This window comes from Delphinus delphis, chromosome 14 (genome assembly GCF_949987515.2).
Source record: "Delphinus delphis chromosome 14, mDelDel1.2, whole genome shotgun sequence".
NCBI classification, from domain to species: Eukaryota; Metazoa; Chordata; class Mammalia; order Artiodactyla; family Delphinidae; genus Delphinus; species Delphinus delphis.
The window spans coordinates 43,033,854-43,105,942 of record NC_082696.1 but is presented as its reverse complement, the minus strand read 5'-3'; the positions used below and the strand labels follow the sequence as shown (position 1 = coordinate 43,105,942).

At 36.4% G+C, this 72,089-nt stretch overlaps 1 protein-coding gene across 1 annotated transcript; it reads left to right on the top strand.

The window, feature by feature from the left end:
- The first annotated feature begins 15,644 nt into the window (after nucleotides 1–15,644).
- On the top strand, nucleotides 15,645–71,059 carry RFX6 (regulatory factor X6). Its single transcript, XM_060030562.1, has 19 exons — nucleotides 15,645–15,867; nucleotides 16,134–16,290; nucleotides 19,142–19,265; nucleotides 20,944–21,005; nucleotides 32,845–32,922; nucleotides 34,260–34,287; nucleotides 51,439–51,546; nucleotides 55,046–55,123; nucleotides 55,246–55,359; nucleotides 57,543–57,592; nucleotides 59,943–60,102; nucleotides 61,045–61,189; nucleotides 62,169–62,278; nucleotides 63,233–63,350; nucleotides 64,812–64,934; nucleotides 65,600–65,806; nucleotides 66,916–67,428; nucleotides 68,293–68,505; nucleotides 70,884–71,059. The coding sequence occupies exons 1-19, from the start codon at nucleotides 15,645–15,647 to the stop codon at nucleotides 71,057–71,059; spliced, it is 2,787 nt and encodes a 928-aa protein (XP_059886545.1).
- Nucleotides 71,060–72,089: the final 1,030 nt, after the last annotated feature.

Sequence of the window (72,089 nt, the reverse complement as noted above, 5' to 3'; positions counted from 1 at the left end):
TGCATACACATGTCCCCATATCCCCTCCCTCTTGAGCCTCCCTCCCATCCTCCCTATCCCAGCCCTCTAGGCCATTGCAAAGCACCGAACTGATCTCCCTGTGCTATGCTGCTGCTTCCCACTAGCTAACTATTTTATATTTGGTAGTGTACATGTGTCAATGCTACTCTCACTTCGCCCCAGCTTCCCTCTCCCACCCTGTGTCCTCAAGTCCATTTTCTATGTCTACATATTTATTCCTACCCTGCAACTAGGTTCATCAGTACCATTTTTTTTTTTAGATTTCATATATATGTGTTAGAATACAGTATTTGTTTCTCTCTTTCTGATTTACTTCACTCTGTATGACAGACTCTAGATCCATCCACCTCACTACAAATAACTCAGTTTTGTTTCTTTTTATGGCTGAGTAATATTCCATTGTATATATGTGCCACATCTTCTTTATCCATTCATCTGTCGATGGACACTTAGGTTACTTCCATGTCCTGGCTATTATAAATAGTGCTGCAGTGAACATTGTGGTACATGACTCTTTTTGAATTATTGTTTTCTCAGGGTATATGCCCAATAGTGGGATTGCTGGGTCATATGGTAGTTCTATTTTTAGTTTTTTAAGGAACCTCCATAGTGTTTTCCATAGTGGTTGTATCAATTTACATTACCACCAACAGTGCAGGAGGGTCCCCTTTTCACCACACACTTTCCAGCATTTATTATTTCTAGATTTTTTTTTTTTATTTTGCAGTATGCAGGCCTCTCACCGTTGTGGCCTCTCCCGTTGCAGAGCACAGGCTCCGGACGTGCAGGCTCAGCGGCCATGGCTCATGGGCCCAGTCACTCCGCGGCATGTGGGATCTTCCCGGACCGGGGCACGAACCCGTGTCCCCTGCATTGGCAGGCGGACTCTCAACCACTGCGCCACCAGGGAAGCCCTAGATTTTTTTATAATAGCCATTCTGTCCGGCATGAGGTGATACCTCATTGTAATTTTGATTTGCATTTCTCTAATAATTAGAGATTGAGCATCTTTTCATGTGCCTCTTGGCCATCTGTATGTCTTCCTTGGTGAAATGTCTATTTAGATTTTCTGCCCATTTCTTAATTGGACTTTTCTTTTTTTTTTTTTGATATTGAGCTCCATGAGCTGTTTGTATATTTTGGAGATTAATCCTTTGTCTGTTGTTTCATTTGCAAATATCTTCTCCCATTCTGAGGGTTGTCTTTTTGTCTTGTTTATGGTTTCCTTTGCTGTGCAAAAGCTTTTAAGTTTAATTAAGTCCCATTTGTTTATTTTTGTTTTTATTTCTGTTACTCTAGGAGGTGGGTCAAAAAAGATCTTGCTGTGGTTTATGTCAAAGGGTGTTTTTCCTATGTTTTCCCTCTAAGAGTTTTATAGTGTCTGGTTTTACATTTAAGTCTTTAATCCATTTGGAGTTTATTTTTGTGTATGTGTTAGGTGGTGTTCTAATTTCATTCTTTTACATGTAGCTGTCCAGTTTTCCCAGCACCACTTATTGAAGAGGCTGTCCTTTCTCCTTTGTATGTTCTTGCCTCCCTTGTTGTAAATTAGGGGACCATATGTGCATGGGTTTATCTCTGGGCATTCTATCCTGTACCATTGATCTATATTTCTGTTTTTGTGCCATACTGTCTTGATTACTGTAGCTTTGTGGTATAGTTTGAAGTCGGGGAGCCTGATTCCTCCAACTCCGTTTTTCTTTCTCAAGATTGCTTTGGCTATTCGGGGTCTTTTATGTTTCCATACAAACTGTAAAATTTTTTGTTCTAATTCTGTGAAGAATGCCATTGATAGTTTGATAGGGATTGCATTGAATCTGTAGATTGCTTTGGGTAGTATAGTGATTTTCACAATATTGATTCTTCCAATCCAAGAACATGGTATGTTTCTCCATCTGTTTATATCATCTTTGATTTCTTTCATCATTGTTTTATAGGTTTCTGAGTACAAGTCTTTTGCCTCCTTAGGCAGGTTTATTCCTAGGTATTTTATTCTTTTTGTTGCAGTAACTGAGATTGTTTCTTTACTTTCTCTTTCTGATTTTTCATTGTTGATTTATAGGAATGCCAGAAATTTCTGTGCAGTAATTTGGTATCCTGCAACCTTACCAAATTCATTGATTAGTTCTAGTAGTTTTCTGGTGGCATATTTAAGATTTTCTATGTATAGTATCATGTCATCCACAGTGATAGTTTTACTTCTTCTCCAATTTGTATTCCTTTATTTCTTTTACTTCTCTGATTTCTGTGACTAGGACTTCAAAACTATGTTGAATAAGAGTGGTGAGAGTGGACATCCTTGTCTTGTTCCTGATCTTAGTGGAAATGCTTTCAGTTTTTCACCATTGAGTATAATGCTTGCTGTGGGTTTGTCATATAGGACCTTTATTGTGTTGAGGTAGCTTCCCTCTATGCCCATTTTCTGGAGAGTTTTTTTCATAAATTGGTGTTGAATTTTGTTAAAAGCTTTTTCTGTATCTATTGAGAAGATCATATGGTTTTTATTCCTTAATTTGTTAATGTGGTGTATCACATTGATTGATTTGTGTATATTGAAGAATCCTTGCATCCCTGGGATAAGTCCCACTTGATCATGGTGTAGGATCCTTTTAATGTGTTTCTGGTTTCTGTTTGCTGGTATTTTGTTCAGGATTTTTGCATCTATGTTCATCAGTGATATTGGTCTATAATTTTCTTTTTTTGTGATTTTTTTTTCTGGTTTTGGTATCAGGGTGATGGTGGCTTCATAGAATGAATTTGGGAGTGTTTCTCCCTCTGTAGTTTTTTGGAAGAGTGAGAAGGATGGGTGTTAGCTCTTCTCTAAATGTTTGATAGAATTCACCTGTGAAGTCATCTGGTCCTGGACTTTTGTTTGTTGGAAGATTTTTAATTACAGTCTCAATTTCATTACTTGTGATAGGTCTGTTTATATTTTTTCATTCTTCCTGGTTTAGTTTTGGAAAATCATACCTTTCCAAGAATTTGTCCATTTCTTCATGGTTGTCCATACAGTTATTTGTAGTAGTCTCTTATAATCCTTTGTATTTCTGCAGTGTCAGTTGTGATTCTCCTTTTTCTTTTCTAATTTTATTGATTTGTGTCCTCTCCCTTTTTTTCTTGATAAGTCTGGCTAATGGTTTATCAATTTTGTTTATCTTCTCAAAAAACCAACTGTTAGTTTTATTGATCTTTGCTATTGTTTTCTTCGTTTCTATTTCATTTATTTCTGCTCTAATTTTTATGATTTCTTTCCTTCTACTGACTTTGGGTTTTCTTTGTTCTTCTTTTCTAGTTTTTTTTTTTTTTCGGTACGCGGGTCTCTCACTGTTGTGGCCTCTCCCGTTGCGGAGCGGATGTGCAGGCTCAGCGGCCATGGCTCACGGGCCCAGCCGCTCCGCGGCATGTGGGATCTTCCCAGACTGGGGCACGAACCCGTGTCCCCTGTATCGGCAGGTGGACTCTCAACCACTGCGCCACCAGGGAAGCCCTACTTGTCTTTTTTACAGTTTTTTCCCTGTAATTGATTTCCAATCTCATAGCATTACTGTCAGGAAAGATACTTGATATGATTTCAATTTTCTTAAATTTACCAAAGCTTGATTTTTGACCCAAGATGTGATCTATCCTGGAGCATGATCCATGTGCACTTGAGAAGAAAGTGTATTCTGCCGATTTTGGGTGGAATGTTCTATAAATATCAATTAAATCTATCTGGTCTGTTGTGTCATTTAAAGCTTGTGTTTCCTTATTTATTTTCTGTTTGGATGATCTGTCCATTGGTGTAAGTGGGTTGTTAAAGTCCACTACTATTATTTTGTTACTGTTGATTTCTCCTTTCATGGTTGTTAGCATTTGCCTTATGTATTGAGGTGTTCCTGTGTTGGGTGCATAAACATTTATAATTGTTATATCTTCTTGGATTGATCCTTTGATCATTATGTAGTGTCCTTCTTTGTCTCTTGTAATAGTCTTTATTTTAAAGTCTATTTTATCTGATACCAGTATTGCTACTCCAGCTTTCTTCTGATTTCCATTTGCATGGAATATCATTTTCCATCCCTCCACCTACAGTCTGTATGCGTCCCTAGGTCTGAAGTGGGTCTCTTGTAGACAGCATATATATGGGTCTTGTTCTTGTATCCATTCAGCCAGTCTGTGTCTTTTGGTTGGGGCATTTTATCCATTTACATTCAAGATTATTATCGATATGTATGTTCCTATTACCATTTTATTAATTGTTTTGGGGTTTTATTTGTGGGTCTTTTTCTTCTCTTGTGTTTCCCACCTAGAGAAGTTTCTTTAGCATTTGTTTTAAAGCTGGTTTGGTGGTGCTGAATTTTCTTAGCTTTTGCTTGTCTGAAAAGCTTTTGATTTCTCCATTGAATCTGAATGAGATCCTTGCTGGACAGAGTCATCTTGGTTGTAGGTTTTCCTCTTTCATCACTTTAACTATATCCTGCCTCTCCCTTCTGGCCTGCAGAGAAAATCAGCTGATAACCTTATGGGGATTCCTTTACATGTTATTTTTTGTTTTTCCCTTGTTGCTTTTAATATTTTTTCTTTGAATTTAATTTTTGTTTGATTAATATGTGTCTTGGTGTGTTTTTCCTAGATTTATCCTGTATGGGACTCTCTGTGCTTCCTGGACTTGGGTGACTATTTCCTTTCCCATGTTAGGGAAATGTTTGACTATAATCTCTTCAAATATTTTCTCAGACCCTTTCTTTTTCTCTTCTTCTTCTGGGACCCCTATAATGCAAATGTTAGTAGGTTTAGTGCTGTCCCAGAGGTCTCTGAGATTGTCTTCAATTCTTTTCATTCTTTTATCTTTATTCTGCTCCTTGGCACTTATTTCCACCATTTTGTCTTCCAGCTCACTTATTCGTTCTTCTGCCTCAGTTATTCTATTATTGATTCCTTCTAGTGTATTTTTCATTTCAGTTATTGTGTAGTTCATCTCTGTTTGTTTGTTTGTTAGTTCTTCTAGATCGTTGTTAAACATTTCTTGTATTTTCTCAACCTGTGCCTCCATTCTATTTCTGAGATTCTGGGTCATCTTTACTGTAATTACTCTGAATTCTTTTTCAGGTAGATTGCCTATTTCCCCTTCATTTATTTGGTTTTGTAGGTTTTTATGTTGCTCCTTCATTGGTGACATATTTTTTTGCCATCTCATTTTTTTTTTTTTTTTGGAGTGGGATTGTGTTCCTGTCTTACTGATTGTTTGTCCTGAGGCTTCCAACACTGGAGTTTGTAGGCTGTTTGGTAGAGCTGGGTCTTGGTGCTGCAATGAGGACCTCCGTGAGACCTCACTCCAATGAATATTCCCTGGGGTCTGAGGTTCTCTGTTAGTCCAGTAGTTCCAACATGGAGCTCCCACCACAGGAGCTTTGGCCCGACTGCCAGCTCATGAACCAAGATCCTGCAAGCCATGTGTGGTGGCAAAAAAAAAAAAAGAGAGAGAGAACAATAACAAAGTAAAAAATAAAATTAGACTAGGAAACTAACAGATATGTTGTAAAGAATATAAAAATATAGATGAATCAATAACTGGAAGGTACAATAGTACCACAGTAGTAAAAAAAAAAAGGAGGAGGGAAAAGAGAAAAAAAAGAAAAACAGGGAAAAAGCCTTGGCTGTGGAGTGCAGGGCCTCAGCAAGGGAAAGGTTTGGGCAGTGGGCGGGGCCAATGCTCAGGACCCACAGGACTGGAAAAGGCCTTGGGGGCTGTGGGGGGTGGCGCTTAGGCTCAAGGAACAGAAGGGGCCCAGACATGCCCCCCACCCCAGGTCTCAGAGGGCAGGGGACCTCACCTGGGAGTCCAGCAGGCTTCCTGAGCTTGAGTGGGCGGGGCAAATGCCCTCCTCTCCTGCTCCTCCTGCTTCTCCTGTCCCAGAGGGCCCCTCCCACCTGCCTCTCCTGTTCTCCCCTTGTCCTTCTTCCTATGCCCCCAGGACCAATGCACCCAGGGGGAGGAGGGGAACTTGGAGGGCAGGGGGCTGGCCTGGGAGCTCTGCAGGCTCCCTGAGGTGAGTGGGCCAGGAGATTTCCCTCTGCTCCTTTCCCACTCCTTCTGGAGGGCCCCTCCCACCTACCTCTCCTGATCTCCCTGGCCTCAGGGATGCTGATCCTGTCTGGCCTCCACTTCTCCTCCCCCACTCTGTCCCCGCACATCCTACTGGTTCTCTTGGGGGTTCCTCCCATCTCCTTGGGTGTCAGGGTCCCCCACCAATGGCCATCAGGCACCTTAGTTGCAGGGAGACACTAACTCAGTATCTTCCCACACCGGCATCTTGACTCCACCCTCATTATTTGTAGACGTTTTGATAATGGCTATTCTAACTGGCATGAGGTGATACCTCCTTGTAGTTTTGATTTGCATTTCTCCAATAATTAGCAATGTTGAGCATCTTTTCATGTGCCTGTTGGCCATCTGTGTATCTTCTTTGAAGAAATTAAATGTCTGTTTAGGTTTTCTGCCCATGTTTTTTGATTGGGTTGTTTGTATTTTGTTATTGAGCTGTATGAGATGTTGGTAAATTTTGGAAATTAAGCCCTTGATGGTCACGTCATTTGTAAATATTTTCTCCCATTCTGTAGGTTGTCTTTTCATTTTGTTTATGGTTTCCTTGGCTGTGCAAAAGCTTTTAAGTTTGATTAGGTCCCATTTGTTTATTTTTGCTTTTATTTCTTTTGCCTTGGGACACTATACTGTCTTCATCTTATACACTACACATTATGTTTTGAAATTAAATGTTGATTAAATAGCATATCTTTTTTACATAAATTATTTATCTGAAATAATAGTTACTTCAGCACCAAGGCCACTGTGTGGTAAATATAATACTGTAACTAAAAAGTTTGAAAATGAATAGAGTTTGCTTAGCCCTCAAACATGCTTAATTTATTCAGAGGGTTTAGTGTTCACACTTGGAAGATCTTGTTCTGTTTATACCCACAGAGTGTGACTCTGTGTGGACTCTTTATTTTGAAGAAGCAAGTGCATAATTTGCTGGGTTTGGGGATAGAAAAAGAGATGTGCCTACAAAAATTACATTCTACCTGTAGCCAGAAACTTTAGAGAGAGCTGTTTTAGAGTGTACTGGGCACTCCATGTTGTTTCTCCCAAAAATGGGATGCAGATGTAGATCTGTGTGTGTGTATACCCACTAGTGTGAATTTCTTAAAAAGTCAAGTAAAAAATAAACTACATGTAGTCTGCATATATACAGATGTATAAGGTAACAGTTATTTTTCATTTGGTGTTTTTGTGTATATTGTTGCATTTGATCTTTATTTGAACCCTTTGAAGTAGGTTTTATTATTCAAAAATCTCCCTCACCTTTGAGTTCTATTCTTCCTCATCTAAAAAAAAAAAAAAAACACAAAACAAAAACCCCATGAAAAACAAAAAATAAAAAATTGCTCTACACATACTTGCCAAATTGCTTTTCCCACGAACTACTGCTACTTCAGTGTCTCAAAGTTCAACCAACTTTTTGTGATATGCAAGGCTATAACCAATCCATCACTCAATCAGTGAGTTTTTGATGTGTAACAAACCACCCCAAACTTTACTGGCTTAAAGCCACAATCATTTATTTGTGCATAATTTTATGGGTCAGCAATTTGGGTTGAGCTCAGCTGGACTGGGCTTCACTGAGACTCACTCATGAAGCTGCACTCACTGGCAAGTCAGCTGGAGGCTGGTTACTTTACAATGGCTTCATTTAAATCACTCCTGTGTCTGGCAGTTGGTTCTTGCTATTAATTAATTCTGGGTGGCAGCTGGAGTGATGGGTCTGACATGTCTCCAGCAAGCTAGCCTGGCCTTGGCCGCATGGTGGTATATCAGGGTTTCCAGCATCAGCAACAGAAGTGGAGCCCAGTGCATAAGTCTTTTCAAGCCTCTGCTTGCATGTTTGCTAATAGACAAGTTCAGAGTCAACATAGTAAGGAATTACCCAAAAGTATGAATGGAGAATGCATGAATCATTAGGAGCCAATACTGTAAAAATCTATCACCATCACCATGTATGCGTCCTCAATATGTTCTTGAATCACTCCTTTCTTTTCCATTTTCACTGCCGTTGCTCTAGTCTAAGCCTTTGTTTTATCACTTGGTCTTCCTAACCTTCCTCATCCACAATTCACTCACGCTTTATACTTTTCTCCTTAAAATCTCTCAGCGTGACTTGTTGTTTTTAGTTATACATTTCTTAGCTTGAACAAGACCCTTCAAGATCTGACCTCAATTCATGATCCTCCGTGTCCCATGATGCTCCTTATTCTCCAGCTACACCCAACTACTGACTCCACCAACTAGCCCTTTCTTGCCTTTGTGCCTCTATACATTCTATTCTGTCTTCCACCTGTGAATGCATACCAATCCTTCAAAATTAGTTCAGATGTTCTCTGTGAAGCTTTCTGACTGTCCTCCTTGGACTGAGGCTGCCCTTGCCTGAGATGGTCACTCTTGCCTTTGTGCTCTTAGAGCACTTTGTGCATGTAACCATTATAGTATTTATCTTGTTATATTCTAATTTGTCTGCCTCCTCCAATTCACTGAGAATATTGAAAGAGAGAAATCATGTCTTATTTATTTGTGAATGAAGAGAAGTTGGAGAACTGCTACCACTTTCCATTCGTTTCTGTAATAAATATTTGTAGGTATCTACTATGTACCAGCTATGGTTTAACATATACATCTAATATTTGATTTGCATGTTATATTTTTCCTTTTTACTATATGTATTTATTACAACACTATGTAAGAAGTAATTCTCAAATACACATAAAATAGTACATAATTTACTATTATATATGGACTAATCTAATCTATTTTCTTCACTGTTGCAAACATACAATTGGTCTTATATTAAAAAAAGACTGTTAGACTATCTTGTATTTGAAATGGAGAGAGAAGTAAGTGGTTATTTACATGTGAAGGATAAAGGTTACCGGAGACACTGGATATTAAGGTTGAACAAAGTAACTTTCAATAAGAGTAGAGTGATTTTATTTTAACTAAATAAGTGAATATTCAAATATTTGAAATATACTCTCTCTCCATTTTTAACAGTAACTTTGTAATAAATATATATATATTTCTCAAGCTTTAATATATTTTACATGTATATATGCACCCCTAGAATTATATAAATATCTTTTATTTATAAACAACCAGAGGTCAAAATTTTACTAAAGATAAGATTTACCCTGCTTTTTAAATTTTGTTTTGAAGCAGTTTTGATCTAGAGAAAAATAAAGTGAGTAACATAACATGCACATATGTACTCTCTATCCTGGCATTTTTACTTTTCTAAACAACGTATCAAATAAGAAATAAACATATTAGCATCAGTCACTCAGCAGGGTCTATAGTATGGAGAGCTACAAGGCAAGAAGAGTATCTTATTACAGCCCTTAGGAAAATCTGATGAAATATCTAGACACCTGAATGGGGTTGAGCAGCACTCTCTCAGCAGAGTCACTTCTGCTTCAGGACTGAGTTATTAGCTCTTGACTTCAGTTCAGGCTAAAGTCTCTGTCTATCTTTGGAATGATGGTGGTAAAAGAGGTAACTGTTATTCATGAAATTGCCTGGTAACTGTGTTTGGCAATGGCTACAGTGAGTTCTGGCTCAGTGTCAAGCAAGGAGCTGAGTGATTATTTTACATAGCAATTATTTTATTTTATTTTGTTTTATTTCATAGTTCCTAAAAACCGCAACCCGGGAAATATCTTTTCTTTTTCATGCAAGACTTGTCCATTTGTCACCAGGCAATGTTGATCCTCCCTTTAAATAACATTAATACCTGCCATTTATCCCATTTCCAAGGGCACGTTCCCTTTCCTGGTCCTGATCACTGCCCGGATGGAATCCAGCTATAGCTTCCTTGAAGCCCGTTTTCCTGGCTTTTCCCCAAATTAACTGACGTTTTACATTGATTTGCAGTTATGGGAAAAAAATGGTTCTGCCTCCATCTAAACTGGAGCCATCAACTCAATTCTAACCAACTGGACATATTTCATCTTTATTTTTATTGACTCCCTCAATCCTCTCAACATTTCTTGATCCTTTTTCTTCATCTCCTCTTTGTTCTTTGTTTTCTAGTACTTCTTTCTCATCCTACATGCAGTAAGAGCAAGGAAGAAAGGGGTGGAAGAGGGGGAGGGAGAAAGGAGGGAAGGAAGGAAAAAATAACATGGCACTCAAGATTGAAGGAGGAAGAAATTAGACTTGAAGAAGGAATGTAGACATAATTAGCTGAAATTTATAGGAAAATTGCAAAACTAATAGCTCAAATTTTAAGAATAAGCCTGGGAAGTTTGTCCAAACTTTGTAAATTTTCTTCATAGCAAAGTCTTGGACTAAGTAGTCATTCTTATCTGGTAAGATATCCTTATAACCTGAACTTGCCTATTTAAATATTTTTTCTTTATTGAGATAAAATCCACCATTTTAACCATTTTGAAGTGTACGATTCAGTGGCTTTTAGCATATTCACAATGTTGTGCAACCATCACCACTAATTCCAGAACGTTTTCATTACCCAAAAAAGAAACTCCATATTCATTAAGCAGTCACTTCCTGTTACTCCCACCTCCAGCCTCTCACAATCACTAATTTACTTTCTGTCTTTATGGATTTGCTTATTCTGCACATTTCATATGGATGGACTCATACAATATGTGGCCTTTATATTTGACTTCATTCACTTACCATTATATTTTCAAGTTTCACCCATATTGTAGCATATATCAGTTCTTCTTTATTTTTTATAGCTGAATAATATTCCTTTTTATGAATATACCACAGTTTATTAATCTACTCAACAGTGATGGACATTGGGTTGTATCTGCTTTGACTATTATGCATAATTATGCTATAAACAGTTGTATTCAAGCTTTGATGGGAACATATGTTTTCAATTCTCCTAGGTAAATATCTTGGAATGGAATTACTGGGTCATATAGTAGCTCCACGTTTAATTATTTGAGGAACTGCCAAACTGTTTTCCACAGTGACTGCATTCTACATGCTCATCAGCAATGTATGAGACTTCCAATGTCTCCACATTTTATTTTCATTTTCCTTTTAAAAAATTATAACCATCCTAGTGGGAGTAAAGTGCTATTTCATTGTGGTTTTGATTTGCATTTCCCTAAGAAAAATGATATTGAGCATCTTTTCATGGGCTTATGGAACATTTGTTTATCTTCTTTGGAGAATGTCTATTCAAATCTTTGGTCCATTTATAGATTGGGCTGCTATCTTTTGATGAATTATAACAACTCTTTATATATTTTGGATTCTAGACCCTTATCAGGCAAATGATTTTTAAGTGTTCTGCCATTCTGGGTGTTTCCTTTTCACTTTCTTGTTAGTGTTCTTTGATGCACACATTTTAGTGGAGTTCAATTTATCTTTTTTGCTTGTTGCTGTGCTTTTGGTGTCATATTTAAGAAATATTTGCTTAGTCTCAGGTCATGAAGGTTTACACTTAGGTTTCCTTTTAAGAGTTGTACAGTTTTAGGGACTTCCCTGGTGGTCGAGTGAGTACGACTCTGCACTCCCAATGCAGGGGGCCTGGGTTCGATCCCTGGTCGGGGAAGTAGATCCCACATGCATACTGCAACTAAGAGTTGGCATGCCACAACAAAAAGATCCCACAACTAAGATCCAGCATAGTCAAAATAAATAAATAAATAAATATTTTAAAAATAAAATAAATAAAATAAAAGAGTTGTACAGTTTTAGCTCTTATATTTAGGTCTCATCCATTTTGAGTTAATTTTTGTACATAGTGTGAAGAAAAGTTTCAGATTCATGTGGAAAGGTTTTCTTTTGCATGTGGATATCCAGTTGTTTCAGCAACATTTGTTGAAAAGGCAATTTTTTTTTCATTGAATGGTCTTAGCATCTTTGCAAAATCAGTATTTGCTTCATGTATTTGGGGGATCTGTTGTTAGGTTCACAACTGATCTTACTTTTATTTGAATGTAGCAACATGATATTTTTTACCTAAAGGAAAAATGTAAAATAAGTAGTTTCTATATTTAAAAAGTAATCTTGGTGAACATAAAAAAAATTAGGTGAGGTATGAACTTTCACAGAAGAAAGTTTCATAATATATGGTCACTGCAGATCATACTACACTCAGAAAGAGTCTAGACAAGGAGGAAGATGTTTCTCAGAATCATTCTGCAATGAAAGAAAAATTTTCTTTTTTTTGACTATGAGCACCGAAAGCAATCTAAAATTTCAGAATAAAAATATTAGGTACCTTTTATTGAATGCTTACTGTTCCAGGCACTGTATTAGGGATTTTTATAATGCTTTTTTTTTTGGGGGGGGGTACATGGGCCTCTCGCTGTTGTGGCCTCTCCTGTTGCGGAGCGCAGGCTCTGGACGCACAGGCTCAGCGGCCGTGGCTCATGGGCCCAGCCGCTCCGCGGCATGTGGGATCTTCCCGGACCGGGGCACGAACCCGTGTCCCCTGCATCGGCAGGCAGACTCTCAACCACTGCAGCACCAGGGAAGCCCTATAATGTTTTATTTAATTCTTACATCAGCGCTATAATGTGGTGTCTTATGTCAGCAGAACATGAGTCAAGCAGTCATCACAAATGTGATTTTTAAGAAAGTGTTTCTAGGAGAAACAGGTAAAGGAGTAGGGATAGCAGGACAGAGAAGGGGAAGTAGCCAGACAAGGGTGGGATTCCAGGAATTATCCAGGAGAGAATGCTTCAGCCTGATCCTACAGAGGAGCTCTGGATTGTAAACTGCAACTCAGGTTTATCTACCATGAGGTTAATGAGCTGGACTTTTATTCTCCTTAATCATCAGTCATTGGCTAAGGGCTACCCAGGGGATGTATAAACACTGAGGTGCTTGCTCGCTCTACCTATGGGCAACGGTGGTCCAGGAGCCAAGGGCAGCTCCTCCAAAGAAGAGTCTCAGTTGCTTTCAGGTGGTGTTCGTGGTGGAGCTGGTTACTGGAAACAAAAGGAAGTTGAAGCTGGAGAAAGGGTGGTTTGAAAATGTGAGGGGGATCCAAGAGGATCTGGGCAAGCACCCATGAGTCTGCTACAGATGACGTACTATTTTTTTTTCCAATTTAGAGAGAAAGAAACAGAAAGGTTAAGTGCGCAGAGTCACAAAGAGAATGAATGCTAATGTATCGGACTCCAAATTCCTTTCCCCTTTAATGTGGTGCCTCCAGTCAGGAAGGTAATGTCATCTGGGAACTTCCAAGCATCTCCTGTTTTGTATATCGTTGTGTTATTTCTTCAAACAGAATAAACTGTTTTAGATATTCTTTTTTTGGGATCTGTCAAATTGCATGCAGAATTTTGTATGTGAGTGTATGTGTGTGTTTTTCTTCTTCTGGGGAGAGAATCTATGGCTTACACAAATTTCTTAATGGGAATATAAAAACCAAAATGTTTAGAATCACTATTTTAAAAGATCATTCTCTATATTTACCTATTTTCCTGCCTAGGTTTTTATGACTTGCTTATCACTATTATGTCTCTAAAACATTGTTCTCATGAGATCAAATTATAATTATCACAGATGGCAATTTAGGATGATAGAAGTTGTTTTTCCCCTGCTCACAACACCACTTTTACTGCATCACATAAGTTTGAGAGGGATTGGCATTAACTCTTTTTTAAACATTTGGTATAACTCAGCATTGCCACCATCTTGTCCTAGGCTTTTATATGTTGGAAGTGTTTTTATTACTAGTTAAATTTCTTTACTTATTGTAAGTCTTTCAGATTTCTATCTCTGACCAGTAGTACAAAGAACTTACATGTTATTTTGTTAGGCAGAGAGTTTACTTAAAATTAAGGCAAAAAGTTCATTTAGAGCCTTAAATGGTTTGTGTTTTCACTGATCAATTCTGGATAAGTGCCAGATATTCACTCAGTGTCTGTATGACTTACACACACAATCAACCTGGATATCGAGTGCTATTAAAAAAATTTTTTTTAAATCCCAGTAATTTTCCTGAATGTTTTTCTTCTGATTATGTGATATAAGTGGGCAGTCTCTTGTGTACAGTTAACCACTACGACTTCCTTTACAAAATGAGTCTGAGGGTGTCTCTGTAAAGAAGGAAGATTCTAAAGTTTAGTATTGTAGAGCTAAGCCCCATGGACTGAGAAAACTCTCAGGCTTTGGGGGTGGGGGGGACTGGGTAGAGGAGATTGATTTGCAAGGTTGTGGGAAGAGGTGGTGGTATAGCCTCAGAACTTTGGGTGCCTGGATGGGTGGATGGCCCTAGCCTGGACCCAGCTTCTGGAGGTACAGCTAAGGAGAAAACCTTTGACAGAAAGGTGGTGCCTTTCCCGTAAGTGGTGCTAAAAAAAATGGGTAAGGGTCAAATACACTCATAATCTTGGCCACCTAGGCAAGTTAATGCTCTTAGATTGTATTACTCCTCCCCAAAATCCACCCTCCAGCCATCTATCACCTTGGGTCCCATTTTGTTTTTTCTATGCTATATTTTGATGTAATATAGTTTAATATTAAATTAAACTTCAAGGGTGATTTATCTTTCTAACGCTCCAAATGAGGGTGACAGGTTGCAGGTTGTGGTGAGGCGATGTGAACCAAAGCAGGATTCTTGCTCTTTCTGGAGAGCACTAAGCATATAGATAGCAAGCACAGGGCATTATCTGTCAAAAGAACAGAAGGTGAAAGGAATGAAGGATTATGTGGCAGTCAGGCAACAGAGACCCCAAGTCTATTGACTTCTCCTTCTTAGAGAACAAGATATTTTCAACCACATGACTTTCTTGCCAGTTTGGATTGGAAATGAAATACGGCGATTTCTTTCATTTTTCATTTCAACAAACGTCCATTGCACTACTACTAGGTATAAGAGGTGAAGATCGTCAGGGATGCGTTTAAATTACAAAACGTGTAGGGAGTGAATGCATCTTTTCCTCCAAGCTCAGGGCCAGATCCTGGAGGACAGAGAGGCCCGGCATTCTGCACCCCGGGAGCAGGGCCCTCTGGACACTTGCGGGATGCGATGGCGTCTGTCCCAAGTCACTGAGAAGGGCCCTCACCACCCCCTAGGATTACTCCAGGAATAAATCAACCGAGGACATGTTGTGCAAAGACTGAGCGGTGCTCTGGGGTCCTCCTCTCCTGGCCTGGGCCTGCAGAGTCAAGGCTGTCCGCGGAAGCAGCCTTGGTTCTTTCTGGGAGCTTTGGGTGTGGAAAGAGTGCTCGGTCCCAGGGCCAGATGAGAGAAAAGGAGGAAAGAGGGGAAAGGAGGTGTGGGAAATGGGACTCCATTGCTCAGGCTCGACGAGCGCAGGTGAGGAAGTGAGTTCCAAGCTGAGCATCTGCCAGGATGGCAGACAGGTGGAGAGAGTCAGTCCCGCCTCGGCCCACCCAGTTCCCAGGGCTGTCCGAGCCGTACCTGTGCGCGGCCTTCCTTCTCCGTGACGCCCGGGGGATCCCGAGCCGCAGCCTCCGTCCCCGCCCCAGCGGCCCCGGGTCCCCAGCCCCGCCCCGCCCCGCCCCGCCCCGCCTCGGCCTCGGGGCTCCGCTGGGAGCCGGTCGAGCGGCGGGTGCCCGAGTCTCCGTGGCCAGGAGGATGGCCAAGGTCCCGGAGCTGGAAGACGCCTTCCTGCAGGTGCAGGCTTCTCCCCAGGTTTCCCCCGAAGTCCAGGAGGAGTGTTGTGTGCAGCTCCTGAGCAAGGGTTTGCTCGTTTTCCCCGAAGAAAGGGTGTACCTGGCGGCTGAAGCGCAGCCCGGGGGTGCGCTGGGCAGCGGGGAGAAAGGGGACGACCCGGAGCTGCCGGTGGGAGTTAAAGCCGGTGAGTGCTCTGCCCCCTCCCGGGACGTGATTGGGACGCAGATGTATTTTTTACAGGGCATCCGATAATAAAAAGAAACATACCGCAAACGCGCGTATATTTCCCCTAGGAAAATGATTGTTAAATAGAAATTAAGTCGAAAGGATTTTGCATAGCTCTCCTCTGAACCCCATAGGCCACCCTGTTTGACGCCAAGATACATTTAGAGGCTAATTAATTGATTGTATATTCTGATTTTCTTTATCATCTTTTCAACTTGCAATCAGAAATGCATTTAAGCAATGGTAACTTTTCCTCTGAAGAAGAGGTTGCGGACAATCAAGACAGCAAAACCAAAGCAACCGATCCACACCTCTCTCAGAAGAAAACCATCACGCAGATTATGAAGGATAAAAAGAAGCAGACTCAGCTCACCCTGCAGTGGTAAGACTCGCCCAAGGATACCCTTAAGCACCTGTTGAATTTTTAAAGTCAGTATATTCAGATTCTTTGCTTTTCTCAATTTGCTTCTCCCTCAGACTTTCTTGGAGAAGTTTAAAAGACCGATTAGAAATTCATCCAAAAATTGTTTTCACTGAATATTTGGTATAGAGACATACTCTGGTACTGGTGAAAAATGATCTGCAATACAAATAAAAACCATCATTCTGTTCATTATTGACTAAAACTATAATTTCTTCTAATGTAAGCAATAATGAATTTTTTATTACTTATTTGCTTAACATGCAATCAATTCAGTCCTTATATATTTGTTATTTTTATGTTTATAAAACATGATTCTTAAAAACAACTTAAAAGGAGGAAGGATCTTAACGGTGCCTTTATCCGTAGAGGGCAAATTCAAAATTGTGTATTGGCCATAAGATGAAATGTGTTTGAACTAGAAGACATAGAAAAATCAGTTAAGATGACGCTATTAACTTAAATAAGTGTTCAACTACCTTTCACATATGATTTATTACAGTGAAATATCACTAATTGGATTTTGTGGAAAATCTTTAAAAACCAAGAGTTTATCAGTAGGCTCTCTACATATACAGTACATTTTATAATATTCTAAAAGGAAGAGGAAATTTAAAGTAAAAACATAATATTATACTTCTCTATGTAGTGTGAAGAAATAGAACTATAAATTTCCTTCCAAATTCCAAATAAGACACAAATAAGTAAAAATGTCTACTTGCTGATGTTACATGATCTGTTTATATGTAAAGTGTGATCTAAATCTTAGAAAAATACAGTAGAAAAAACAGTATCTTAAAAAAAGTAGCACATCTTATTTAAACACTGAATTACAATTTGCATGTAGTAAATTTTTGTAATTATATCCTTAACTCTTTCAAATATTTGAAATATAAACTAAATATCTTTCTAAAATTATGGTTTAACTATTGAAGTTGATATCACGTTTACTGGTTAAGAATCTACTAGAGCAGTAAATAGTTGAGCTAATTATCTGAAATATTTAGGACACACTATTTTTTTTAGGATAATTGGAGCTAAAAGGTTTTGACTTCAGATATATTATGAAGGTCTTTTGAATGATCACTTGCATTATTCAGTTCAACTTGAATGAATGGAAACAAACTTAGGTTTTTATTTTATAAATGTAAATGCATTACAATTAAAGAAAAAAGTTATACCCAAAGTTAACATTATACTTATGTATAGGATTTTTCAGTATTTTGAAGACAAAAATAATGCCTACACCATCAAAATAGCCAGGTGAAAAAGTGGGCATTATATACGTGTCATTAAAATATAGTTTTAAATAGTTGAATATTTCTCAGTAATTTTCATATTTTTTGAAACTATAAAATGTTGTCATTTTGTTTGAATTCTCCATACTCTCTCTTAAAAAAGTGTTACATAATTTAAAAAAAAATAGCCTAGGTGAGTTATTTACCTTCTGATAATTTTTTCCTTAAGGTTATAGATTATAGCGGGGATATTAAACTGTAGAATTGAAAAATTAAAGTGAAAAATCTGCCTAACTTCAATTTTCACCATCAACTAGGTGTTTGGTTTTATGTATGCAAATTTTATTGGGTTTTGATTCATTTTTTTCCTTTGTCATAGAACAATGGATGTCTGATACTTTACCTGCTTAGGAAACACGTCCTGTAGCTTTTATCTCATGCATCTTGGGAACGTGTTAAATCAGAGATCTAAAGAGTTTAGAAGAGTTTCACTCAATTTTAGTCTGAATGCATATTCTATATTGCATTGCTCTTGTATAGTAGTAATTATGATTTTACTCTACATAAAAAGAGTATAAGTAAATTTTAGCCAATATCATCTACTGAAAGGTTAGAAAAATTGAGAGTAGAATCTACAAGTTCTGATGTTCTGATTGCTGTTCAGATATTTATAACACTTAAATATATTTTATTACATTTATATAAATTGTGTGCAATTGCAGGCATCCAAATTAAATGGAATTACTTCTAAATTTTCAAAGTTTATATAATTATGTTTATAATATGGAGCTGAATTGATATGTCATGTTTGGAGGCATCTATAGAGAATAACAGTATGTTTCAAGTGTACAGGATCTTTTAGATAATTGTAAGTACTGATTACAGTAAAAAGTGTAGAGATAGAAATAGATCGGTACCATTTCGAACTTAAGTGAAGTTAATTTACTCTTATGTATTTTGCAAATAAATGTATCACCATGCTTCCCTAACTATTCAGTGTTTGGAACTAGTTTGTGAAAGAAAGTAAGAGATTATAGACATTTGCCAACCTGAAGCCTGGCAGCTCTTTAGTGTTGAGAATGTTATTTTTAAAAACCATCACCTTCAATTTCACTATTCATATTTGATTAGCACAGAGCAAAGTGTGATGAACAGGGAAGACTTACACAGAAGTAAGAGAATGTTTAGTGTTGAGAATGTTATTTTTAAAAACCAGCACCTTCAATTTCACTATTCATATTTGATTAGCACAGAGCAAAGCGTGTTGAACAGGGAAGACTTACACAGAAGTAAGACCTATTCATTGGGATGTGGACCACACAGGAGTGGTTTTGTCTTAGCCATGGTATTTTAACTGCACTAGCAGGTGTTCATTGGGGTTCTTGCTCTTCTAACTTTAATCCTTGTGATCATATTTTTAATATTATCCAGAATAAAAGAAGTCTACTCATGTCTGCTCAAGAACTCATTTGTATAGAGTCTGTATTCAAAAGGAGCATTAAATCAACGTGAGAGGGGAAAGGAAAGAAGAAATAAAGAAAAGGTTTGACCTAATTCTTTGCCCTTTTTCTTAGGCTTGAAGAGAATTACATTGTATGTGAAGGAGTTTGCTTACCACGGTGCATCCTTTATGCACACTATTTAGATTTCTGCCGGAAAGAGAAACTGGAGCCAGCCTGTGCAGCCACCTTTGGAAAGGTAAATAACACATATTGGCTATACTACCTTACAACTGAAGTCATGTCGCAGACAGTATGGAAACAAACTTATCTGTTGAAATTTTCTTATAGAATATTAAGAATCTGTTTTGTAAATGAAATCTCTTGGCTGTATTTGGAACTATTATATGTTTAACCTAGATGTTACCTACTATTTGTTTTACCTTGAATTACTATATGCTTTGAATATTAGAACCCTGGCTATTAGAAGATTTAATGTGACCTTAAAGGAAGCTGTATTTGAGCAATAATATTTCCTTTCAAAGGTGGATACATTAAAGAGTATGGTATGGCCTGTATTGAGAAGCAGAATTAAGTGGAGGTGACAAGTATCTTGTTAATGTAATTGGTGACTGTGTTTATTCTATTTCATAAATAGTTCTCCTAATTCTCCATTTGTTCTAAGTATATTTACACTCCAAACTCCAAGATGTCGTGATGGGATTGGTTAAATTTCTCTCATTTAAAAACATTCCTTTTTACCCAACCTGTGTGGTTAGGATGGGAACCTATATAGCTGACATTACTCTACTTACATATGTTGATCTCATTTTAAGAATCAGGAAACAATATCAATCTCTTGGGAGAGCCTTGTTCTTTGAGATTCTTGTCTTGCTCTATTATCTAAGAACCAAGGATATCCCAGAAAAATTGTAAGAAGCTTAGATCTCAAATATTGCATCTCTTATAAACTGAAATCCAAATTCTAACCTGTAGAGGGACTCGTTGTCTAGAAAATAATGATTACTATGGTCTGGCTTCCCAGGTTTTTTTTTAACTAAAATAATTTATTAATTTATTTTGAAAACCTATCGTTTACAGGAGACAGTGTGATAAGGGCATGGTAATCCAGTGATTTAGGTGCTAGCCTAGACTCTAATTTGTTGCGAGACCTGAAAAGCACTAAACTTCCTCAAAACTCAGTTCACTCATTCTGTAAAATGAGGAGGCTGCATTTTAGCTTTAATATTTTATTAGTGCCCCTTATGGCAGTCATTCTTAACTGTTTGGGGAGCCATAAAACACCTTGAGAATCTGACAAAAACTACAGAACCAGTCCCCAAGAAATTAACACATATTAATACACAGAGTTTGCCATGGAGCCTTTAGAAGATCATGTATGGCTCTCCTAAGATTCAGGTTAAAAGCCCTGTTTTATGTAGAAGAGATTTTTGTTCTTTAATCAAATGGTAACTTTTAGGCAATTTAGAGAAAGGAACGTAGAAAAGAAAAAGTTTCAAACACGGCTTTGAAGATCTGGCAAGGCAAAGAAAATTTCCATGTCCTTTCAGGGTTGGAGGTAGATACTTAATTGTGGGTAAATCTCTGCAAAGAATTACTATAAAGAAACCCACATCTTCCCACAAAGCACATACATGAAGTAATAATTGCTTTGGCAGTAACATCAAGCAAGAGCAGATATTGGTATGATCTGCTTTGGACATTGAGAAAAGGGCAGTAGAACAATGTCATCAAAAAAGCACCTCCCTCCCTTTGCTGAGGTGTCATTATGTATCAATATGTGTATGATATTATTTTTTCCAGACTAAATATTTACTCAAAGTTCAACATTTGCTTTCTAGAATTAATTGAATGTGAGAGGCTTGCAACAGAAACACACACTTTCTAAAAACTAAAGCAATTGACTTTCTTTCTAGACAATTCGTCAAAAATTTCCCCTCTTGACGACTCGGCGGCTTGGAACAAGAGGCCATTCAAAGTAAGGCACATGGATGAGCACATTTCAGATCTGTACATATGATGCATTGTATATGAGGACTAATGCAATGTGAAACAAGTATTGTCTTTATCAGTGAATAGAGCTAGGTATTCTCTTCTTAATAAAGCAGACTTTTAGCAATTCTAAGACCTAAAAAGAAAAATAAGTGGATTTTAAAATAATGTTTAAAAAGCAAAACTTACACAGAAAAATCATAATATATTATTTTTTCTGATGAAATAATCTAAATGAATCATTTTTATAATCTTAAAGCCACGACTGAAGGTACCAGTGTCATGAAAGGGAAATACATATGGCTACATAAGTGACCAAATGGAATCCACAACACTTCCAAAGAGCAAGGCCAAAGCCAGGGGTTGAACATGGTCCAGGTTCTTCCTCTGGTTTTCTTTCCCAGATAATAATTTCTTTATATTCCCCTCTTTTCCCTTCAAGACAAATGCCATGCCCATATGACTTAATGGAAATATAAATATAAAATAAGCAGTCATGAATTCTCTCCCTTGATAACTTTAGCTTTACTTATCTCTTGTGGCGACCCCTGTAGAAGCCCCAGTTACAGGTTCATGTTCACCCATTATTTCTTCTGTCCACTGTGTTTTTAGTTGTTCCTTTCTTTCTGTCTACAAACATATCCAGATCTCTTCTGTGTTGATAAAATAAAATCGTCTCAAACCTGCTATACTCTTTGTTATTGCTCTGTTATTTTTCTTCTCTCTGCTATTTCTTGAGAGTAGCTATCTGCTCACTTGCCTTAGCACTGATCACATGCCTCTGTCCTGTCCATTTCTTTACCTGGGCAAAAACTCAATGGCTTATTTTTACTGTCACTGATCTTCCTAGGCACCTGTCTAGCATTTGAACCTGTTGATAATGTCTTCTTAAAACAAATAAATGCATAAAACTTCCCCTACAGCTTCTCTGTTGCAACACTACCAAGTCCTCTTCCCTCTTCTGCCACTTATTTTCCAGTTTGTCCAGTGTCTCCTTCGGCTCTAACATCCAGTTCAGCATTGTCCAAAGAAATATAACGTGACCACATATTTAAATCAAAAATTTCTAGTAGCCATATTAAAAAAGTAAAATGGAACAGATGAAACTGATTTTACTAAGTTTTATTTAATCCAACATATCCAAAACATGATCGTTTAACCATATAATAAAAATTAAAATTATTAATGAGATATTTTACATTCTTTCTTTCCTACCAAGTGTTTGAGATCCCGTGTGTATTTTATACCTACAGCACATCACAATTCAGACTAGTCACATTTCAGATGCTTAATACCCACATGTAACTTGTGGTTATCCTATTGGCTAGCTCAGTCTTTTGGCTCGGTCACTTGCCAAAAGAATAGATCCTAATTTATTACGAATTCTCTTGAATCTCTCTCTCCATTCTCACTTTCAAAAACTGGCCTTGACTCTGTCTTTTTGGTCTGTTCAATACCATTCTTCCAAACTGACCTTCTGAAGTTCAATCATTTCTCTGTCATCCTCAGACATTTTCGCCTGCTCATGACAAACTTTTCTCACCTTGACATTCAAGGTCCATTATGATTTAGTCCCAAACCATTTTCTTACCTTATTATCTACTTCTCACTTTTCAGCATGCAGCCTATGCTGTCACCAATTTATTGCCCAGTCCCCTTTGCTTCCCTCTCAACCACCACTGTTTTGTTCATGCTGTCTTCCTCCATGAAAAATGCCCTTTCCCCTAGAGGTGTGTTGAAATCCTATCCATTTAAAAGAATGTCTGCTGAACTTCCTCTTTTGAATCCTTCCTTAGCCTCTTGATGTTTTGTAGGCTTTTCTTTGCACCCTCATAGCAGTTTTTGATACCTACCCTAATGCAAAATTAACTTATCTCTTCCCCTTAAAAGGTGGTATTTTGAGGACAGAGACTTTGTCTCGCCCATTTTCATACTATTTCTGTGGTCTGCTACATAATAGATTATCAATTTATATCTATTTAATTGATTCCTATTAATGTGAATAGTATTGTGGCCTGAGAAATGAAATGCCAGATTGAAAAAGACAAAATTGGCTCATTCCTTCTAACCAAGTCAGCTTTTTTTCAAAGTCGAATCAGTTTAACTGCCTAATTTCTACTGAATTGATTCCTACTGACTTGTGTAGGTAGAGAAAAGATTAGATAGTGTTTAAGATAGTTAGATGGTGGAAAAAGAGGCAAAGCAATGCAGAGAAATCCTCTTCACAGGATCTACAAGAGGACAGGCAGGCAGGCTGCAGAGAAAGTCAATTAATCCTAGAAGGAGGCTTTAGGATTAGGGATGAATCATTAACCTTGTCCATTGTGACACAATGAGGCTCCAGTGTGTAGGTTTATGTTGTAACTATATGTAGTGACTTCAGGCAATTTGTTTGATATCTGAGAACAGATGCCCAAGAGCATAGCATTAACAATTTGAATTTTTTCCTACTTACCTGATGTGCCATTTGCTTTTTATAACTTGCATATTATATTTTGGTATTTTCGTATCATGGGGAAAATTTATTTCTATATGTAAACTAAGTATTTTGAAAGATATGGCAAGATGTAGAGTTTGTGTATTTTGTCCTTGTTAATATTCTGATGTAATTATACTTAGCGAGATACTTTTCCTGACTCTATTTCCAAGAAATACCCTTAGATTTTTTTTATCTTGGAAGATAATATATCAAAAGGCAGAGTTGCCTGGTGGTTAGGAGTATGAGGCTTAAAATTGGACAAATCTGAGCTTTAATCCCATATTCCCATATACAACTAGATGAGCTGTTCAGCTTTTCATCAATAAGTTGGATATGCCATTATCTACAGGTTTGGTGTGAGAATTAAATGGAAAAGTACAGGAATGAATGGAGACATGAATATGCTTTCAACCTCACTATCCTTAATAGTAATGAAATTATTAATAATAATATAAAATTAATAATATGATATTCACAATACATCCAAAAATCAGCAATGCAATTAAAAGTTATTATTTACTGAGCAGCACACACACACACATGCACACAGACACACACACTGTCTAATCCTCACAATGACAATACAAGATTGGAATTACTGTGTTTTACAAAGGAGGAAACTGCAGTTCAAAGATCACTGACTTGCTCAAGGCCACACAGATACTATAAAATAACAATGTTGGCATTTAGATCAAGGTTTATCTGGCTCTAAAGTTTGTGCTTTGTCACCTGATAAAGCTTCTTCTTTCCCATATCAGTCATATCAACAAAATATTGTTTAATTGAACTTTTGAGTTTTTGAGGTATAAATTTTATTTATTTTTTCTTTTTTTTTAACTTCTTTATTAGAGTGCAATTGCTTTACAATGGTGTGTCAGTTTCTGCTTTATAACAAAGTGATTCAGTTATACATATACATATGTTCCCATATCTCTTCCCTCTTGCGTCTCCCTCCCTCCCACCCTCCATATCCCACCCCTCTAGGTGGTCACAAAGCACCGAGCTGATCTCCCTGTGCTATGCGGCTGCTTCCCACGAGCTATCTGTTTTACGTTTGGTAGTGTATATATGTACATGCCACTGTCTCACTTTGTCACAGCTTACGCTTCCCCCTCCCCATATCCTCAAGTCCATTCTCTAGTAGGTCTGCATCTTTATTCCCGTCTTGCCCCTAGGTTCTTCTGACCATTTTCTTTTTCTTTTCTTTTTTTTTTTAGATTCCATATATATGTGTTAGCATACGGTATTTGTTTTTCTCTTTCTGACTTACTTCACTCTGTATGACAGACTCTAGGTCCATCCACATCACTACAAATAACTCCATTTCGTTCCATTAATCTGCAAAACATACAAGCAACTCATGCAGCTCAATATCAAAAAAACAAACAACCCAATCCAAAAATGGGCAGAAGACCTAAATAGACATTGCTCCAAAGAAGATTTACAGGTTGCCAGCAAACACATGAAAGAATGCTCAACATCACTAATCATTAGAGAAATGCAAATCAAAACTACAATGAGATATCATCTCACACCGGTCAGAATGGCCATCATCAAAAAATCTACAAACAGGGCTTCCCTGGTGGCACAGTGGTTGAGAGTCCGCCTGCCGATGCAGGGGACACGGGTTCGTGCCCCGGTCCGGGAAGATCCCACATGTCGTGGAGCGGCTGGGCCCGTGAGCCATGGCCACTGGGCCTGCGCGTCCGGAGCCTGTGCTCTGCAACGGGAGAGGCCACAACAGTGAGAGGCCCGCGTACCACAAAAAAAAAAAAAAAAAATCTACAAACAATAAATGCTGGAGAGAGTGTGGAGAAAAGGGAACCCTCTTGCACTGTTGGTGGGAATGTAAATTGATACAGCCACTATGGAGAACAGTATGGAGGTTCCTTATTTATTTTTTCTGATCTAACAGTTTTAAATGTTAATTAATATATTAGATTCTTCTTCAGAGAGCTAACAACATTTCTCAAGCATCAATCATAAGGCATTTTAAATTATTTTATATTTGTTTAGAGATATTTATGTCTTCTATAAAAGCAAATTTGTAGCACAAACACAATTTTGCTTTCTGCTTTTAATTTTTGTCCAAAATGTTCTCTGTGTTGGTATATTATCTTCACAATCATCATTTCTATTGGATGTTTAATATTTAAAAATTTACATTTGAAAAACATTTTTATGTATATGGAAATATGAACAATTGATGATATAGAAATATAAATGAAGAAGTAAGCATATTTTGCAGAAACAGGAATTTATAATTTCTCCCAATTTTCCTAGTAATTTTGTAAAACTTTGTATTGTCGTAGTGCCCAAAACATACTATCACTAAATATCTATTGAATTATTTCTAATATATGAATAAATTTGGTATTAATTAATTTATAAATAAATAATAAGCTCTGCGCTCCATCCCTTCATTTTCTCTTACCATCCCCTCCCTGCCAAGAAAACCAACAATCCCAATGGCAGATTCTGCATGTTCTGAAAACCAAGATAAAAACTGACTTTGCTTTTGTGTTTTTCTTTTCTTCTCTTTGATTTACCACCAATGCTAATAATTTTTTTTCTTCCTGTGCAAAATTTTTTTAAATAAATTTATTTATTTATTTTTTAATTTTTGGCTGTGTTGGGTCTTCGTTGCTCTGCGCGGGCTTTCTCTAGTTGCATCACGGGGGCCATTGCGGTGCTTGGGCTTCTCATTGCTGTGGCTTTTCTTTGTTGCGGAGCAAGGGCTCTAGGCGCGTGGGCTTCAGTAGTCGTGGCACCCAGGCTCTGTAGTTGTGGCACACGGGCTTAGTTGCTCTGCGGCACATGGGATCTTTCCGGATCAGGGCTCGAACCCGTGTCCCCTGCGTTGGCAGGCAGATTCTTAACCACTGTGCCACCAGGGAAGTCCCCAAAATTTTAAATTTAGATTTTGAATAAATAAAAATGAATCAAAATTCTATAGGTACAAAGAGTATCTAATGAAAAGTAATTCTTGCCTATTTTATGTTATGAATGTATTATAGCAAGGATCATCAATCCATTCATATTTATATTGATGACAAAGCATGGTGCCAAAGAGTTTTTGAGGTGCAAACAATAGTAAGATAGGGTACATGCTGTCAAAACAATTTCATTATCAATATTTATTTATTTAGTAAACATTTTTCGTCTGTCCTGGTGCTGACTAGGTCCTAAAGATACAATGATTAGCAAAAGAGGCCACGTCCCACCCTTGCTCAAAATGGCTCAGCAGGGTAAGGGAGAACACAGTTGAGCCCACCAATTAGATTCCATGAGATTTCATGCACACAGTAAACTGTTTGATTTGAAGTTACATTTTAATTTCTTGTAGACTTTGATCAGTCAAATCTTGGTTTTCAGACATGACGGATAAAAACTATTATCTTATTTATTAGTAGTGATTTAGTGGGTTAATAAAACTGATATGGCAGCTGCTCTTATCATAGTAAGTTATTGCAACTCCCTGAACAACTTAATCCCATCATTTCCTTATCAGTTATCATTTGTGTAATGTAAACTAACATCAGGGCTACTAGCTCAGTGGGAACATATGTTTCAGGAATTCTATATAATGACAAAATGGAAAAGAAGAAATACAGGTGCAGGTATAAATTGATCAGCAAATGAAGAAAAGTATTAGACACAAGGTAAATACTTTAGTACTAAAAAAAGGAGCAATAATTTCATTTGTCCTATAAAAATATAACACATTCACTTTAAAATGTGGGCATAAAAATTAATTAATTATTCTTCTTTATTCCTAAAATGTAAATGATATCTGTCACTTGATGCAAGGCTAAGGACAGTTGATGCTAATGAATGAAGACAATTTTGTTAGATAATCACAAAGACTACTTGTATTATGCAAACATTTTCTTAGAGAAATTAGCTAATCATATCTAGGATTTTTAAGCAGTTATCATATATCTTTTAAAATAAAAATCATATAGGGAGAAAGAACTGTGAAATGTTTGGGAATCTTTATTCAGAGTAACCTACAGGATAGACATTAGCTATTGGTATATAAATTTTAAAAACTAGTTAGCCCACAGTGAGGCAAACCTCACTTTTTATTCAACATTTACCTGTATATATTCTTGTTATGCTAGAATATTTCTGGCAAATATTTCCTAGCAAGATTTATTTTAGGGTAATATATTAACAACAAAGTAGTGATATAATATGTTGCAAGTGAGATGAAAAATCCATGTATACTTTGTATGAAATTACTCTCCCCGGTTTTATGAGGTTTATCTTCAGCTGTTAGGAAGACAGAGAGCTGCTCATTTATTATCTCTTCTCAAAGACACTAAATCATCACTCAGACAGACGATAACATGTTCCTAGTTAGACTAAAAGGAAGATTAAAGGGGAAGATTATTTTATTGGCTCCAGAAGAAACTGGATATGAAATGTGCTAAAGCATTACAATGGTCATTGCAAAATATTGAGATTTGTATTTCCAGCAATTTCTAGTCTTTCCACCTAAATATGCTGATTGCATGTCCTTTATATACATTGTTTAGGGATACAACTTTTGTTCAATGCCAATATTTTACCAGTACCTGGAAAGGCACAGTCCTAGGAAGCAGTTATTGAAAACAACTGGCTTTAAGAGAATTTGTGTTTTATCAGTTTCCAGATTTCTAGCAGAACACATTGACTGGTCCAATAAATAAGGATTTTTCTTTACAGTAATTTCTAAGGGGGAACACAATGAAGGGGAAGATGAAATTCCCTTCCTCCAAGTCTTATAGGTTAGTAGGGGAGGTAAGCCGTGTATACATATACCACTGGTACGAGATGCAAAGCTCCATGGGATAACTGACCAAGAGAGGAGTTCAAAGGACAGAGAAATTAATTTTGCCTAAGAGACCAGGCAAAGCTTCATGTGTTGAAGCTGTGCCTTGAGGCACAGATAAGAAATGGGGATGTGCAGGAAGAAGGGCATTCCCAATAGAGCTCAACAAAGTAAAGGCACACAGTGAGGAAAGCACGCCTTATTTATGGAGGGCAAGTAACTGATAGAAATAGATAAGTTTACACAGTACTAGTGGTAGAGTTAAAGGAATTAGTAGATTTCCTTACATCACATTAGACAAGAGTCTTTTTAATCTCTACCAGATTTTAAATTGTGCTATGTTTAAGTATATGATACTATACGCATGCCCTTTATTAAAAATTCCTGCTTATAAAATTTTCTTTATGACACATTGTTATTTTTAACTTTTTTCATATTATAAATTTATTTATTCAACAAATGTTTATTGAGCTCCTACTATAGGGAGCTTATATTCTAGAGGGAGTCTGTTTATATATGGAATTTCAAATATGAAACATTCAGATCAATGGTATAGTTCTTAATGATTCGAGTTAGTTATCAATTCTTAAAGATTCATGCTAAAGTTGAAGAGAGAGTGTATATGCTGAGTGCAAGCATATTCAAACTATATTTCATTTAAGAACTTCTAAGTATAAATAAAACTGAGATACAAAATTATATATACATATATATTTTGCATCTTGAGTATAGTCTATTGAAACAAAGAGTGCTCTGTGGAGCTTTGGGTTTGAATTTTGTCTTCAAACCCATAACTTTTCACATATTTTTTCCAAACAAATCACATAAACTTTTTTGAACTTTGCTTTGAAATGGAGATATTACTTCACTTGCAGGCTGCTGTGGAAATTTGAGATGAAGTATGCATAAAATTTTTTACATGTAATAGTTGCTCAATTAATGGTAACTATTTCTATTAGTACCTACTATCACCTGCTTCAATTTTAGCACATATTAATTTTGTATTGCAGTTCTTTCTTTGCATGCTTTTTTCCCCCACAAGACTATCAACTCCTCCAGGGCAGACACCCTCATCTGTCTCTTTCTACGTGCTCAGCACGTAGCACACAATAAGCATTAAATACATGTTTGAAGGAAAGAGTTCACTTTTTCACTCGTTCCCTGTGGGCCAGCATAATTATAAGATTGTATTGATATAACATGCTCAGCTACATCAACATGTCTAAATTATGAGGCATTGCTAATGAGAAAAGGACATGCTGCTTCTCATTTGTACAGTGGAATGTAGCTGACCAAGTTACCTTCCTTGGGTGTCAATGTGTATCTGGTTGATGGTGTCATTTACATTTGACCTACGAATAAAACACATTACTTAAAAGATTTTTTTTTTTAGATGTAAAATCTTGACCCTAGATGTAAGTGGAGGTATTAAGTACTTCTATTTTTAAAGATATTCTGCCCTAATGATTAGAAAGGAGGAAGCAAAATAATACAGTTGTTTTATAAAAATCAGGAACAAATGAATTGTGTAATAAAAATATCCTTTCCTTAAAAATCCTAAGTAAGAAAAGAATTACAAATCCATGTTACTCAGCATTTATTGGGTCCTAAAGGATGTTGCCATTTTTACAAAAAGTGTTGATCAAGTGATTTTTTAAAAATGGAAGTAAAATTCGCCTCAGGGCTACTCAACGTGGTCACTGTTCTGTGACTCGCAGGCAGTCTGGCTCAGGAAACCATGGACTAGGGTGGAATTCAGAAGCATATATGTTCCTGGCTCGGTCATCCACGTTGGTTTTTAATCATTGTCTTGACAGCTCTCACAGTGGTCAGGATTAGTGTGCCATCTAATATTTGTTGAACTCACGGTTATCCTTTTGATTTGTCTTGTGATTTTTGTCTACCACCCGTGAAGGCAATGTAGTTTCTTCTCAATCTGCATGGCAAACCACTTTACCATGGTATAATATTATTTACATGTTGAGACAAGGATTATAGATGAGAAACAAGAAGATCAAAGTTATAGTAAAAGAAGATTTATCAACTTTTAAAGCAATGCTTAACATGTATTGCTTTAGCAAGTGGCTAGAATGAAGTTATTTGAACTGTAGCACCCATAGAACAAACAGCAAGCTTTGCAAACGACCATGAAATTGCAATATATTTCCATTGTAATAGATGCTCTTGTCCTCAAGCATCTCTTGCTTCATTTCTTCTAATGCAAAGACATTTTCTTTGGTATATTAGTTCTAAAATCTAATAAAGAAAAGTAGTTATACTTATTTCAGACTCATGTTCACTCACTAATCCTAATAGGCTTGGCTGAATATCATCTAAATCTGTTCATTTGTTATGGTTTTAGGTATTTACCTTATCAATTTCTATTAATATAGCTGCCTTTTGTAATGTCCTTTGCTTAAGTTTCATATTTCCTTCATTTCTCCCTTTGTTCCAATATACTGTAGAGGTTCTTTACCCTTATCTACCGGAGGAGTATTTTCTTACTGTAAAAATGGAGTTTCTTCTGTTCAGGTTAACAGACTCCTATTGTCCTTCTACCAAAACTGAGGATTTGAAAACTTGTTCCCAGTCTGCCACACTCATAAAATACCTTCACTACCGTGATCACCCTCCATTACTGTTTCTCAAACATAACAGCCCTTTCTGAAACATTTCATATTATAATAGGTGTAATTTTTTCATATTTAAAAACTCTTTCTTCTCCATCTCAAATGGCCCAGGGTCATTAGAGGCAACTCCTCTGCCCTTAGAACCTAATGGGAGAGAAGCCATCTCTGGGACTCATACTTATAGAGGGCCCTGTTCCTCTCCTCCTCCAGCTGATCTCCTTCCCAGGAGATAAGGAGTCCATTGCCTGAGTGAATGTGTCTCCCGAGACTGCATCCCCCTTCAAGCTCGCATTTCAGGTCCGTGGGGCCCAAGAATTCCAAACAGTCTCAGGCCTGCCTCCTGGGCCGAAGTGGGCCTCTTCCCTCATCCATCCTCAGGAGACATAGACCAGATGGGTACCTCCCCCAGGGGGCAGCTGTCTGGGGTGTGTGTGAGAGTGGATCTTGGACATGGAGGCTGGAGTGTTCTCAAGAGGCCCCTCACAGTGCACGAAGCAGCAGAGGCTGGGGAGATAAGGGAGCTGGGGGCAGCTCTCCTCCCACCACCATGTTTCCTCATGGAACTCCAGGAGTCTAGGCATTCTAAGCTCAGAATTACCTACTGGATCATTATGGAGGTACATTGTCAAGATAGGAGGACAGAGACATTTTATTTCACAATGTGTTTGCTTGATTTATATATTTTAAGTGATTAGGCATAAGGTATGTGGGCTTCCATTTGTACTCTCGTCCTGAGCCTTGAAAACATTTAGGGGTAGAGTTGCTCTGACAAGTCCCTTCTTTATTACTGAGGTCAGCAAAGGTGCCTTGAAGCGTAGATCCTTCATTGTCCTGTCCACTTTAAACTCAGATGGTGATGCTAAGAAATGAAGTTTTAGATATGGTTACACTGAAGTCTACTGGAAACCCCCTTATTCTTTTATTTCATTCCTTCCCTGATCTTAGATGAATGCAGATTGAAATGGTAAATAACCAAATAGGTAATGGTGCTGCATGGTGCGCAGAGAGGGGAAAGAAGCGTAAAGGCAGAAATTAGCAGGCTTTGGTCACCCTCACTAGATACCCAGTCTTTGACTAGCGGTTGTGTCACATGTGTAGCCTTTGTACTTGGGCGTGGAGTAAGTCTGGGGTCTGCAGTTTTGGAGAATGAGGTACAACTTGAGAGATGCTACATTTGCCTGTGGCTCAGGATCCATAGATACATTTATAACAAATTATTCATAACACTGTTCCAGTCCATGTTTCATATTTCCATTGATTCATCACAGAGATGTTTTTTCCCCATTGTTGCACAAAAGTTTGAAGTGAAAATGACGGTGACTTGGGCTTCTCATACCTCATGAGGAAAATAACTTTCAAAGGGTCAGATGCTTCGTACATATTCCTATGCATGACATCAACGTCTTTCCCACACATAATGTTATACTCTTTTCTCCATTCAATAGATGTACTACAAAGAAAACCCACCATTTTCTTATTCAGTTGACCACATTCAAATTGAACCAAGCAGTCTGCAGATAGATACGCTTGATATACTTAGAGCCAATGTCTACATTTACAAATTTAAGTGCCTGCAGTTAAATGCCTGCAATTATATTTTTTTTTGTTTGTTTGTTTTTGAAACCTAATGTTTTAGAGGTTTGAGGGGGGTTAGCAGTAGGCAATTCTCCTGTCTTTTTCAAGCTTAGAGCCAGAAATATGACCATAAGTAGAATTAGTTACCATTAAAGAAGGATTAAACACATTAAGATATTACTTAATCAGGAAAAAATCAGAAAAGGAAGATGCAGACCAAGAGGTTGCAGTTCTTACTTGTGGTTTACTTCAATTCTACTTTAGTCTCTTTTTTCCCCTTCAAAAAACTACATTAACGCAGAGCTGGTTCCTGTTCTTGCTCTAGGTATCATTATTATGGGATTGGCATAAAAGAGAGCAGTGCGTATTACCACTCCGTTTATTCTGGAAAAGGCCTGACAAGGTAGAGTTCGACTATCTTCAGGATAAGTTCTGTATGTCTTTAAATATGTATAATATTTATTGAATAAAATGACTTACTAATTTTGCTTATTGAGATATTTTCCTTTAAGCATCAAACCTTAATTTTAACTTTGTATGGACATTTACAATGACTGGGCAATTAATATACTTTGCAATCATTAATAAGAAATTAATGGTGAACCAGGGATCCCAGAGAGATGTAAAAGAGAAATCAGGGAAGCAAAATTGCTTTCAAATTAGTATTTACTTATAAGGCTGAATCTGTTTTCAAGCTAGATTCAACAAAATAAAGGCAGAAAATTTAATTTTTTTTTCTAAGAGATAACCTATTTTAAGGATCTATGTGCTTGGCCAGTATCTTACAAAGATGAAAAGTTTATTATAATCATCTCTAATCACATATATTTTGATATACCAGCTTACCTTAGTAAGATAAAGCTACTGACCTAAGCTACTGAGTCTCTGTGAAAGAAAAAACACAAATGAATATAAAGAACCTATAGCTTGGGCTTCCCTGGTGGCACAGTGGTTGAGAGTCCGCCTGCCAACGCAGGGGACACGGGTTCGTGCCCTGGTCCGGGAAGATCCTACATGCCGCGGAGTGGCTGGGCCTGTGAGCCATGGCCACTGAGCCTGCGCGTCCGGAGACTGTGCTCCGCAACGGGAGAGGCCACAAACAGTGAGAGGCCCGTGTACCGCAAAAAAAAAAAAAAAAAAGAACATATTGCTCTAATCTGTCATCAACTATCAGGCAGAGGTTATTAACAAGTAAGGGGACATCTAATGAAACTAGTGATAATATGCAATTATTATTTTTTAAAATACTGGAGCTCCAAATGATTAAATCTGCATCTGAGATTGCTTTATGGCACGATTCCCCAAGAACTGCTCTCAAAAGAATGAATTCGTTTTAAAAGTAAGGTATCTTGTGGAAAAAAAATAATTTTAGTCACCCGAGTCATACAAAGATGAACTCAGATATTACAAACAATATAACGGCAGCTTACTAACCACTACTCACTGTGAAGTGAAAATACAGGCCAGAATGCACAAATATTTAATATCAAGTGTGCTTTGATTGCCTCAGATCTTACCTGACTTCCCTAAATATCCTTTATTTAACTTTCCCATAATGGACTTATTTTGTTAGTAAGTTGAGAAAGATGCTTGGGTCCCTTTGAAAATCAAACAAATTTCTCCAGATTTATTTCACTGATCGTGATATAAAGTTACTACTTTTGTAGGTCCTCTGCATTTCCTTGATAGATATAACTGTATATGTATTTTTAACTAATGAAAAATGTTCTGATTTTTAAGGTTTTCTGGAAGCAAGCTGAAGAATGAGGTAAGAACTAGTTTCATTTCTATTTTACATCTGTTATGTATTACAAATTTAACAATAGGAGTTATTCATCCTTATTGGCAAATATAGAAATAAATGTTATTTATTGAGTCCCTTGAATGGCTGAGGACTTTAGACAGAGCTAAGTTAGATTTGGGGCAACTAATGATTCTTTACATGGACCTACTGAACCACCTGCAATTACCCTAGGAGGGGTAATTTTTCAATTACCCTTACCTAATATCAGATACTGAAAAGATTATTTAAAAAAAGACCACTATTGATCCAAGAAATTGTTATTTAAATATAAACAGAAAGCCTACAGCTGAGGATATGGAAAGAATTAATATTTGGCATATACCTATCTAGACAAAACGTTTGATAGTTATCAAGAAACCCAAATGTTATGCTTGATTGTTTCACTGTGTGTGTGTGTGTGTGTGTGTGTGTGTGTGTGTGTGTATTAGTCAGTTTACTGATCTCTTCTGGGGAGAGGAGATGGGGATGGGGGTGGAGATGGGGGGTGGAGATGGGGATGGCAGGGGTGGGAGCTAAGGAGAAAGGGTCCACCACGTGCACAGCACACACTTTCTGCCTAGACTACCCTCCTTCTTCTTACTCCCAGCCAAAGAACAGATCAGCAAACTGACTTTATCTAAATGAGTTAAACTACCATTAGGGCCTGCATGGCTAATTAGGCACATGATAAGGCCTTCATTATCCTCAAGTTCACTAATCATTAGAGGAGGTGCCACAGAACTGAGGGCACATGATAATGTGTTGTGTGGTAAATTTGGACCTGACGTAAATTGTAACTCCATTAGTTTGGTGAAATGATGCAGGCATATTAAGAAATAATATAAAGCCCCCAACCCTCTGAAATGACCAATTTCTTTCCACCAGTGCTTTTAATACAGTTAATGGCTAATTACATAATAAAATCCTCCAGATTGCTCTTTTTATCAATGAAATAATAGCTCTTTATTAGATAAACGGTTGTGAAAGTGCAAAAATATTGACTTAGAAATACACTTCAGTTGACTGAAGTTTATGTCAATAGGGAATTTAAGTCATTTTCTCTCAGGTGTTCTTTCTGCCACTTTGAAGAGACTGGTGGTACCAGCGGTCCATTAGCTGGTACAGCATGCAGATGGCAAGCCTCCCTTTATCGAATAAAAGAAAAATCTCTCTCAAGTCTACTGCTTCCTCCTTAGAAGAGCACAATCAAAACTCAGGTGTAGCTTTTGTTAATAAAGTAAAACTAAAATATTTTGGTTAGGCTATAAAACCTATTTTTCTAAAGCTACCGGAAGCAAAAATAGAGTATCATTATTGTGATGATTATATAAATGAGCACAGTTAAGGGCTTTCTAAAGGCTCAAAAATACTCTAAATACTTTTTTAAAATTATGATAAAATTTGTTTAACAAAGTTGAAATTTCAAAAAACTATTTTGTACTTAGAGTGACCAGCCATCAGTTTGCTCAGGGTGTGAGACTGTCAGTGCAAACCTTCATATCCTTCAGGTCATTTGAACATTAAGAACGGTGAGGTAGGGAAAATGGGTGATAATATTGCCAATTTACAGCTAAGGAAACTGAGGCTGAGATATTTGTTTTCTTAAAAATTCACAATAAAGTTCTATTTTTTTAACCCATGGTTGAAATGTTAATCAATAAATATGTGGTGATACAGGTATGAGGGGGCAAAATAGTGAATGGTTAGATTTGATCCTTTACAGTGTAGCAGAAAAACCTATCTTGAGCACATAATCATAACTAATTATAAAGGGTGTCTTGAGAGTTAACCTGGTTTAAGTGGTTAAGGACACTTCCTGCAGGAAGTGACATTTAAAGAAAGAACTGAGAATAAGAAAGAGTTTGGAGGAGGAGTAGGGGCCGAGGGAAGAAGAGTCCAGACAGATGGAACCGCATAGATTAGGGTTTCTCAGCCTTGGTACCACTGACATTTTAGGCCAGATAATTCTGTGTAGTGGGAGATGTACTGTGCATTGTAGGATATTTAGCAACATCACAGTGTCTCTGGTTTCTATCCACTAGAATCCAATAGCCTTCCCTCCCCCTCATTGTGAAAACCAAAAATGTCTCTGCGTTGCCAGATATCAAACACTGGCATACAGGCAGGCAAACAAGAGGAGCATCATGTTAGAGATGTGTGGGTAGTCTGGATAAGAAAATACCTGAATGAGGATAATAGCCCTAGGGATGGAGAGAAGTGACTGCTTTTAGCTAGGAAACACTGGAAGAGAAGCAGGTAGAAAGAATAGAAAGATAAGGGGTTCAGTTTGGAACTTGCCATATTTGATGTGCTTGTAAAACATCCAGTGTAGACTTGAAGTGAGCAGGTGGATATATGCGACTGGACAAGAGGATTTAGGGATTTGGTTTGATGGTGATTGAAGTCAGGGTAATGAATAAAAATGTCTAGGAAAAAATAAATAAATAAGAAGAGAAGACATTACGAGAAAAGTGTTGTGAAAAGTGGGAAAGAAAAATAGCGTCAGCAAGATAACTGAAGAGAATCCAGAGAGGTACGAGGAAGGAGAATACAGTGGCACAGAAGCCAAGAGATGAGTGCTTCCAACAGGAGGGAATGGTTGCTACTATCAAATGGTGCTAAAAGGTCATCAAGATAAGAACTGGAAAAGATCTATTAAATTAGTTAAGTGGAGATAATTAATGACTGCAGCAAGAACATTATCAGGGGAGAGCCAGGGTTTGGTTTGTGAAGCGAATGGGCAGTGGCATTGAACATAGAAAATTTAGTCAAGTCAAGGGTGATAGTTGGAGGAGAGCTTGACATTTAGTTTTTGTTTTTATAAATTTATTTATTTTGGGCTGCATTGGGTCTTTGTTGCTGTGTGCGGGCTTTCTCTAATTGCGGCGAGCAGGGTTTACTTTTCGTTGTGGTGCGCGGGCTTCTCATTGCGGTGGCTTCTCTTGTTGCGGCATGCAGGCTTCAGTAGTTGCAGCATGCAGGCTCAGTAGTTGTGGCTCGTGGGCTCTAGAGCACAGGCTCAGTAGTTGTGGCTCACGGGCTTAGTTGCCCCGCAGCATGCGGGATCTTCCCGTACCCGGGCTCGAACCCCTGTCTCCTGCATTGGCAGGCGGATTCTTAACCACTGCGCCACCAGGGAAGCCTGACATTTAGTTTTGAAGGAAGATTAGACTATGATTCTAATGTTGGTAAAACAGATTCAGTAAAGAGTAGAGACCAAAGATACGAAAGCGAGAGGAAAGTTGAGAGTACAGGGTTACTGAAGGCGTGGGCAGGGGAGAGCTTCCGAGTGGAGAAAGTGGCCCTGAAGAGAAGGAACACTTACTCCATTAAAACTGGAAAAAGAAATGGGTTAGTTCAGATGCAAGTGGATTTGTGGCAGGAAATTGAGATAGTTTGGTGGTTTGGGATTTCTCTCTGAGGTATCAGCAGTCAGTTAGGTCATTTTCTGTGAGTGAAATCTTGGTAAGGAGTAGTAGGAGTTTGAAGAACTTAAGTCCCAGCTCTTCTCAGTCAGGATTCCCAGAGAGAATGTAGCCCTAATGCCCCAAGGCATCCATTGTATGTAGGGAATGGGCTCTTGTATGCATCTGGAATGGTACTAGCTAAGTGCCATCCTTGGGAGAACTGAGAAAATGGTCACTCAAATCCTTTTCTAGGGCTTCTCTGGTGGCGCAGTGGTTGACAGTCCGCCTGCCGGAGCAGGGGACGCGGGTTCGTGCTCCGGTCTGGGAGGATCCCGCAGGCCGCGGAGCAGCTGGGCCTGCGCGTCCGGAGCCTGTGCTCCGCGACGGGAGGGGCCACAGCAGTGAGAGGCCCGCGTACCGGGGGAAAAAAAAAATCCTTTTCTACAGGACTTACTTTTCTCACAGATTCCCTATTGAGAGAGGTGGGAACAGTCTCTGTGGAAGACAAGAAAGGTAGAACATTATAAAATGTAAATGGCAGGAACCAGCAGAAATGAAAGATATTTGGGAGTAATCAAAACAGGAGAAGCATACTACCTATCTGAAAAAAAAATACAGGCATAAAAGAAAATTTTAAATGAAAGGACGTACCACATGTCTGGATAGGAATGCTAGATACTATAAATATGTCAATTCTTCCTTAAATTGATTTAGACATTTAATACTCTATTAAAATTTTGAGTGGGCAGGTTTTTTTGGAAATTAATTTGATCTAGAAGGATATATAGGAAGTAATAGTTGAGAGAAGTATAAACAAGAAGAGTCAAAAGGGACTTGTCTGACAGATATCAAAATACTATGACACTATGATACTGACTCAAATGTAGGTAGAACAAATCTACAGCAGAAATTAGTTACCTGAAAAAGGGCCATAGTGTGTGTAATAATTTACTGTGTGATCAAGGAGACATTACAAGCAATGAAGGAAGAAATATTTTTCAGTGAATTGTCATAAGTCCTTTATGAAGGAAGATAGAGTACCAAATAAATAAATAAAATTCTTCAGGGCATAATGTTAGAAAAATATTTCTATACCTCATACCTTTATCAAGTTCATATAAATTATTAAATACAAAAATAATAATTAGAAGGAAACATGTATCTACCTCATTTCTGGGGGGCGGGGGCCTCAGGGAAAGACTTTCTACCATGAAAACAATTTAAGAAATTTCAAAGGAAAAAAATCAAAATGGAAATTGAAAACTCCTTTAAATCAAAGCATCATATACAAAATCTGAAGTCAGAAGAAAGACAGTAGGAAGATATTATTCCATTGTCACATGCAAATATGACAATGGGATAATATCTTTACTATATGAAGAAATCCTATCAATTTAAAAAAATATGAAGACCTCAATAAATAGTAAAAAAAAGAGATATGAATAGACAATACACATAAGGAAGAAAAGGCCAATAAATGCATGAAAAATGAACTACCAAATAAATTAAAATTTTAAATAATAAAATTATCAAATATTAAGAAATTACTATGAAGCTGGTGAAAGTATGGTGAGATAAGTTCTTTCATACCCTGCTGGTGAAGACAGAACAAACTTTCTGGAAAATAACTGCAAGGTCTGTGTTCAAGTCTTTTAAAGTGTTCATCCTCTTTCTCCCACTAATTTCACTTTTGTATAGGTCACATATAAAGAAATAATAGAAAATGCAGAAAAAATATTATGGACAAAATTGTTATTGACTACAGTGAAAAACTGTGTTCAATCTAAATGACTAATAATAAAAATGATTACATAAAAACTGATAGCTAGTGGGAAGCAGCTGCATAGCACAGGGAGATCAGCTCGGTGCTTTGTGACCACCTAGGCGGGTGGGATGGGGAGGGTGGGAGGGAGGGAGATGGAAGAGGGAAGAGATATGGGAATATATGTATATGTATAACTGATTCACTTTGTTATAAAGCAGAAACTAACACACCATTGTAAAGCAATTATACTCCAATAAAGATGTTAAACAAAAAACCCCACCAAAAGCTGGTATATCCATACAAGGAAGTATTATTCAGCAATAAAAAGATTACATAATTTATAAGACTTTTATGGGACTGAATATTATATCATTTATTAAAGGGCTCTTTTAATGACATGGAGAAATGTTAATTAGGAAGAAAAACAGGATGCAAAAACAAATATATGTTTATATGGCTTCAAAAATATGTAAAATGTGTAAAATAAAACTGGATGATAGAGGATTAATATCTATAAATACTATGCTATGCAGCCACTAGCCACACTTGGCTGTTAATTACGTAAAATAAAATATTGAGTTTCTCTGCACATTATGTACATTTCAAGTGCTGGCTAGTAAATACTGTATTTGAACAGTGCAGATAATAGAACATTTTAAAAAATAGAACATTTTCATCATTACAGAAATTTCTATCAGATGGCACCGTTTTAGAATATGTGACCAACTTAGTAATAAAAAGATAACCCAATAGAAATGTAGCAAGTATATGAACAGGCAATTCACACAAGATGAAAAAGAATGATTGATAAATAGTGTTGGTGCTTGTGGTGCCCATTCTGACTGACCAGGTTCTATAACATATATTCAATAAATATTTTGAATACTATCCCTGCCAATAAACATATCTAATTTTTAATCAGGGAAATGCAAATTAGAACCTAAAAGTAATTATTTTACCATTACTGGAATAACAGCAATTAAAAAGTATCAAAATATGTGTTTTGAATATTGTTAAGAATGTGGAACAGAGGGACTCTCTGGTCCCTCTGGTAGGAGGGGCAATAACTAGAAAAGTTGAAAGTTCACGCACGTTATGACTGCATTTCTAGAGAAAACTTTACACCGTGCACAAGGAGGCATGTATGAGGATGTTCATTGCAGTACTGTTTATAATTTCAGAATACCAAAAATGGAAGTCTATTATGATATAGTGGGAAAATAAATTTTTATATATTCAATACAGGAAAATACTATACTGCTTTGGAAATGAGTGAATTGTAGCTATAAGAATCAAATTAGGTTCATCTCAAATACCTAAAGTTGTATGAAAAAAGCTCATTGAATGTAGAAAGATACATACTGCATGGTACCAGTTTTAAAGCAATAGTATATGTTATTTAAGAATATTTACATATGACGTAAATTTTTAAAGGTTTGAATAATAATGATATGAACCAAATCCTGAACATTAATTATTCCTTATGGGGAGGGAAGGGAATAAGATTAGGGAGGGCTACAGAGGCTGTTTTAATATTTCAAAGGTCTAATATATTGGGGCTTCCCTGGTGGCACAGTGGTTGAGAGTCTGCCTGCAGATGCAGGGGACACGGATTCGTGCCCTGGTTTGGGAAGATCTCAAGTGCCGCGGAGCGGCTGGGCCCGTGGGCCATGGCCGCTGAGGCTGCGCGTCCGGAGCCTGGCTCCGTGGCGGGAGAGGCCACAACAGTGAGAGACCCGCACACCGCAAAAAAAAAAAAAAAAAAAAAAGTCTAATATATTAATTGGGATGGTAAGTGCATGAGTATTTACTACTTTTTACCTATACCTTTTTTAAAGTTTTAAATAGTTCATAATATAAAAGCAAACAAAATCAACAGCAACAAAAGCAAAACAAAACGTGAAGGAAATTAAGAGTAATTATCAGTCAGTGGTATGAATTTTGATTGTTTTAAATTTTTTATTCATAAATGTAGTGGTTCAGATTTCAAAAATGTCTTAGAGAAAGTCTCAGAATACTTTAATTCCCAGGAATAAAAAAACAAATGAAACCTAGTTTTAATACTTTGTCCTGGTCAAAGGAAGCCTTTCTTTTCCAAGTAGCTCTAGTAATGAAGTTGCCATTATTTCCTAGGGAATAAGTCCCTTGATTTCATACATTTCAACCAGGAAGTTTCCCTGATAGCTTGAGTTTCCTTCTCCTTAACATCAACCATTCATGGCCAGTTTAACAACTTTGTACCAAGATAAACAGCAAATCCTCCCTCCTTGGTATATGCTTTTCAAATATTTGTAGACTGTTATCATGCTCTCTTTTAGTCATCACTTAGCCAAACTGTGCAGCTTAAATCCTTTAATCTTTCCTCATAAATCAGACCCTCTTGTCTTCTAATCATATGTTTCTTTTCTGTAGGTTCCTTCTTGTTTTCTTTTGGAAATAAGATTCTTAATAGTTCAACCAAGAGTAGTGAAGTCATCAGTTGAGAGAAAAAAAAAACAAAACCCAGACCTCCATAGCTGGTCTAAGACCTGGCCCCTCTTTTAGTGTAATTAAAATAGAAAATCTACTAGTGGAATTAAAATGATCATATTCTAATTTTTCCCAGCTTATCAATCTCTCCTTTCTTTTTGTGTTACATGTTCTAGACAGAATATTATTATTTGATTTATACCATGTACGCATTTGTTAACATATCCAAATTTAATTTCTGAATTTTTTCTTTAGGCACTCTTGCCCCCTGTTGATATTCCACACGTGTTGCTAGCTTCTGTTGCACAAAACTATAATTTATCAACATGAGAGCTTTAAATAAGAATTAAAGACATATACTCTGTTCCTTAAGTGTGTTTCCATAGCACTGTAACATTTTTATTGGGTAATGCATTATTTGTAACACATGCATACCCCCACACACACACACAGAGTTTTTAAAATAAGCATAGGATGAAAACTCACGACCTACCTCATAGCTGAAGAGATAAGTTCTCTGTGTGCCCTCACCCCACTTCCCCCTCCCTACCAGAAATTACTGCGCTCCAGAATTTGGTGTTAATTACTCCTTTGTCTTTCCTTAAAGTTGATCACTTATGAATGTATACCATGAATATTAAACACTGTCGTGATGATTACACAACAATATGAATGTACTTAGTACCACTGAACTATATATTTAAAAATGATTAAAATAGTAAATATTATGTATCATTTATTATTGCCCAGTTTGTTATCACCAATATATTATTTATTATTTAGCCTACATAAAAATGGATTCATTTTTCCCTATGACTTTCTAGTTTCGTTCAACATTAGGTTTTGTAATTCATCAATGTTAATAGGTGTAGTTCTAGTACCTTTTTTGTACTGCTAATATTCCATGGTATGAAAATATCACAGCACATTTATTCATTCCAGTTTGGGAGAATTTTTTCCTTTTTGCCTGAAAAACATTATTACTCGGAATGTTGTCCAGGTGCACATGTGCAGGAGTAGAATTTCGGGTCTTAGGATATACGTACTCATGTTTAACTTTACTAGTTAATATCAAGTTGTTTTCCAAAATGGTTGTATCAGTTTATGTCTCTCCAGCTGTGTGTGAGCATTCCTTTCGCTCCGTATTCTCAGGAACACTTGGCATTGAATGACATTTGAGTTTTTGCCAGTCCAATAGGTGTAAAATGGTATCTGTGGTTTTCACTTGAAAATTGTTTTTGATAACTACATCAAAATTATGAGCTTGAATATCCTTTGGGATTTTTATCGGTCACTTCTATTCTATGAAACGTTTGTTCAGATCACATAATTTTTCTATTTAAAACTTTGGTTCAAATACTATATATTCTGGATACTAATATCCTGTAGGTTATGTGCTGTGAATTACTTCTCTCTGTTGGTGGCATGGCTCAACATTCTATAGTATCTTTTGATGAAGATCATTTTAAACCTTATGATTAGCATTTTTGTATCTTTTAAAAAAATCTGTGTATAATCTAGATCATAAAAATATTTTTCTATTTATTCTTTGAACACAAGTCTTTATTTCAACCTGTAATTGATTTTTTGATTGTTTTTATTGTGGCAAAATATAATTAACATAAAATTTACTATCTTAATCATTTTAAGTACACATATAGTTCAGTGGTATTAAGTACATTCATATTATTGTGCAACCATCACCACCACCTATCTCCAGAACTTTTACTCTTGCAAAACTGAAAGGCTATACATATTAAAAAATAACTCCCCATCTCCCTTTCCCCCGGCCCTTGGAAACTAACATTCTATTTTTTGTCTCTATGATTATGACTACTCTAGGTACATCACATATGTGTAATCATACAGTATTTGTATTTCACTTGGCCTAATGTCCTCAAGGTTCATCCATGTTGTAGCATATTTCAGAATTTCCTTCTTTTTTAAGCCTGAATGATATTCTATTGTACGTATATACAACATTTTGATTATCCATTCATCTCTCAGTGGATATTTGGATTGCTTCCATGGTTTAGCTGTTGTGAATAATGCTGCTATGAACATGGGTGTACAAATATTTCTTTGAGACCCTGCTTTCAATTCTTTGGGAGATACACCCAGAAGAGGAATTACTGCATCATATAGTAATTATATTTTTTATTTTTTGAGGAACCATCATACTGTTTTACACAGCACTATACCATTTTACATTCCCACCAACAGTGTACAAGGGTTCCAGTTTCTCTACCTACTTGCTAATACTTGTTATGTTCTGGTTTTGGTTTTTTGTTTTTTTTTTTAATACTAGCCATCCTAATGGGGATGAAGTGGTATCTCATTTTGATTTTGATTTGATTTTCCCTAATGATTGGTAATGTTGAACATCTTTCATGTGCTTATTGACTACTGGGATATCTTCTTTGGACAAATGTCTATTCAAGTCCTTTGTTCATTTTTGAATCAGGTTGGTTGGTTTTTTGTTAAGTTTTACAAGTTCTCTATGTATTCTGAATATTAATCCCTTTTGAGATATTCAGTTTGTGAATTTTTTTCTCATTTCATAAATTGCCTTTTTACTCTGTTGATAGTGTCCTTTGACGCACAAACATTTGTAATTTTTATGAAGTCCAATTTGTCTCATTTTGTTTTTATTGCCTGTGCCTTTGGTATCATATCCAAGAAATCTTTGCCAAGTCCAATGTTGTGAAGATTTTGCCCTGTTTGTTTCTGAGTTTCACATATTAAGTCTTATATCTGGGTCGTTGATCTATTTTGAGTTAATTTTTGTATGTGGTATTAGGTGAAGCTCTCTCTTTATTCTTTTATACATGGATGTTGAGTTTTACCAGCACCATTTGTTGAAAAGACTGTGCTTTCCCCATTGAATATTCTTGGCATCCTTGTCAAAATCTTTCGAGCATTTTTTGCAAGGGTTTATTTCTGAGCTCTCTATCCTAGTCCATTGATCTATATGCCTGTCTTTGTGTCAACACCACAGTTTTGATTGCTGTAGCTTTGTATCAATAGTAAGTTTTGAAATCAGGAAGTGTGACTCCTCCAACTTTGTCCTTTTTCAAGATTGTTTTTACTCCTTGGTGTATCTTGAGATTCCACATTAATTTTAGGATGGATTTTTCTATTTGTGCAAAAAACATCATTGGGATTTTGCATTGAGTCTATACAGATTGCTTTGGGTAGTATTGGCATCTTAACAATAAGTTTTTCCATTTGTGAACACAGGATGTCTTTTCATTTATGTTTTCTTTAATTTCTTTGAGCAATGTTTTGTAGTTTTCATTGTACAAGTCTTTCACCTCCTTGGTTAAGTTAATTTTTATCTATTTTTGATGCTATTGTAAATGGAATTGTTTTCTTACTTTCTTTTTACGATTGTTCATTGTTATATTATAGAAATGCAACTGATTTTTGTGTGTTGACTTTGTATCCTGTTACTTTGCTGAATTCATTTATCAGTTCTCACGGTTTGTGTGTGTGTGTGTATGTGTGTGTGTGTAATCTTTAAAGTTTCCTACATACACGATCATATCATCTACAAACAGAGATCATTTTACTTCTTCCTTTCCAATTTGGATGTTTGTTTTTTTCTTACCTAATTTTTCTGGCTAGAACTTCTAGTTGAATAGAATTGGTGAAAATGAGCAGCTGTGCCTTATCCTTGTCTTAAAGGAAATGCTTTCAATCTTCCACCATTGAGTAGGATGTTTGCTGTGGGTTTTTAATATGTTGAGGTAGTTTCCTTCTATTCTTAGTTTGTTGAGTGTTTTTATTATGAAAGGGTGTCAAACTCTTTTTTTTTAAAGGATGTCCAACTTTGTCAAATGCATCAATTGAGATAATCATGTGTTTAATTTTTCTTCATTCTGTTGATGTGGTGTATTACATTGATTGATTTTTGTGTTCTGAACCATCTCTACATTACAGGAGTAAATCTCACTTGGTCATGTTATATAATCCTTTTAATACCCTGCTGAATTCGGTTTGCTAGTATTTTGCTGAGGATTTTTGTGTCAATGTTCATGAGATATTTTGGCCTTTTCTTGAAGTGTCTTTGTCTGACTTTGGTATCATGGTAATGCTGCTCTCATAGAATGAATTAAGAAGTGTTCCTTCCTCTTCAATTTTTTGGAAAACTGTAAGAAATATTGGTGTTATTTCTTCTTTATATGTTCGGTACAATTCACCAGTGAGGCCATCAGGTCCAGATCCATTCTTTTTTCAGGAGATTTTTGATTACTGATTCAATTTCCTTACTAGTTGTAGACTGATTCAGATATTCTGTTTCTTTGTGATTCAGTCTTGGTAGGATTTGTGTATCTATGAATTTATCGACTTCATCTAAGTTATCCAATTTGTTGATGTACAATTCTTCATAGTACTCTTTTAAAATCCTTTTATTTCAGTAGACACGGTTATCTTTTATTTTTTGTCTTAGTCATTTGAGTCTTCTCTCTTCTTTTTTAAAGTCAGTCTGCCTATGGGTTTGTCAATTTCAATCTCTTTGAAGAACAAACTTTTGGTTTCATTGATGTTCTTTATTGTTTTTCTACTATTTCATCTATCTCTGCTCAAATTTTATTATTTCCTTCTCTCTACCCATTTGGGTTTAGTGTGTTCTTTTTCAAATTACTTAAGTTGTAAATGTAAGTTGTTGATTTGACATCTTTCTTATTTTTTCCCTTAGTACTACTTTTGCTGCATCCTGTAAGTTTTCTTGTGTCATGTTTCCATTTTCATTCATCTCTAAATATTTTTTAATTGCCTTTATGATTTTTCCTTTGACCTATTGGTTGTTTAAGAGTATGTTTAATTTTGTCAAATTTGTTAATTTTTCCAGTTTTCCTTCTGTCATCCCACTGTGATCAGAGAAGATACTTTGTATGATCTCTATCTTTTAAAATTTATTGAAATTTAATTTATGGCCAATATACATGGTGTCTCCTGGAAGATGTTATATGTTCACTTGTGAAAAATGTGTATTCTGTTGTTCAATAGAGTGTTCTGCTTATGTCTATAGATCTAGTTGGTTTATTGTGCTGCTCAAGTCCTCTATTTCCTTACTTATCTTCAGTCTTGTTGTTCTGTGCATAACTGAGGGTGGGGTATCAACATCTCCAACTGTTATTGTAGAACTATCTCTCCCTTTAATACTGTCATTTTTTTCCTTCATATATTTTGATGGTCTGTAATAGGTGTGTAAATATTTATAATTATTATATCTTCTTGATTTATTGAAACTTTTGTTAGTATATAATGTCCTTCTTTATCTTCTATAATATTTTGGGACTTAAAGTCTATTTTATATGATATTAGAGTAGCCCCTCACCACCCCGTTTTCTTTTGGTTTCATTTGCATGGAATAGCTTTTGCCAATGTTTCACTTTCAACCTATTTGTGTCTTTGGATCTAAAGTGAGTCTCTTATAAACAGCACAAAACTGGATAATTTTTTTTTAAATCTATCTGCCAATGACTTTTTTTTTGATTGATTGGAGAATTTAATCCATTTACATTTAAAGTAGTTACTGATAGGGAGTGACTTCCTTCTGTCATTTTGCTATTTGTTTTCTATATGCCTTAGAGCAGTTTTACTCCTCATTTCCTGCATTACTGTTCTTTTTTGTTTAGTTGATTTTTTGTAGTGAGCCATTTTAATTCCCTTCTCATTTGCTTTGCTGTACCTTATATAACTATTTTCTTATTGGTTACCATGGGGATTACATTTAACATCCTAAATTATAACACTGTAATTTGAATTTATACCAGCTTAACTTCAATAATATACAAGACTCTGCTCCTTTACAGCTCTGTCTCTCTTTCAGTTACTAATGTCACAAAATTAGATCTTTACAAATTGTGTGTCCAAAAATATACAATAATAGTTTTTTAAAATAATGCATTAGTCTTTAAATTTTGTAGAAAACAAAATGTGGAGTTACAAACCAAAGTTACAATAATATTAGCTTTTATACTAATAATTGTTTTTAAAAAATGTTTCTTAGATAATGTAGAAAACAGAAAGTAGACTTACAACTGTTGTTACAATAATACTAGTTTTATAATTGCCCATGTATTTTCCTTTACTGAGATCTTTATTTTTTTGTATGACTTCAAGCTACTGTCTAGTGTCCTTTCATTTTAACCCATAGGACTCCCTTCAGCATTTCCTGTAGAACAAGTCTAGTAGTAACAAACTCACTCAGCTTTTATTTATCTGCAAATGTCTTGATTCCTCCTTCACTTCTGAAAAACAGTTTTGTCAAGTATAGGATTTTTGGTTGACAATTTATTTCTCGTAGCAGTTGGAATATGTCATTCTGGAATTCAAAGTTTCTGCTGAGAAATCCACTGATAATCTTATTGAGTATCCCTTGTAGGTGATGAGTTACTTCTTTTGCTTCTTTCAAGATTCTCTCTTTGTCTTTGTCTTTTGAAAATTTGATTATAATGTGTCTTGCTGTACATCTTTTTGAGTTCATCCTAACTGGACCTTATTAAGCTTCTTGGATGTTTATATTCATGTTTTTCATCAAACTTGGGATGTTTTGAGCCATTATTTTTTCAAATAATCTCTCTGCTCCCCCTCCTTTTCCTCTGGGATTCCCACAATGTGTATGTTGGTCTGCTTGTTAATCTCCCATGGGTCCCTTAGATTCGGTTTACTTTTCTTACATTTTTTTCTTTCTGTTTCTCAGATTCAATAATTTCCATTATCCTTTTTTTTAAAATTCTCTGATTCTTTCTTCTGCCTACTCAAATATACCTTTGAATCCCTCTGATAAATTTTTAATTTAAGTTATTGTACTTTTCAGCTCTAGAATTTCTTTTTAGATTTTCTATCCCTTTACTGATATTTCAACTTTATTTTAATATTTGTTATTATTTTATACAGTATCTTTTCATTGTATGTTCTTAATATTTGTTTCTTGATTTTAGAAATTCAGTTGACTTTTTCATTGATTTTGTATTCAGCAACGTTGCTGAAAATCTCTCTTGTTAACTGTAACAATTTTTGTGCAGTTTGCTTTAGTTTTCAATGTAATTAACCAAGTCAGTTGCAAATAATGCTAGTTTTGTTTCTTTCTTTTCAATATTTAATCTTTCATCACTTTCTCTGGTCTTACTGCTCAGGCTATAACTCATACAATGTTGAATAAAAGATAGGACAGTAGGGAACTTTATCTTATTCGTGTTTTTTAAGAGAATGTTTATAGTATTTTACCATTGAGGATGATATTTGCTGTGGGTTTTTAATAAATATTTATTGAATGATTAAAGAGTTTTCCTCTGTTTCTAGCATGGAGGAGGGGAGAGAGAAAGAGAGAGGGGGGAGAGGGAGAAAAAGTAGTGAATGGTAGATGGATTTTAAACAAATGCTTTTTCTGCATCCATTGAGATGGTTATGTAATATATATAATTCTCATTTTTTTTCTGTTAATGTGATCAATTTAAACCTAAGGTGGCTATGATCACTCTTATAGATTGCTGGATTTGGTTTGCTAATATTTTGTCTGGTACTGTTTCAAGTATGATATTAAGCAAGATTGGCCTATAATTTTTCTTTCCTTTTCTGTCCTTGTCCAATTCTGGCATAAAAGTTTTTAAATGAATTGGGAAGTGGTTCTTCTTTTTCACTGTATGGAAAAAATCTTTTCTGTTTGAAATGATTTGTTTCCTGAATGTTTGAGAAAATTCATCTGTTAAATCTCCTGGGCCAGTTTTTTCCTTTGTAGAAAGATTTTTGATTACTAATTATATTTGTTTCATGGAAATGAGACTATTCTCATATTCCTAACTTTAATACACCATGTACATTATGTATTGTCATTTTTGGTTTCTATTTCTTTGTCTCTCTTTTCTAATCTCACCAAATTATGCTAAATTAAACATGATATTCCACCCAAGAGAAAAGGTATAAGAAAAAGATGTAAACTTTCCTAAAGTTAGAATTTAGGTGCATTTTTTTAATGTTTATCAAATGTTATTTTCATATTTTGCCATATCACTTCCTTCCAGATTAAATTCTTTATTTTCTTGCATTTTATTATTTTTCCCTATTCATTGACAGTACCATTCTTTGTCAGTACAATGATAATTGATGCTCATAAATGACAATCCAAAGCAATTAAAAATCTTTGAAGCATATCTTGAATTAAGACTGATTTAATTTGTATCAACCATGCTATTATCTCAGTTTATGATATTTATGTAGTAGTTCTTTATTAATTTCTTTAAAATTATTTAATCAGAATAATCTTTTTCTATCCATACTTGAAAATAAAGATTAACAAGGCAAAAACTAAAACCTAACCTGAAAGTAATGAAATTCTACTGCACTTTTAGTATAAAATTTGTGTGAAAGTATATATCAAATCAGTCAATAAGAAATTGGTGTTTAAGGACCCAAAAGTCCCCCCAACTTCTTTCTGATTTATCATGATAATTCCGTAAGAGTCTACAAATGTTGGGAATGATAAGACAGGGTAGGGACCCAATCTACCTATGTAAGTAATAAAGCTTTTGCCTAGTAAACATCTTCAGTATGACAAAGACACACAAAGAAACACAAAAACTCGAGAAGCAAATGTAGGAAAACTATGAGAAAGAATGAAATTTGGTCCTTGCCAGGAACACTTTACTTCCTTTACCATAGTCACAATTTTATTCTTTGCCAAACTTTTTACTAGAATCCAATTTGTTAAAGTTTTGTTTGTGGAGAAGGAACAATCAGTTGTGACCTGGGAGACTGATTCGCTAAGGCTCTGGTTCCGTCATGAATATGCGTTCTCTTTCTGTGTGTGTTTCTTGTAGGTACATTAGCACTGCAGTATTATATGTTACTTATTTGTCATTTTTTCTAATTTTCTGAAAACTGCCAGAGGTATGCTTTCCCCAGAGGATTCAAAAGAAGAACAAATATCTGAATTTGGCAGGGGGAAGAAGATTGAGATGGGAAAATCCAGAGTACTAGTTTGGGACTCCAATTACAATTTTACCATTAACTATCTCTGAGGTTGGATAAATTAATTAACTTATTATCATCTCATTTATTTAATCCATAAATGATTTGGTAATCCATAAGTAAATTTGGCAATTTCTGATCCTTTCATATTAAAATAATTTCAGTAGTCTAAAAATAGATCTTTCAAAACTTATGTCACTAACAAATGTAAACTTGTGAACTAAAATTAAATTTCTAAAAGTTGTGAAAAATGGCAAGTGTCTAAAACTAAAATCCAAAGTATAAGAAAAATATCCAGACTGTGAAACTATTTATGATTTGGCAACAGTAATTCTGCTGAAATGTCTAGTTTATTCAGTTATTTGATCTAATAAACAGTTACCCAAATCTCCTAACTTGTCATGGTTTGCAGGATGAAAAAGAATGAAATTTTGTAAGGTTCTATTTTGTTAGAATTGTATTTTGGAGTCAAACAATTGATAATGATTTATTTCTTTTCATTTTTCTAAATTATAGGGTGGCTTCACTCGTAAATATTCGCTTAGCTCAAAAACTGGAACACTTCTTCCAGAATTCCCCAGTGCTCAACACCTTGTGTACCAAGGATGCATTTCTAAGGACAAGGTATCAATTAAAGATACTTCTCTATTGATTTTCTGATATGTTGGTTCCATATCTCAATTTATGGGGAATCTCATGGCACTCGCAGGAAATAGAAATCTACATAATCAAACATAATAGACTGATTTATAGGAGGGACAAACATTTACTAACATCGATTAAAGACTTTCCAATTAATTATTTACCATCCCCATGATAGTACATAATCAGAAGGTGGTAAAATAAACCTGTAAAGACTAAAGATTATTTTTATTTAAAACTCAGTATCAAGGAAGAAAATACTAGAATGTGTCTATCACATGCAATTTCTTTAATTATAAGCGTTATCTTTTCTATATTTTCTAGTTCTATTTAATTTCAGTGACTGGTCATCAAGCACTTCTTAGGACAGAATTTGTTCCTAGCACTGAGGGGGAAATGCCTAGATGAATGCAAGGACCCCACTCGAAGATTCCAAAGATTCCTCTCCATTGTAAAACTGTGCTCTGTTGCAAAATTTGTTGAAAATTAAGGTAGAAACAGTTTCATAAAATTCAGTTTATAAATAAACTTTCAGTGCTTACGTAGTAAAGTCTAAAGCTAAATCCTCCTCTATTTCTGAACTTCTAGAGTCATTTGCTGGCTATCTGCTGACTAATAGTAGGATCCATTATTAAATCAGGGCATAAAATTTCTACATTCTTCTTTCCATTAACGTTCATTTTTTATTAGCATTTGAGGAAAACATCTTTCATAGTAAGTTTAAGTCAGTTCATATTTTGAGGTGCAAAGATAGAGGAATATGATTAACAATGTCCACCTGTATTACTTTAGTAATGGGCTTTTGTAGAAACTAGAAATAAAAATGACACATTGATAAAAAGGTCTATTGATAGATAAGTAGAGATGCACAGCAACTTCCAGTGTTCATTCTAATGACAGACTTACTCTCCCAGTTAAGAACAGGCAAAATATAGAAGATAATTCTCAGATGCTGATTCAAGTCTCCTGGAGTATGTCCACTTCCTACTATTCTCCTCTCCCATCACATTCCTCAAGGTTATCACATCGTTTTTTTAACCATATAGAAATAATGTGTGATATTATGACTTCAGATTTGAGACACCTCCAGTAGGTGTTAACATGTGGCAATTTGTGGGGGAACTTGTGGAAGTCTGTGGGACCTCGGGGAACACAGTTCTTTGGGGAAGGGTATTGTTGGCTCACCTTTGTGGAGAGGATAGCTTACGTACAAACATATCAAGAAGATGTTTACTGTGTAAATATACCAGGTGAGGAGGGTAGATGGAGACAGTAACAAAGAAAAAAAGAGAAGTGAAGAATACGTTCCAATAGTTTATTTCAGCTTCTCTGCTAGCTTCCAAGGACTTCCTTACCTGCCAACTTGAAAACTGGTCTGTAGGTCATTTCTCATTCAGTATTCAAGACACTTAAATAACCCCTGGTTTCTAAATTCATTCCCAGTCGTCCCCATCATGAGCTCCAGGGACTAATACTCTTTGTCCCTTGAGGACATCTGGGCCCTGCCTTTTACCTTCTTAGCCAGTAGCCAGGTTCCCCAGGTAAGTTGTCAGTTTAGAAGGATGGGTGGGGCTGAAGCTAAGCACTTTAAGCACCTACTTTCTTGAGGCAGGAAGGATGGAGACTTCCTAGGGATAAGCTGACCCCAGTGCGGGGTGCTGGCTGAAGGTGAGAGGCCTGCTTTCTGCCCCCATCACAGTGTCACTGAGGGCAGCTGCCACCCTTCCCCCACTTGCTCACTGACCTTACTAGAGCTAAGCCTTGCCTCTGCTCCTACTCTCTGTAATGTGGTGTCTATTCTCAGAAAATTGAGCAAAAGTATGTTTATAAAGACTGCAAAGTATGCTACAGTGAAAATTTATTGTCCTAAGACTATGTAAATATTAAATAAAATATCAGTTATAAGATTTAAATTTTTTGATGATTTGTGTATAGGAGAAAAAATTTTGACACAAATAAATGGAAATACTTGTGAAGATAAAAGTTTACTTGTACTTTAGTAGGTTTCAGGGATCAAAGGGTTAATTTTGGACAAGAATTATGAATTCCTTTCTATCTTTCATGCTGTCCTTATCCTCATTTTAGAAATATGTCTTGGCAACCTATCTAAAAATATAAAATCGTTGCTTAAAGTAAAGAGCATGTCTCATTTGCATCAGTGGTGACATGTCCTGCCAGAGGTGTGTAGTCGGCATACCTCCTTGGAAGTAGATTGGTAATCTGCATGTCATCGTTATACAGCTTTGCGCTAAACCACAAAGATATGTGCTGTCGCTGGGCTGCAGGGACAAAGGTTGGAGAGCAAAGAGTAGGGCAGGACACCCCCATCATCATGACCACCCTAGATACTATGAAGGTAAAAATAGCTAACAACTGTAAGTTTCTTAACATGAATTATGGATTACTCCAACCACTTTCATGTGTTAATTTATTTAGTCCTCATAACAACCTGACTAGATATTTACTGTTATTATGATCTCCATTTTATAGATGAAGAAATTAAACACATAAATGTCAAGTAGTTTGCCCAGTATCACGTAGCAGATTAGAGCTAGCATTCAAATCCAGGTATCCTGCAGGAAAAGCTCACACCTCTAACCTCTAAGCCTGTTCCTGTTCACATAGAACACACAACCTGTAACAGGTAGGAATATTTCTAGCTTATGAAATAAAGATGTTTTGAATATGAATATTATTAGTTTGCCAGAATATTATCAAGTTCGAATCCATCGCATATTTTAAAATATGTTTAAAACTTCCTATCTCTGCAATACAAACATCAGTGTAACATGGAAATAAAGAATTTTCATAACAGACATTTAATGTTCAAATCTTTTTTTGGTCAGCAAGTCATTTGATATTATTACTAATTTTAGGTAAAGTGGTAAAGTCTTATACTTCATACCAGGAAAATTGTTCCATGTGCGTCATATCTCATTTAATCTTCTTTAACACCTTATGAGTGATATGTTATTACTACCTTACTTGAAGATATAAAGCTTGGGGTCAGAGACAAAGCAACCCGTGCAAAACAGTGCAGTGGAGCTGATGCTCAGTGTTAGCTGACTCCACAGGAAACCACTGCACCACACTACCCAAGCACCTACTTAATAAAACTGTGTGAAGATTTGATGTATTTTACCATTTTACATTTATTTCTCCAATCAAAGGTAATTTTTTTATTAAGCAGAAAACTACAATGTTGCTTTGGCCCATAGTTTCCTGAACATCAGCTTTTTCATCATTCTTATCACACTGTCCTGCAGTTGTCCATTTGCTTGCCTTTCTCCCTTCACAAGGCAGTAGGCTCCTTAAAATAAGAATTGTGCCTTTATTTTTGGTTCCTCGGATTGTGCACAATGCTTGGTACATAGCATGAACTTTAAAAATGTGTTTGAATATATGAACAAATGAATGCATGAACAAAATGAAGGCAGCACTGAAAGGGTGCTTTTGTTAAGATTTTTCTTCCTTGAAATAGGTTGATACCCTAATAATGATGTACAAAACTCACTGCCAGTGCATCCTGGACAATGCAATAAATGGAAACTTTGAGGAGGTAAGAGTGACAAAGAATGCTTTGCTGACTATATTATGTAAACGTTCTTGTCCTGTTCTTCATATGAGTTCATGTTAAGGAAAATGTTAATATTAATGTACATACGCTTTGCTCTCAACTAGATCCAGCATTTCTTATTACACTTTTGGCAAGGAATGCCTGATCATCTTCTTCCCCTGCTTGAAAACCCTGTTATCATTGACATTTTCTGTGTTTGTGACTCAATTCTTTATAAGGTAAGCTCCTTAGGATGTCAAACATGAACCATATATTTCTTTAAAAAACATTCCATCTAAATTTTTGCCATATATTTTCAATAAATTTGTTATTCCTGGCTGGAGATACACTATTAATTATTTTTCTGATGAGAAAGCAAGCAGTTTAATAGTATATGTTTAATAGTGAATGTATTTTAATATAAATTTTCATTAAGTAAAACAAAATCAGTTTCTGTTTACAGCTAAGAATGATTCTAAATGTGACATACTTCCATAAAAACTTAGTTAATTTTTATTAACTGTTTAAGGTGTTTTCAGAGTAAATAACTTAATGGCTTTTTCACAGTATCAGTGTTTTGGGGAAAGCAGAATTAAGCACTCTTATGGGACTAATAACTTGAAAAATTTGGAAATCTCTAGCGTTAAGGCATTAATGACCAATTCTGTTCTTAAGCCAAATAAGAGTCCCCAAGCGTCTACAGAAGGATCACGAGGATATCGTAAACAGATAGGAGCTGGTTGGCCATCTAGCCCGCCATTCAGCGGGGAAGAGGGTGAAGCTAATTCCCCCAACAGTCTGTTCCCTAGTTAGAGCAGACACAGGTCCAAGCTGAGGAAGCAAACTGTACTGCATTCTGGGTATTTTAAAGTGAGTTTGTCTACATTAACCTCCTAAATTGTCAGAAGGAAAAACAAAAGCTTTCCTTTAAGAACATAATTTGAGTAAGCAAGAAAACCCAAGCTGGAATCCTGTTAAGTATTTAGGAAGTAAAATCCTTCTAAGTTAGTTGCTGCTGTTTCGTTCTCAACTTGGCAGAGAAGTGAAGCAGAAGCTAGATAAACTCAGTCCAGAAGCAACTTTGCACATCAAGAACTGTAGGTGGGCTTGAACCAGGATGAGGGAGCCCATATTTTCATCCTCTGTTCTGTTCTTCCTCATCGCAGTATAAGAAAATAGAGTCTCTACCTTTAGTTCAAGCTAAAGCTGAAGAAGGACAAAGGAGAGCAAGGATCGTCTCATTTTTCTGGGTCAAATAAGAATATCATCATTTAGAGAGAAAGGGTTTAGTTTGCACTAACAGATTGTCTGAAGTGTTTAAGACATGAGGAAGTAACCAGAAAGGGGAAAGAAGGTGGTTCTAAGAGTAGGTATAAGAAAAGACCTGGACTCGTGCACACACACTTACCAGCATCAAGGTAAAGCTGTTTTGGGCTGTCATTCAACACCTCCAAGAAATATTCTTAAAGCATAACTTCCCCCCCACCACAAATGGTCTATTTCTTTGAGTCCAACACAAAAGTCCAGAGTTTAAGTACCGTTACGTGCACAAAGTTTTTCCTCCTCCTGGTGGACCCAGGGAGGCACAGTGAGCACTGTAAATAGAGCAGTGTAATATGAACTTCTGTAAGATCTTCATCCCATCCCTAGAAAGTGGTCAGCTTTTAGTCCATAGACCTGTACATGATTGCCAAGGCCAGTTCATTGGTAACTAGCATACTGGGCATATACAATACTGTCTCTTGTTTTAGTGTTTCATATACACGGACTACATGTGCATTTTGCTGGTAAGCTGCACAAGCCTTTGTAGATGAGTATCTACTCACGTTTTGAAATATCTTTGAAATATCCAAGGGGACCTCTTGGTCCTCTTCTCCAGGCTGGTGCACTCAGTTTATGAGCCAGCCTAGGGGATCTGTACTGTTCATATCCTATCTTGTTCCCCATCTCCTTTATTTATCATAGTTTTTCCTGAGCTGGGATCAGTCAGCACTAATTTTTTCTTTTTTTCTTTTTACGAGTTCTCATCAAGGTCCTACTCACCATATCACCCACATTTAAGGTTCAGTCTAGTAGCCCTTTATTTTCAGTGTTCTTTATGTTCCAATAATTAGCTCTCTGTACCCGGTACATTCGTGTCACCTGCTTAACTAGCACTGCAGTGCTTCTATATACCCCCACTCCCCTTGCCTTTTACACACACACACACACAAACACACACACACACACACACACACACACACAAACACACATACACAGCTTACACATATACATGCATTTTAGAGATAAAAGTATAACTTTCAGAAATGAGTTAACATATTATTCTCTAGAAAGCTAGGAATAAAAAGTAATTGACAAAGAGTAAATGTGTTTCTATAGAAATACTAAGGATTTATGTTAACTCTCTTTTGCTGTGATTAAGGTTCTAACAGATGTACTCATTCCTGCAACAATGCAAGAAATGCCTGAAAGGTAGGTTCAGTCAATAAAATATGATAGTTGCTTGTATAGGGTTTAACCTTATACATTATAGTAAAGCAAAACATTAAGTAGAAATTCATTCATTTACCAATATTATTTTCCTATTCCTGCCCCTTTGTATGAGCTATAAGAGATGTGCCTCAATTTTTATATTCAAACCTCAATGAACAAAATTGATGGAACAATCCTGAAATCCCTTTAATTTGAGAGCTGCTCACGTGAGAAATAAATATTTAAGTGTAGTTGACCTTTAGGTTACTGAGGAAGCTCTTCAATGGAAACTGGCTAGAGGGAGATGAATGGGGATAATTGATGGAAAATAATCACAATAATAAAACTATAAGGAAAATTATTTTATATTTATTATAACTTTGATCTTAATTGCCAAAATTAGAAAGTAGCATAATGGAATTACCACCTTCTTTTAACAAAGGAATAAGATCTCAAATTGAAATGATGCCTGAAGATTTTTCACAAAGTCTTTTCCTATTGTTCTGATGTGAGAACAATAGGAACTTGAAAAAAAAGCCAATTTTTAAAAAACGAATTCTAGTAAAGTAATGAAATTTATTTTAGTATTTTGGGGCACAAATACATATAGGGTGAGCATAGTTGGTTCTCAATAAATACATGATGATTGATAAAACAATCTCTATTTTTGATTTACCTTTTCCTCTAGACTGGTTTATTTACTTAAATAATAATTGATATTGGCCTGGTCAATAGTTTCTTTTAATTATTAATACGTTGTCTTTAAACATCTATCCTGAGCTCTGAATTAGGTACACTTAACACTTCTGTGTCACAGCAAAATGGCTATGCTTACATAGTGACAGGCATTCAGCCGTGTAACTAATAGTAATAATAGCTGACTTTTATTAAACACAGTGTGGGATTTGAGACTTACGTAAGTTATTTCACTTAGCCTGAGAAGTACTATTTATCTCTTAGGTATGCAGGTAGTTCATATTCATTTAGAAAATGAAAAACACGCATAAATGCATTTAAAAAATCACTCATATAAAATAAAACTAAAAAAATCACTCATTGTCTTACCACATTTTTAATGTCTTAGGTTATTATTGTATCTCACAGACTTTTTTCTAGGCATATTAAAAATGGAATTATAGTACACATACTATTGCAGTATACTATGAAAATCTTTCCATATCAACAAATATAGATTAGCATTTTTTAAATGATTGATTGCATAGAAATCCAGCATCTGAAAAATACTATACTTTATTTAACCAATTCCTTATCATTGAACAATTAGATTATTTTAAAACAACTTGTCAGACTATTCTAAAGTAACTGTTATGATCCAAATTCACAAAGAGGAACCTGGGAGTACAAAGAAATTAATTTGCCCAGAGTCAGCTGATTTTTAAGGAGCAGAACCTAGATTTTAATTGAGGTCTGTTTAACTCCAAACTCTGCCTATTTTTTTCCTGTACTATGTCACTGTGCCCCAACATATGCCCCATCCTAAATATATTTAGATCTGTTTTGTTGAGCTATAATATGTAGATTGTTGATGGATTTATAAATTTTTGTATGTTTTCATAAGATATACACAACCAACCTTTGCAATTTTCTAAATGGGGTCCTCTAATTAGTATGTTTGTGGTAATTTGTTCTACAGTTATATTTGGATTATAAGAATATGTTACTAGAAACAAATATGAAATACCTGAAATGGCATTATGATCCCTATGCGTGTCTCTCAGTAGCCAAAATATGCAAAATCAAGTGCACACTTACCTTTTCCCAGAAATATTTTATAGAAAATGATTGAATTATGAATTAATATTAATAATAAAGTATGTCTTATTGATCACTTTCTGCCTGCCAAGTTTTAACCTGAACACTTTCCATGAATTATTTCATGTAATCCTCATAATAATCCTGTGACATGGATACTATTCTTTCTTTTTTTTTTATTTTTTTGATGTGGACCATTTTTAAAGTCTTTATTGAACTTGTTACAATATTGCTTCTGTTTTATGTTTTGGTTTTTTGGCCGCGAGGCATGTGGGATCTTAGCTCCCCGACCAGGGAATGAACCCGCAGCCCCTGCACTGGAAGGTGAAGTCTTAGCCACTGGACTGCCAGGGAATTCCCTGGATACCATTCTTATTCCTATTAACAGATGAGGAAATTGGACCTTCAGGAGACTGAGTATTTTGACCGAGATGATAAATGGCAGACCTAGGCTGACTTCAGTCATGTTCTTGGAATCAAAACATAATAATATACCTCCATTAAACTGCATTTACTTAATGCATTTTGAACTACTTAGCATTTAATAGAGTGTTTTGTTCTTTGGGGGTTTTTGTAGCTTATTAGCAGACATAAGAAATTTTGCTAAAAATTGGGAACAATGGGTTGTTTCATCCTTGGAAAATTTGCCAGAAGCTCTAACTGACAAGAAAATACCTATTGTGCGAAGATTTGTATCATCTCTGAAACGACAAACATCTTTCTTGCATCTTGCACAGGTACGTTGGTAAGCTGAGGGTATTTGAGTCACCAAATAAAACATGAATCATCTGATAGCAAAGATTGGGGAACTTTCAGAGATTGGAGACTAAGTAGACAGCAATTAAATGCAACATGAGATCCTAGAGTGAATGCTAGAGCAGAAAAAGGACATTAGTGGGAAAACTGATGAAATTCGGTAGTTTAGTTTAGTTAGTTTAGTTACTAATATTGTACCAGCGTTACTAGTATTGTACCTGATTTTGATAATATACAATGGTTATGTAAGATGATGACATTAGGAGAAGCTGGATACAGTATGTGAAAATACTCTGCACTACTTTTGCAACTTTTTTGTAAATTTTAAATTATTTCAAAATAGAAAGTAAAAAAAGAAAAAAAAACTTTTGAATGAAACGTAAAATGTAAAACTCTTATTTGCCAGATGAATTCAATTAATAAATGAATCCAATTAATAAAATTAATAGGTTATGGGGAATGAGCCCGTGTGATGTTGTGAAACCCACAACACATTTTAAACTACCTCTAATTTAGTTCTCTTAAATAGGGAGAAAAAAGTAGTTCTTAAATTAGAGTTACATGTTTGTATATTGTTAAAATATACTTGCCCTCTCCTCAAATGATCCTTTGCTTTATGAAGGTTTCTAGCCCCCTGAATTTTGAAAGACTAGCTTGGGATAGTTCCAGATAAGAAATTTAACGTTGTGAAATTCTTATTTTATGACCATGGGTGAAAAGAATTATTTTCTTATTCCGAAAATAGTTTTCAAACCTTTAACAGAGATGATCATGAATCTCAGCTACTGCTTTTAGTTTTAAAATAAAAAAAGAGTTATTTATGATACTTTTCTCTCAAGGAACTATTTCTCTAGAAGCTAAAATTTTCTTTTGATGGAGGATCAGTGATATAATTTACTGTCTTTTTTACTTTCTTTATGGAGATTGCCAGACCAGCTCTCTTTGACCAGCATGTCGTGAATTCTATGGTATCTGACATTGAAAAGGTTGACTTGAATAGTATTGGATCTCAGGCCCTTCTCACCATTTCGGGCAGCACAGACACTGAATCTGATATCTACACTGAATGTAAGTTTTCTCTTTTTGTTTAGGGCAGGTCATCTATAATTTCATTGCCTAGAAATAATCCATATAGAAAAAACCTGGGAATAATCAAAACAGTTTTGAGTTTTGTGAGTTTTCTTCCATTTTTATATTACAAGCATACGCATTTCCATGCGTTTTGTACTCTTGGCATCATATGGTGTGTAATGCATACCAAAATGATATCTCAATGCAATACTGTTTTTCAAAGCTGAAATGCCCTGCTTAGGTTTGGACAATCTGACAGAATTTACCAAGCCAGTACGTGTGACCGGTTCCATTTCCCAGGGATAACGACCCACTGTTTCTCCCATCATTTCTCTCTGAAAACACCAAAAAATGCAGCCTCCTATAGGCTACAGCACACTGCTCTCTGGGGACAGTCTAACCTCAGTCCTGCTTTCTGTTTCTTAACATAAAATTATATTACCCTTTGGGATTCAGTAAACCTCAAACTCTTTAATAAAATGATAGTCCTTAACTGCCCCTTTAACTTTTACCTGATAAAAGATTATTTATTTAAGTGGCTCAATTCTGCAGGGCAGAATTTAATTTTTGCTAAAGATAAAGGATATTTCAGAAAGCAGGAAATCAACAAGTCTAGCTTAGTTCAGTCATTAGGTTTCAACTAACCTGTTGCATTTAATGAAAACATTGCATTCAAAATGAATAATCATCTCTACTGACAACAATTCTTCCCTAGTATATAGTATATAAACCTGCATTTCAATATATACCAAAACATAGACACTTATGATTAAAATTTTGAAGAGTAAAGAACTAAGGAATTTTTGTTAGTTTCCAGGATATGAAAATAACTTCTTTAACACATTTAATTTAATCTACCTGTCTTGCCCTTTTATTCTATAAAATTATTAATGATTTCTACTTTTAGGTTTCCTCTTGGGTTCAAAGTAGTGTGCAATATTCTTCTTCTTTTTTTTTTTTCCTTTTTACATGGTAGATGACTCTATCACAGTGTTCCAAGAACTGAAAGATCTCCTTAAGAAGAATGCCACTGTGGAGGCTTTTATTGAATGGTTGGATACTGTGGTAGAGCAGAGAGTTATTAAGGTATTTTTCAATGACATATTCAGAAAATAAAATTTTGTTAATAGTAAATGCTAAACTGGCTGTAATTTCTTGAATGGTGGGGGATGGTGATAGGCTGTGTGTAATAATACTTTGAAAAGCTTTTGAAACCCTAGGAATAAGGGAAGTCAAATATCAGGATTAGAAATATGGCAGATTTGAGAGCACTGGGCACAGTTGCAATTCTATTTGTCATTTTTTGACAGACTACAAGACACTATTCCTTCCCTATCAGTCAATAAGGTTACAGCTGTGTAACATCAGTAGTGAAAGATAAACTTAGAAACTGGAAAGAGCTGGCCCTTTTCTTAAAAAGCACGTTTTCACAAAAGCTGACAGAAGATATGGTTTTAAGTATTTACATTTTTTAATTCCAGGAGCTCAGTATTTTGTGTTTTCATGTGGTTTCTTCAACTCTTTCAGTTAACCTTCAAGTCATCCATCATGAAACAAGGCCATAAGAACAAATATATCCATCACCAGTTGGTGTTAGCCATTCCATATCAAGGAAACTAGTTATAGTGTAGGGACTTTTTTTCTCCTGGAAGGAAAACAGATGATCATTCAGGACCAGAGAAGTCAGAGTTAATCATTCACAGAAATATATAACCCTTCCTTCATACTTCGCCTTCTGCTTTTTTTAAAGCTCTGTCAAAGGAAAATTAAGAGAGAAAATATTTTGTAAATTATTTCATTTCGTTGTCCAATTTATTAGGTAACAAAACCATATAGAATAAAGACCTATTAACCTGAAAAATGATGGCAAAGCCATATGAAAATTAAAATCCCTAGACACATCATTTTATTTGATAAAATAAATGGCATGCCCTGTCAACCTGTCCGTTTGTCAGTTTTTCTACCTCTTGATCTTACATAGGAAGCATGTAATAATGAAATGACAGATTCTATAGTTTCATTTTGTTCCTTTACTTTTAGACCAGCAAACAAAATGGAAGATCATTAAAGAAGAGGGCTCAAGACTTTCTGCTAAAGTGGAGCTTTTTTGGTGCTCGAGTAATGCATAATCTCACCTTGAACAATGCATCTAGCTTTGGTATCTTATGTGCTTTATAAAACTCTTCTTAGATGAATTATATCTTTCATGCCTCAGTCACATTTCCTATCAGTTTTTAAGCATGTGGCACTGTCATTTCTCAAATTGGACTCTTGAGCCCGTGGAGAATGGTCGGTTTTAGCCTGGGTTTTGTAGTCAGACCACTTACAGAGTTAAATCCTAACACTGCTTCTCTTCGGCTTGGCTTAACCCGAGTTAGGCTGCTCATTGTAGAAATGGGAGACTATTTCTTTCATTGGGTTATAGAGGCACTTGAGTGACGTGATATATATAAAAATACATTGCCAGGACCTGGAAAACACAATAAATAGCAGCTATGACCATGACACTCCATCGGTGCTTCGATAAATTTTCTCTGTTAAACAAGCAAATAAACAATAATTAATACGTTATTTTCCAAAACTGCTATTCATTGAAATATGGCAAATGTTTGCATCTTTTCCAGGAACCTACCCTCATAGTTGTATTCCAAGAATCCAAGACCAGCTTAGAAGACATGCTGTCATATGTTTTTGAACCATCTATCCTGATCTATACAACTTATGAAACAATTGAGTCATTAGCTTTTTCAAAAATCGAATACCTTCTTTTTCCTAAAATTTCTGAGATTCTTAGTTTGTAGTTATAACGCTATCTCCTGGACAGTACCTCCACATTTAGTAGTTGCATTTTGAGAAATCCTCGCATTATAAAATAGGTTACAGTTAACTAAATTGGTTTATTTAATTTTTAACAGAATTAGATAAAATCAGTGAACTTGTATTGAGGGATGAACAAAATATATTGTCTATGATTTGAAATATGTTGCTTATATTTAAGGTTTCTTGAATTATACAATATTTAAACCTGACCTTATTATGAAAAAAGACTTTTGTTGGAAAATCTGTTGAACAGTTAAAAGCAGTTTGAGGTTTTCCAGGACATCTTCCACATGAAAATTACTTTTCTCCTTTTTTTTCAAATGAAAGAGCATTTTGTTTCAGGCTAGAAAGACATCTTCTTACTTGATACTTTTTTCAGACCATGTTGGCTATTGTCTAATTATTCAGTACAAAGTAAACAGAAATAGAGCAGAGTAGAGCTCATTCTCCCCAGGTTAAAGCTTATCACACTCCAATGTGTGCCCTCTTAAAGCATAAAGCATGTCTCACTTTCATCCGAATTTTCCTTTGATGTAATTAGTGGTCAAAGAGCTGGCAGGACAGTACACACAGTGAGCTGGGCAGGCGGTACACAAAAAGATTAGAGACCCAAGTTAAGCATGTTGGTCTTAGCAGGTCATTTAAAGTCCAACAAGTATTTGTTTATTTCAGTTGCTCCTTGTAAAGTGTTTCGAGATGGTCACAAAGATAACTTGACTTCTCTCTTTCTCTTTCCTTCTCTTTCTCTCCCTCATTTCATCTCACAATGCCCTCTCCCCATTCCCTATCCATAAACAAGGTTCTTTCCATTTGATCCGAATGCTTCTTGATGAATACATTCTGCTGGCCATGGAGACCCAGTTTAATAATGACAAAGAGCAGGAGTTACAGAATTTACTGGACAAGTATATGAAGAATTCAGGTGATTTAAAATGTATATCTTGTTTTGCATATGTCTTTGTTGAAACCTAAGTTCAAGAATTTGTAAGCACACTTGTTAAATGGATTTATAACAGTCTCAGATTTTACCCCCAAAATGTCACTACTAACACAGGTTACTAACACTAAGAGAGCCCTATTTTTTCTTTCCTCCATTGGTATATAGAGTAGTCAAGGTACTTTACTGGAAACCCTGAAGAATACAAATCAATATTCTTAACTTCTGAGAACTCAGATAATATTGGACAAGTGACAATAATACAAAAATAACTAGAATTTAAGACAGCACATGTGGTATACCACCTTATAAATGGCGTAGAGATGAGTTCTATAGGAATTTAAAGAAGGAGGGACACAATATATTTGGGATGTGATGACTTGCATTTTGAAGGCTGTTCACTACAGAGTGGATTATTTAGTGCCCTGAAGAACACACCTACATCCACAAATATACAATTAACAAAAACCAGCACCACTGCCAACACCAAAGATCTGCCAGTCTTATTTCCCATGGAAAACACTTCTCAGGAATTTCCAGATTTATGACACAACCCTAGAACATTTTCAGTTTTTTTTTTTTTAACTTGGGCTTATCCACTAAGAATATGGCAATGATATTAGCTTTCCTATTTAAAAAAATCTTTCCAGATGCAAGTAAAGCTGCCTTCACTGCTTCTCCGAGTTCATGCTTTCTGGCCAACCGTAATAAAGGGAGCACTGTTCCCAGCGATACCGTGAAGAATGAAAGCCATGTGGAAACAACCTATCTTCCTCTATCATCCAGTCAACCTGGAGGCTTAACCTCTGCTCTGCACCCATTCCCTGCTGGGAACACAGACAACATGCCGCTCACTGGTAGGCTATGAAACAACCAAGAAAACCTCATAGGCTTCAATATGTCTCACAGGAAACTATTCCTTTGTTTTCTTAAAGCTGGTAAACTCCAGGCATTTCAAGAATAAAAAGGCTTCTCTTCACTGACTTATAACAAAGCTTTATAATATTTTTGTGATTTTCAACATTTGTCATTCACATTTTTATCAATACCATTTTTAAGATAGGTATCACATTTTAACATACTCTCTTAGTTATCTCAGAGGTCCCAATAATTGGTTATTTTCATTTAGTGGAAGAAAAAAATGGATTAGGTGTTCACAAAATCATTAAAATGCTTTGAAAGTCAAAAAATATGAGCTTCTTGTTTATTTTTGGATTTCGAGGAGACTTTATTTCTCCTCCATTAAAAAGTAGATTCAGCTATTTTAGGATAACCATTACAATAATTTTCCTCTTTGGTGTAGGGTCCCATTTCTGTCAATCTGAATGTTTATGGCTTAAACCAGCTACTAGATAATACTTTAAGTCTGCTTATTGCCTTATGTCTTCTTTGAAATCCTTCTATATACCTTACTTCATTGGACACACAGAATTTTAAACCTGGAATGGGTAGTTTAGGGGCGTAATTCCACTAATGGAAAATTGGAGACCCAGGGATTTGGCGGCTTTCATAACTCATTGCTCATCAGTGGGGTTTGTATGAAGTTTTGAATTGACCGCTTTGAAGCCATGGTCATTTTGACATTATTGCCCTTTTCTTTACCCTAAACTTGAAACCATTTAGCCTTCAGCTTGTTTTTTAATTACAGAGAAATGTGAACAGCAGACCCCTTGCCCTTCCCAAGCTTGATCTCTAATCATCTTTATACCCACGGAAGGATGAAGCCATCCCAAGCTTTCCTCCATAGTCACTAACTCCGAAAGTTGCCACTGTTGTGAAATACACTGTTGTGATGCTGTTTTTTAAACCTAGAGTTTTATAGGTCCCTAGTCCCATTATTTTTGGAGGTTAGAAATGAACTAAGTTGGAAAAAAGGTATAGTAATAAATCATGCGTAATTTTGAAAGCTGTGAAGCCATCTATTTTTAATTTGCCGCTAGTGAATGCTCTGGTAACTTTTTTCCAGGTCCAATGGAGCTTTCCCAGAGCTCTGGTCATCTGATGACACCACCCATTTCTCCAGCCATGGCGAGCCGAGGAAGCGTCATTAATCAGGGGCCAATGGCAGGGAGACCCCCGAGTGTGGGCCCAGTGCTGTCAGCCCCAGCACACTGCTCAGCATACTCAGAGCCTGTTTATCCTACTCTCCCTCAAGCCAACCATGACTTTTATGGGACCAACTCTAACTATCAGACTGTGTTTAGGGCACAGCCTCACACCCCATCGGGACTCTATCCTCATCGCCCCGAGCACAGTCGATGCATGGTCTGGAGTGAACAGCAGCTTTCTAGAGACTTCTTCAGTGGCAGCTGTGCTGGGTCCCCATATAATTCTCGGCCATCTTCCAGCTATGGACCATCCCCACATGGCCAAGATTCACACAGTATGCAGTTTTTAAATACAGGAAGCTTCAATTTCCTGAGCAACACAGGAGCTGCCAGCTGCCAAGGAGCAACATTGCCTCCTAATTCACCTAATGGTATTGAAATTGTTTAAGAATTTTTCCTGGCTTTTGAGTTGGCAGTAAGGCAAAATCAGACATGGAGTTCTACCTCCGGTGAACAGCATGTCATCCCATGTAGAGCTTTCTCAAAATCATGGAATCTTAGATATTTGGAGCCAATTTCTGCCACATACAAACATATCCCTAATTCTTGTGACTTTATTAAAGTTGCCCTTCTAAATGTCCTGCATGATGCAAAAATATTATGTCAAACCATATGTTTGAGACCAACCTTAATAGCCCAAAAGAAGAATGTTCTGTCCTTTGAAAATTTAGTGAATAATGTTTCTTCCGGAGAGCTAGCAGCAGATCTTAAAGATTAGGACCCAAACAGTGCCTCCCGTTGAAGTACCTTGAGGTTACCGAGTTGCAAAAATCTGTGGACTTAAGTCAGCCACCAAAGTAAGCTCTGTGTAGAGGCTGCTCTGATGCGCCTCTCCTCAGCGCAGGCCAGTCCTTCTCCCAGAAACATGAATCTGTAAATAAAATCAGTATTTGACAAGTAATCTTTGTGAGAGGCTGACAGTGCCTTTTTTTTTCTTCATAAGCATTGTAAGATCTTGTTAACTTAAATAAGGGAAATATGAGAGAGGTGTTGTCTTCCATCTCAGACTTGATAATATGATAATGCCTATGTATTTTTTAAAACAAAAAACAACATAATGAACCATATCTATCTATAAGCACAAATCCAACCATATTGTAAATGTAGATGTAAATGTAATATTTACAGTATGCTATCTCTAGGGCTCTATCCTATTACCTTGTCCTTTTTGTTTATCTTCCTGGAACATTACTTGTAATAAGTTAACGCTACATTCTCACCGTTTTCTGTTGTAGGGTACTACGGAAGCAATGTGAACTACCCAGAGTCTCACAGACTTGGATCGATGGTGAATCAACATGTTTCTGTCATCAGCAGTGTTCGCTCCCTGCCTCCCTATGGTGACATCCATGATCCACTCAACCTCTTAGACGATGGTAGTAGAAAGCAGACCAGCTCGTTTTATGCAGACACACCAGCTGCAGTTGCATGTCGAACTCCTGTAGTAGGTAAATTATATTAACATTTCTTGAAAACGTTCTTTAAAAGTTGTTAACCTCAGCTATGCAGTGTTAACTGGGCACTCACGTTCCCACAGTTGGTTTATCACTTCGGATCTGAAGTTATGTTTCTGAATCTGTTAGTAAAAGCCTTGCCATTTCTCTATATACATGTCACCATGCAACCTACTGCTAGATCTGGTATTCTTTCCAAAACAAATCTCTGGAATCTATTATGTATGCAAAAAATTCAGGTAACCTGTCAAACGCAGTCCAAAAATCTGTTAAGTTTTACAAGGGCAATGATGACATCTTTTTCTCACTTTCTCTTGTTCACTGTTGGAAGCAGGGCCAGTGCCAAGAGCTGTCTTTGGACCCCATAATCTCCGTCAGTATCCTAAAACCACTCCAAGTTTTAAAAAATGGTGACTTGTAATGAAGGTTACTATAATTTTCTCAGTTGTATGTAAAATGTGATTAGATACCTCTGTAGAAAATGTTGCTTTCTTATTCTAGAACATACATTTTAAGTAAAAATGAGCAAAACTGTATGTTTGCCATGAAGTCCCCTAGCTTCTTATTCCAGCCAGGTTGCTGTCTCTAAGAAAATACGGCCACTTGTACTAGATGCATCACCGACACCCAGCAAAGAGTCTGCCACATAGTAGGAACTCATTACATCACTGAGCTGAAAAAAGGGGCAGAAACAAATGCATAGATTTAGTTTCTAAACCTGCTAATAAGGTATCACAGGGCGAGTATTATATCCACGTAAGTATCAAGGCGGAGTGTTAATGTTTAAATGAGATGATTGAAATCTTCCAATGGAACTGATTTCAGATTAGCATAAGTAGAGGGCATTGACACCCAAACAGAGCATAAGGGAAAATGAAATACATTGCATCTCTCCTCACTCAGTGTGTTTTTCCAATAATTCAATAGGAAGCACTTCTTCCCTTCCTATGACCATCACAGACGCTCCCTGAGCAGAGTCTGCTATCATCTTATGCTATCTGCAGATGGTCGTTGCTTCTGGGTTACTCTAATGAAGCAGAAAATTCCACTTCAGGAAGTTTCCTCACTGTGAGACTGAAATGTACGGAGTTGCTATTGTTACCATTAGTTCTGTTTACTTGTAGTGATAGTGGATGCTTTGATGAAACATAGTTTGGGTGTAGGACAGATTCTAAGCTTTAGTTGTCAGAGCTGGCTTACAAGTAAATTGCAAAGAGGGCTTCAGCGTGAAAAGAGGGAATAGAGTAAGTGAATGAGTGGCACAAGGGGAGTTAGGACCTATAATTATATTTCCTTAATTATAAAGCCTGGTTTTTAGTGACAGAGATGATGGTACTTAGAAAAAGAAGAAAAACAGCACTGAGAAGGCAGGAACCAAAAATGCAGGAAAGGTAATGCTAGCGAGCCAGTTAGTAAAAAGTTTTGAGAACCTACTATTATGTGCCGAACCTCATTTTAGGTGTGAGGTTATGGTGGTAATCAGGTCAGAGTTCCTGCTTGTAAGAAGTTTACATTCCAGTAGGAAGAGATAAGGCAATGAAAATATAAACAAATGCATTAAAAAGATAATTTCAGTTACTCTCAGGTCAATTAAATAGGGTAAAATGACAAATAGTAACGGAGGAGCTGCTTTAGGTAAGGCAGCTCGGAAAGGATTCCTGAGGCAGAAGTATTTGAGTTGCAAGTTGAGTGATAAGGAGGCAATGATGTGAAGATTTGATGATGGAGTTCCAGGCAGAAGAAATGGCAAGTTGCATAGTTTCTGAAATGGGACCATTTTGGGAAAATTCAATGGGCGGAAAGAAGGCTCATGTGTTTTGAGTACAGTGTATGAAGAGAGGGGAGTAAAATAAATCAGAAGGCAGAGACCAATTCATCTAGGATGTTATGAACCACAGCAAGGAGCTTGGATTTTGTTCTAAGAGTAATGGGAAGTCATTGTAGCATTTGAGAAGAGGGACAATTTAATACACACATCAGCAAGATTATCCTGGCTGTTCTCTGCAGGGTGAGGGTCATGAGACTAGTTAGGAGGCTGCTGTGTTGGTGCAGGTAAGAGAAGATGGTGGTTTGAACTACAGTGGTGGAGGTGCAGCTGGAAAAAGAACGTAGACTGGGGATATATTTTGGTGATACAGTTGTCTGAATTTATGTTTGAAATTGAATTTTCTTTGTGAAATGTGCTGAAGGAAAATTTGTGGGAGAATAGCAGGGGGGGAAATGGAAGAAAAGATGAGCATTGCTCTGAGAAACCATACACACTCAAATTTAGTACAGATATATGTGCTCAATGCACAAGTCGTAAAGTGAGTGGCACAGAAAAAAGAAAATGTCAGTCAATTTTCAATTGATGATTATATTTTCCCTTACAGCATCCAGCTTGCAAACCCCGAATCCTTCCTCCTCATCCCAGTGTATGTATGGAACTTCCAATCAATATCCAGTTCAAGAAACCTTGGACTCCCATGGAGCAAATGGTAGAGAAATGGCATCCTCTCTACCACCAATCAACACTGTGTTCATGGGAACAGCAGCTGGAGGCACTTAAGCCAGCACTGTTGGGTAGGGGTTGAAACTTGAAAAGTCTGTAGTGCTCACATGCTATCTACTCAGACCGCTGTCAGAGAAAGAAAATGGAATATCCAGTGGCACGGTATTGTTTTTCAGGTCACCGGTGTAAAACTATGGACAACACCATAGTGAATGGTAATATTCGCAGAGTTTGCCTTGCACACAAGTTGTTTAGAATGTGGTCCCGTTATTAATCATAGTTTCAAACATTATCAAATGGAACCAGTGGAGCTTTGAAGATGCAGACATTTCAACTCTGAAGATTTAATATTTCACTTCTTAATTTATTGAAAATCTGTGTGCTGTTTCACTTTTGGTTTTTAAAAAAGAGAAACATTTATTTAATGCTTTTAAAATACTTTTAATTTATTAGGATCTCAGAATCATTGTTTACTATCCCTTATTTGACAAAAAGTCAAATGTGTATGGCTACCTCCTATGGAAATGTTTACAAGATCAACACTTAATTCAATTCAGCCTCGACCAAAGTTGCTTGACTTTCAGTTTCTGTGCATTAGTATGATGATTTCTGTTACATAGCAGTGTTCCAATTCTATGTAACTGAATGGAGATTAAAAATGCTTTCCTTCTTTATTTAAAAAAGATAGGAAGAAATAAAGTATGGAAATATTTTTAAAGGCTTGGTTGTTCTCAGGGCTGGTTCTGTTTCTAAAGAATCCTGGGGGGGCTTCCCTGGTGGCACAGTGGTTGAGAGTCCGCCTGCCGATGCAGGGGACACGGGTTCGTGCTCCAGTCTGGGAAGATCCCACATGCCGCGGAGCGGCTGGGTCCGTGAGCCATGGCCGCTGAGCCTGCGCGTCCGGAGCCCGTGCTCCGCAACGGGAGAGGCTACAACAGTAGGAGGCCCGCGTACCGCAAAAAAAAAAAAAAAAAAAAAAAGAATCCTGGGGATTTGCAGGCAAAGCACCTTTGTATATCAAATTAAAGAGTAAAGTTGGTTGGTCAAAACAATAATTCTAGAACATTTGCATAACAGATCCATGCAT

Excerpts from the sequence above, each read along its gene's own strand:
- RFX6 (XM_060030562.1), top strand. The coding sequence starts at position 15,645 with ATGGCCAAGGTCCCGGAGCTGGAAGACGCCTTCCTGCAGGTGCAGGCT. Across the intron at positions 21,006-32,844 it reads GGAACAAGAGGCCATTCAAA|GTATCATTATTATGGGATTG; the intron begins GTAAGGCACATG and ends TTCTTGCTCTAG. Across the intron at positions 51,547-55,045 it reads GATGCATTTCTAAGGACAAG|GTTGATACCCTAATAATGAT; the intron begins GTATCAATTAAA and ends TCCTTGAAATAG.